The sequence below is a fragment of the Nicotiana tabacum genome, chromosome 20, assembly GCF_000715075.1.
Source record: "Nicotiana tabacum cultivar K326 chromosome 20, ASM71507v2, whole genome shotgun sequence".
Taxonomy (NCBI): Eukaryota; Viridiplantae; Streptophyta; class Magnoliopsida; order Solanales; family Solanaceae; genus Nicotiana; species Nicotiana tabacum.
This window is the reverse complement of record NC_134099.1, coordinates 50699800-50771888: the sequence shown is the minus strand read 5'-3', so window position 1 is coordinate 50771888 and position 72089 is coordinate 50699800. Positions and strand designations below refer to the sequence as shown.

Genomic DNA, 72089 nt, shown 5'->3' with positions numbered 1-72089 from the left:
CATTACTGATAATGGCTCTAACCTCAAAAACGACCTGATGAATGCTATGTGCGAAACTTTCAAGATCAAACACAAGAATTCCACAGCCTACAGGCCTCAGATGAATGGAGCTGTAGAAGCCGCCAACAAGAATATCAAGAAGATATTTAGGAAAATGATAAAGAATCACAGACAGTGGCACGAGAAGTTATCATTTGCCCTACTGGGGTATCGTACCACAGTCCGCACATCAACCAGGGCAACCCCCTATATTCTAGTTTACGGTACAGAGGCTGTCATTCCCGTTGAGGTAGAAATTCCTTCCCCAAGGATCATACAAGAAGCTGAGCTCGACGACGCATAGTAGGTAAAAGTCGTTATAAGCAACTAGCCCTTATAGACGAAAAGAGAATGAATGCAGTCTGTCATGGTCAACTCTATCAGAACAGAAAGTCCAGAGCCTTCAACAAAAGAGTCAAGCCAAGAGAGTTCGCACCGGTACAGCTAGTGTTAAAGAAAAATTTTCCACATCAAGATAAAGCAAAAGGGAAGTTCTCTCCCAACTAGCCGGGTCCCTACATGGTTCACCGGGTTTTGATAGGAGGAGCCCTCATACTTGCAGAAATGGACAGAGAATTCTGGCCAAAGCCGATCAATTCAGATGTAGTCAAGCGTTACTACGTGTAACCTTTATGCTTTCCTTATATGATGTAAATTGAACTACGCCTGACATGATTCCCATTTAAGAGGGGATACGTAAGCATCCCTATGGATTCGGTCATAATTCAATAAAAATTTCATTTCCCTCGCAATTGGAAACTAGGGTAAATTTTGAGGAGGACCCTCAAAATTCCGAAGTAATTCCAGCCGATCGACGCACGAGCAACAGTCAGAAATGTCAACCCGTCAAACTGGGGCAGAATTTTGAGGAGGACCCTCAAAATTCCGTTAGCAGGAGAGGTTGTAATGTCCTGACACAGTCGTCGGTTCATCTAAAAGTTATTTTTAATTTATGCAATACTTTTACAAAATCATGCATGATTATTATTGAAACTGCTTTGTTTAGCAACGCTACCCTAATGATACGGATGGTATCACCAGATCAAAGCCAAACAAGTCAAGCAAAGCCAATGGGGATACGAACTAACCTTCCCCTTACAAAACTCACAATTTTTCTTTTGATGCAGGCACTAGGATTAGACATACTGTACGCCCACGGGACAAACATTATTCAAAATACGATTCTCAGAACCGTTGCACTTACCAACATTTGCTATCAGTACACACCAATGATGTTCCATATGTCACAATGCTCCCAGTAATTACAATGTCGCAATCTGCTATCAGCTAAGAAAACTCTACTATCATTTGTTATTTTATTTCTTGCATAAGGCTACTATTCTTCCTTCTAATCTACATAAGGCTACTATTCTGCCTTCCAATCTGCATAAGTCTACCATTCTGTCTTCCGAGACTAAACGTTTTCTCCATCTGCATTTACATTGGATAAGGCTACCATTCTGCCTTTTGAGACTAAATGTTGTCTCCATCTGCATTTGCATTGCATAAGGCTACTATTCTGCCTTCCAATCTGCATAAGGCTACTATTCCGCCTTCCAATCTGCATAAGGCTATTATTCTGCCTTCTAATCTGCATAAGGCTACCATTCTGCCTTCCGAGGTAAAGCTCTACCTCCATCTGCATCTGCATTGCATAAGGCTACTATTCTGCCTTCCAATCTGCATAAGGCTACCATTCTGCCTTCCGAGGTAAAGCTCTACCTCCATCTACATCTGCATTGCATAAGGCTACTATTCTGCCTTCCAATCTGCATAAGGCTACTATTCTGCCTTCTAGTCTACATAAGGCTACCATTCTGCCTTTCGAGGCTAAGCTCTGCCTCTAATTTTCTTTGAAACTAAGCACTATCCCAAACACTATTTATCTCGCTTCTCTTACGAGTTAAGATCCACCCTTCAATTCGCAAGAATGGACTCTGTCTTGTCCGTATCATACTATTGCATCCTTCATGGTCTGAAATATCGCCAACTCATCCAAAAGCGTCATCGTTCGGAGGCACCATCTTCATAGTCCGAAAACACCATGTCATGGCCTGAGGATCTCTTTCAATCTTTTGCATATCATTATTCAAAGGCGTCATGGTTCGGAGGTACCATCCTCATAGCCCAAGAACATCATTTCATGGCCTGCAAATCCTGCATCAAACGACCTATGGCCCAGGACATCATGGTCTGAGGATGCCATTCCTAACCGTCCAAAGACAACATTCATGGTCCGGCGGGAATTTGCATCATGTTTAAATTTATGCACAGTATACGCTTGCGTTGCTTATATTTGCAGGTAAGACGAAGAGCAACGACTATCCCAGCAGGAGCGATCCCGCTCCAGTTCCCTCAAGCCATATCAAACCAAACCATTCTCGTAAACCGTTCACTCACCCAGCCCTAGATGTTGCGTCCGTTTTTGAAATGGCTTCATCGGTATACTCCGCCGATGGATCCTAAACTACATACGACCTGATTCCTATAAAACCAGGAATATGTAGGCAACTTAGAAACTAGGGTGCGGCCTAAACCTCTTCAAACAGTTTTGCTCAGTCAAAATTGGCCATCATATCTTTACCCGACAACTCTTTCATCCTTCCCGAGTAAAGAGGGGCAGTTGTTGATACCCAATTTTTCCTCAAACTGTTTTTAAATTTGCATATATACCTTCAAAATCACTTTTATAATAATTGGTATTTTTCCATAATTTTCCATATTAGTATCAATTTATTTTCTAATTTATTCAGTACTTTATATCCAATAATTAATCATAAATTACATTACAAGTAATTTCAAAGTATCTCTTAGCTCAATATATCATTTTTAATCCTTTTAGGATTTAATTATTTCACAAATTAGCTAATTTGGTATTGTTTGGCTATAATTACAACAATTTTGCAATTATAGCCAATTGTACACTTTATGCTATTTTAGTTCAATAATCGGTCCTTTTGTATTTTAAATATTAGTTAATTACCTTAATTTTACCTATTTAACTTTAATTTTATTTTATCTAATTCTTAGCTATTTTTATTAATTATTTATCTAATTTTAATTAGGTATTTAACAATTAGTCACTCCCTATTTAAATTCTAGCCTAAATCCAACCGGACCCCTAACCCAATTAAAAATACACCAGACCCAAGCCCAAACCCAAACCATACTCGACCCAATCCCTGGTCCAGTCTGGACCGTTGATCAAATCTAATCAATGGTCCAGATTCCCCCATACCATATTAAACCCTAATGACTACCCCCATCTCTCATTTCATTTCCCCCTCTCATTCTCTCTCAACCGATCTCTCTATCTCTGGTTCTCTCTAGAACCTTCTCATCTCCCCTCTTCTCCGATGGACCTTGTCCACCTTCTACAGCCACCTCCCTCGCTGGAAACCATGACCTCTCATCATCTCCTGACCCCTACTTCACCCCACAACGGTTTGACATTACCCTAAGATCCTCAGGTGAACTTGGAGCGATTCAACTCCTACCCATGGTCCTTCATTGTTACATCCCGTATTTTCGTATGTTAAAATTTCGTCGTAAGTTAATCGGCGTAAGTTCGGGGATGGGATTATTTTGAGATTTTAAGTATTATGCTATTTCAAACAAGTGATAAGTAAATTCGTGAAGGTGAGAGGGGAAGCAAGTCAAAGAAAATGAATTTTCGTCCAAGTTTGGCATGTTGGGATAAAATACGGCCCGTGCTAAAATACTTTGTATTTATGGACTAGTACCATACGAGGTACCACATGACCATGATAGTAAGGTGTATAATGTATGTGAAAAGTGAGTAGTATTTTAAGTAAGTGGGAATAATTCTCAATTATGCGGACAATAGAATAATTACCGGGTAACGAAATATTACCCGATTAACTAATAAGTGGATAAATTTAATCAATTATCCCAAAGAGTAACGTGGCAGCATATCACATATTAAAAGAATGACTCTTCAAGTCATTTCATTATGTGGCAAAGGTATACAATACTTGGCAAAGTTACACAAGAAGATGAAGTATTATGAATTCTTAATCAGTATCTACAAAAACGTGAAGTGATCTTGGTAATGCCAAAAAATTGAACGCATCAGTTCAAACAACACATTATTTGAATCAAATTGAAAGGAAAGCTTCAGTAGTTCTTCAGTTACCTAGTGTGACTCAATTTATCGATTTACGCTTGGGAGTCAAACATCTCAATTCTCCCCAATTGATCTAACACCTCTTGCCAATTAAGTTAACTAAGTTTAAATTGTTGTAATAATCTTGGCACAAGCGCATGTATTTTCTATAGTGCCAAACCATATGGAGCTAAGACTAAAGTAGTACAAAGATGATTGTCTGAATATGGGCCTGATCAAGGTCAAACTAGAGCGTTGTGCACAAAGCACTGGTGTAGTTCATTCAAAAAAACGTGATTTTGGCACAAAAAGAAATCGTACGAGGCTACGTAAATAGCAATGGGATTTTACGATTCTAAGGGACTACGGTGCAATCTTCTCCAAGAGTATTATACGGAGTATTCCCTACCCCCAAGAATGTTAAGGCTAAGCTCTTCTTTCATTTGGCATGATCTCGTCATTACATTCATATCCCGGAATTTACGTATATTTTGCTAGTCTCGCAAATTGCGTATATTTTTCTAGTGTTGTATGTTATAATATTCTCCTTATCAGGATTTCATATTCAGTTGAGCGCTTATGAGTCCAGTCAAGAGAGCAGGGAAGTTACATATATACAGTTTAAAAGTATTTTCATTACCATCGAGCTACAATCGATGTGCAGTCCCCTATTGGGCAACCTCTGATCAGATGGTAAGTTATATACCGAGCCTACTGTGGCTGAGCGCGTATGAGCGAGCCCAGTTGGTCGATATACAGAGCCTAGTATGGCCGAGCGCTTATGAGCGATCCTACTATGGCAGAGCAGTTATATATATTTATATATATATACCGAGCCTTATAGGGCCGGACAGCTATTTTACTTACTATATTGAGAGAATTGAGTTAGTATCAGCAGGTAAGCATATCTTCAGATTTTCTTTGACTTCCAGCTACTTGCATTTATTATATTATCAGATCAGTTTCAGCTTTCAGTATATTGCCTTACATACTCAATACATTATTTCGTACTAATGTCCCTTTTCTTGGGGTGCTGCATTTCATGCGTGCAGGTCAGACAGACAGACGAGTAGGCCTCTTCAATAAGTGTTGCCCGAGTTCAGCTTGATCGGTAAGATCCATGCCTTTTGGAGTTTCCGGGTCTAGAACCCTATGTATATCTTGTATATATATGTATATATATGTCATGAGTAGGTCGGAGAGCCGTTCCGATCACAGTATATCTATCAGTAGAGGCTTGTAGACATATCTTGTCAGTTAGTGCAGTATGTTGGGCTTTCACGCCTTGTATGTATATTTGGTTAGTTTGTCAGCTGTAATAGTTATGACGGCCTTGTCGGCCCAATTGTATATTGACATTTAGTCAGCACTCGCAATTATCCTGCAATGTGGCCCATAGCCAAAGTATGACATCATATGTTCAGAGTCCCTTAGTTTCAAGTTAGTACACAATGATAAGAAAGGCACTGGGTGCCAGTCGGGGCCCATCGGTTTGGGTCATGACAAAAGTGGTATCAGAGCAGTTCTGTCCTAGGGAGTCTACAAGCCGTGTCTAGTAGAGTCTTGTTTATGGGTGTGTTGTGCACCAGACTTATAAGAAGGAGGCTACAGGGCATTTAGGATTGTCACTCTTTCTTCCTACTCTAGATCGTGTGGTAGAGCTCAGTTGTAGGAACTCAATTTCCTAAACTCTATCTTACTTATAGCATGACGATACCTACATCCAAAAAGACGGTTGGTAAGAGAGATAGTTGTGGAAGAGCTGAGTTAGAGGAATTGGATTTTTGTAAGATGCCTATGACAAGTAAATATGAAGTCTTTAGCAGATCATGGGTGTACTGAAATGGGTAAGCTTCCTGATAAGAAGCCTTAAGGCAAGAATGCCTATCCATCTTTATGGTGAAGGACAATGAGAGATTAAGAAGATAAGTACAAGTTTCGGCAAGTAAAAGAAGCAAGGTGAAAAAGGGTACGAGGTACCTAGTTAATGAAGGTTAACAACCTTTATAATTGAGGCAAAGGAACATAAGCTTCTTGAGTTATATTTAATAGTAACAGAGGTATATACAATTGGTCACATCCTTTCCAAATATGTCCTATAGGGGTTAACAAAAGTAGTATAAGAAGAGATGATGGATGAATTGATTGCGTCAGTTGACATTTCCGTAGGATATTGCAAATGTTCTAATAGATCTCTTTATGAGACACCTAGATGGTGCACTCTAAAGTAGTGCAGCCAGATATGAGTACTACAAAGACTTGTACTATAAGCCTTGAAGGGATAAATATTACCTTAGTGTGGCTCGCGTCTCTAGTAAAGCAAAAACGTTAAGCAACTTGAAGAGCCACTGGATGGAGCAAAGGAAATCTAAAAGCGAAAGAATGTCATATTGAAGTTTTCACAAGAAAAGGGATATGAAGAAATATTAGCAGAATAATGAGAAGAGAGATAAGGAAGCATTATAAATAAGGTGTGATACATTGATGAAAACGGTAGAGTGTTACTATTGTCAAATGAAGGAAGAGACGAAAGGTGATGGGCCTTAAGATAATAAAAGAATATAGGCCATAAGGTCATATCCCCATTTTGAGAAATAAGTTTGAAAGTCTAACGCGATTACCAAGAGGAAAATGTAGACCCAGAGTAATAGAAATTAATATGGACTGGGGAACAAGATAAACTAAATATGAATTAGGAACTGAGTGATTTGATAATAGTCAGCATCGTGAGAATTTCAGATCATGTTCCGGCAATAATAGGACGGACCACAGAAGGAGATTCATGATGAATTCAGAGAATGGTCATTCAGGGAGACGCTTCCCTAGAGCAAGCAATGTGAGCAAAGTTAAGCTTAAGAGATTGTATGTTCTAGTTACGCTAAGTGTCACCCTCGCGAGTAAGGGAATGTGTCATCCTTGGTACAGGAGGATTGTCGCGAGGCGAGTAAGGATCATTGATGTTGAGAAACAACGCCAAAGATGAAGAGGTAAAACATCTATAGGTAGATCCTTGTGGCTTCAGCTTTTAGTACACCCCTAAAGGGGGGAATATGGAGTGATGTGACATTAAGTCAGAATTAAGTGGTTCTAGTGACTATGGAATGGTAAAGGAAGTAAAGGTTCCTGTCCGAGCTGTTATTAATAAATAAGGAGCCAGTGCGAGACGTAAGTTAATAAAAAGGAAATAACCCAAGAAAGATTACAAGGAATATTGATATGAGAATGGGCCAACGAATAGTTAGTAATTGGTCGGGAAGATCCCAGTTATGGCTAAACAGGAGGTTACAGACGAGTCATCAGATCATGTAAGATAAACATAGTATAACCCAACATGGAGAATTTAGCCTCGAAGAATATCATTATAATACTTAAATTATATTCAAACAAGCATCGGGGTAGTTAAAGGTACCGTATGAGTGTTATGGGGATAAAAGAAAGTGCCACTGGGAAGGCAGTTAAAATATCAGTTCAGAAGCAACCATACAAGCACAAGGGCATGGAAGTAAGCAACTACGGATGATTAGATGATAAGCAAATAAGGACATCAAAAAGGTCTGTAATAAGCTCACAACTTTATGAGAGCCAAGGGTTCTCCCTAAGTACTACAACAAAAGACTATCTGAGGAGATAAGAAAGAAGGCTTCAACCTAAGCACAACGACCTAAAGAGGAAATGGTCATGTAACAACAATCTCGCAATAACATTGTAAGCATCCCAAAGGAAAATGGCACCCACCGTGGCTAATGAACGGGAAGTAAGAATTAAAAGTAATATTCGAGATCATATGAGTTGTATGAAAACTATGGCAAGTTGCATATTTAAGAGAGCTGAGATGGAACGAAAGGAATTATTCGATCAATGGTCCAGAGTTAGTACGTTATGGACACACTCAAGATTTTGGAGCATTATATTTGTTGGCAATCATACAGCCATAGAAGACTCTGATATAAGTTAAAAAGAAGAATTGAGCCCAGGGCATAGACAAATGATTGAATTGTTAAAAGATTGTATCATGGATATTCCATAATGCCCATGAAAGGATAAGGTAATAACTGATACCATGAGCCACAAATCGGAAGGTAGAGTAAACCTATATAAAGGCTGATCGGAAGGAAGAGGAAGCTAAAGAATCACATCACCCAAGTAAATCAAGAGTCTGATTATTGGACCTAGAAAAAATTATAGATGTTGTGCTTGAGAACATGACAAAATCACTCTTAATATAAGATGTTCAAGAGGAATAATATAACAACCATAATCTATAATGACTCTACAAGAAATCCAGTTAGAAGAAGTACCAGCCTCATAAGAAGTCAGTACGAAGCTCACATCAGATAGTGTATGTAGCAGAGGTGCGAGTATTATAATAGAGATTCAAGTTATAGACATGAATTATACCTATGTGGAGGGAAGGTCATGAAAGAGATAGAAGATACGATGAAAAATTTTAAGGTAAGTAAGGTAAAGGTCAACAACGTACGAGATACTCAAAGGCAGAAGATCGTGACTAATCCATACTTCGGATAGAAGTCTATAAGCACGGGGATTAAATATCCAAGAATGATAGCAGTGGCGTCAGTAGCATATCTTCCAGCCTATGGTCTAGGTATCGAAAAGCCTGATTATGAGAGTAAAGGATAGTTAGAGACGATGTGATGTCTTGCTTGATGCTCCAAAACAACATAAGGAAATATATGTGCAAGCAAGTTGAAGGAAGGCCGCAGATAGAATAAATAGATATGTATAGGTCCCAAGCTAAAGTATAGTAGAGCGACAAAGTTTTAACGAAACATGAGTAAGGATGAGGAAAGGCAAGTGAAAGGGTGACGAGAACGGATAAGTCCTCGGGATTAAAACACATGAAAACAAGAAAGCTAATAGTTTCTCTAAGTTATAGAAAGTTCAGTATAGCCTGAATAAACTCAAAAGGAGTCTAAAACTAATAACATTCAGAAGAGATGGAATGCTGCCTTGTTAATAGAATGAGGGTGTAATTATTATAGAAAAAAAATGAATGACGTTTGGGCCTTCGATTGAGTAATGATCTGACGAATAAAAGAAAGGGATCTCATGAATTGGACAGGATTAAAATACCCACGCAAGGTAAATCACATTGGGATGCTGTGAGATACGATTATGAAAGCAGGGTATTGCCCCAGGTGGATCAATCTAATTATTTCAGATGTTCCCCAATAAAACGTGAATCCTAGAAGCAATATTACATAAGAGGTTAAGTTATCAGGGGTGGATTATGGATCAACATTGAGGTGAATCAACAATTGATGGATAAATGTTATAAAGTATGAGAAGAGATTAAGTCATCATTCTTAAGATGAACAGTAATGTGGAAGCAGTAGAGGACATAATTTATACGTATGGGATAAGAAATGAAAGTAACCTGGGATTTGGTAGCAGACCTCAGTAACGAGAAGTCGAGGTAAGAATTATTGTATAGTATGACCTATGTAGATGCAGTAAAGTCATACGAATGGATAACCACATCTATAGAATAAGATATAGCAATATTCGTAAGTTCGACAAAAAAAAAGGAACGAAGAACTTCATGATTGGCTAAAAACTGGAGGAAAATGGAGAGGAGAGTCGCATAAGCACACTTACAAGGTCAGTATCGTAGAAGCTGCATATGGGAGGTAGCAACAAGTATGAGATTGGAAGGAATTTGATCACAAGTCATGGCGTGGGAAAGGGGGATAAAAGGGGGAATACCCTAGACTTTGGACTTATTCACAGAACAGTTGCCTAGATGGCAAGAGGACTACTAAAGTATTCGGAAGACATAGGCTATGAAAATGATAAGATCACTAGTCAACATTCGAGGACGAATGTTCCAAAGGGGAGAATGATGTTACATCTCGCATTTTCGTATGTTAAAGTTTTGTCATAAGCTAATCGACGTAAGTTTGGGGATGGAATTATTTTGAGATTTTAAGTATTATGCTATTTCAAACAAGTGATAAGTAAATTCGTGAAGGTGAGAGGGGAAGTAAGTCAAAGAAAACGAATTTTTGTCCAAGTTTGGCATGTTGGGATAAAATATGGCCCGAGCTAAAATACTCAGTATTTATGGACTAGTGCCATACGAGGTACCACATGATCATGATAGTAAGGTGTATAATGTACATGAAAGTGAGTGGTATTTAAGCAAGTGAGAATAATTCTCAATTATGCGGATAATAGATTAATTACCGGGTAACGAAATATTACCCGGTTAACTAACAAGTGGATAAATTTAATCAATTATCCCAAAGAGTAACGTGGCAGCATGTCACATATTAAAAGAATGACTCTTCAAGTCATTTTATTATGTGGCAAAGGTATACAATACTTGGCAAAGTTACAAAAGAAGATGAAGTATTATGAATTCTTAATCAGTATCTACAAAAATGTGAAGTGATCTTGGTAATGCCAAAAAATTGAACGCATCAGTTCAAACAACACATTATTTGAATCAAATTGAAAAGAAAGCTTCAGTAGTTCTTCAGTTACCTAGTGTGACTCAATTTATCGATTTACGCTTGGGAGTCAAACATCTCAATTCTCCCCAATTGATCCAACACCTCTTGTCAATTAAGTTAACTAAGTTTAAATTGTTGTAATAATCTTGGCACAAGCGCATGTATTTTCTATAGTGCCAAACCATATGGAGCTAAGACTAAAGCAGTACAAAGATGATTGTCTGAATATGGGCCTGATCAAGGTCAAACTAGAGCATTGTTCACAAAGCACTGATGTAGTTCATTCAAAAAAACGTGATTTTGGCACAAAAAAAATCGTACGAGGCTACGTAAATAGCAATGGAATTTTACGATTCTAAGGGACTACGGTACAATCTTCTCCAAGAGTATTATACGGAGTATTCCCTACCCCCAAGAATGTTAAGGCTAAACTCTTCTTTCATTTGGCATGATCTCGTCATTACATTCATATCCCGGAATTTACATATATTTTGCTAGTCTCACAAATTGCGTATATTTTTCTAGTGTTGTAAGTTATAATATTCTCCTTATCGGAATTTCATATTCAGTTGAGTATTTTCTTCTTCCAGTCAAGAGAGCAGGGAAGTTACATATATACAGTATTAAAAGTATTTTCATTACCATCAAGCTATAATCGATGGGCAGGCCCCTATTGGGCAACCTCTGATCAGATGGTAAGTTATATACCGAGCCTACTGTGGCCGAGCGCATATGAGCGAGCCCAGTTGGTCGAGATACAGAGCCTAGTATGGCCGAGCGCTTATGAACGAGCCTACCACGGCAGAGCAGTTATATATATACTGAGCCTACTTTGGTCGAGCGCTTATGAGCAAACCCAGTTGGCCGAGATACAGAGCCTAGTATGGCCGAGCGCTTATGAGCGAGCCTACTATGGCAGAGCAGTTATATATATATATATATATATAAATACCGAGACTTATAGGGCCGGACAACTATTTTACTTACTATATTGAGATAATTGAGTCAGTATCAGCAGGTAAGCATATCTTCAGATTATCTTTGACTTCCAACTACTTGCAGTATTATATTATCAGTTCAGTTTTAGCTTTCAGCATATTGCCTTACATACTCAGTACATTATTTTGTACTGACGTCCCTTTTCTGGGGGCACTGCATTTCATGCGTGCAGGTCAGACAGACAGACGAGTAGGCCTCTTCAATAAGTGTTGCTCGAGTTCAGCTTGATCGGTAAGCTCCATGACTTTTGGAGTTTCCGGGTCTAGAGCCCTATGTATATCTTGTATATATACGTATATATATGTCACGAGTAGGTCGGAGAGCCGTTCCGATCACAGTATATCTATCAGTAGAGGCTTGTAGACATATCTTGTCAGTTAGTGCAGTATGTTGGGCTTTCACGCCTTGTATGTATATTTGGTTAGTTTGTCAGCTGTAATAGTTATGACGGCCTTGTCGGCCCAATTGTATATTGACATTTAGTCAGCACTCGCAATTATCCTGCAATGTGGCCCATAGCCAAAGTATGACATCATATGTTCAGAGTCCCTTAGTTTCAAGTTAGTACACAATGATAGAAGAGGCACTGGGTGCCAGTCGGAGCCCATCGGTTTGGGTCGTTGCATTCATGCCATTTTTTTGGCCACCTTAGGCCGTTCGAGTAAGATCTATGACTTTTTCGGTTAAAACCGATAACCCTTTAAGGTTTTCTCATTTCTCTGGGTTCTCTGAAACCCTAACTCTTAAGATTCTCTGATTTTATTTTAGATCTATCTTATATCTATGTATACTATGAGATTTTTTTATTTTCCTCAAAGGCTTTTTCCGATTTTTCTAAAGTAACTCTTTGTCTTCGAACTAGGGTTCCTAAAACACCTTTTCAAAATGCTTCTCTCTTCTGATTTTTGTATGTTTAAAATGTTTGTTTAAATTTTCTCCTCTATTCGAGTTCTTCTGTTGAAAACCCTAATTTCGTCTCTTAAACTTCTTAGATCTGTACAGATCTGAGAAGGATCAAACTTATTTTTACTTGTTTTTATGGAAAATATCTTGAATTTTGAATGGCTTGTCATCTTCCTAAACTAGGGTTTCTGAAAATATTTTTTCATCGAAATGCTTTCTGGTTTTAAGTGCTTAATTCCCTGCATCTATGTGCTTTGACTGATTTGGTTGAGTTCTTCCTTGACCCTAACTAGCCTATGTAAAAAAAACTTAATTTTTAGGGTTCTTCGTTTGTTTTCTGTGTACGACTTACTGATTCTCATGTTTCTTTTGAGTTCTTGTGATTTCTTGTGACTGTCTTGCTCTATTTATATGTTAAACATGATGACTCTTCAGCATGACTTTCTCGTTGATTGATTCTGAATTCCTTATTATTTGGTGGGATTTGAACATTTTCCTTTGTACCCCCCGACTACTACCTTTCCACTTAATTTGATTAGTTGTTTACCTTAATTAACTTTTCCTTACCTTGTTTGCATTGCTACTTGATTCTTACTGATTGTTTCCTTAGTGTGAAAACTCTCTGAACCTAGCCTTAATTACTTGTTCTATACTAGTATTATTTTAAAAAATTTCTTTATTTGTTATACTCTAGCCGTATGATTTCTTTCCTTACTTGTCACCTACACTTTACCATTTACACTGACTCCCTTAATCAAAGGGAGATTCGAACCAATTTTTTATACTGAGTTCAATAATTACTGAAGAATTGATTCTTGCCTATTTTAATAAGTTTTCAAACTACTATATAAATTACTCTCTTCTACAGTATAGTTGAGAATACACACACACATACACTCTGTTCTTTCTTTGCTACTTGTGCTAACTGCTTGTCTAGTCAGCTGAAAGCCAAGGATAGACTGTGGAACTCTACTTGCTTTACTTTCTGCACTTTACTTTCTTAACTGGTATGTTCCTAGTTCAATTCTGAAACTCAACTCTATGTGCTCCACGTCTGTTAATCCATGTCTCATTCAACACTAATTTAATGGCTTGTGTATTTAATTGCTCTTCTTGTTTACTACTTTATTCAGCATGCTTAAGTTTTGCCCTCTCTTGTTCAAGTGTGTAATCAGCATATCTACTTGAGTTCTTATCTATTTCCCTCAACTAGTATGCCATGTTAGTATCATAGACTCCTAATGTACTTGATTAACACTAAGTAGCATGACTAACTCTGTGTAATAGACCCCTTCCTTGTAATTCACCATGTCTACTGTTTTCTTACATTTTTGTACTACTATTCTGCCCTAATCCCCCACCCCCTAATCCCCAACACATTGTAAGCATGTGTTTGTGACACCCAATCACTATGTGATCCTGAACCTTTCCCCTACACATAATGAGTAACTCTGTTAAGCTCCTGGCCCTTCCACACTGCACTTACTCTGTCTTGGCTATGAAATCTGGGTGTGAGCACTGTCCAGGATCCCTTGAGGTCCTTAGGGAACTCTGACACACCCAGATATGAGAAGGCTATGGAACAATCTTGGCACTTGAGGTGATTTATTACATAACTCAGGGAGGAAGTCCTAATCAGGTGCTGAAAGTTTGGGCCTGCTTCAGGCTCTCTATAGTGTAATTTCTATTCATTTTAGTATTGGTCTGTAATTATTTGTAGACGACTCTGGGGTTGGATAGAGAAAAGGGATGGGGTAAATGTGCATGCTATAGTTGTTAAGGGTAGAAAACATGTTATTAGGTTTATATTCCTAATTGCGCAATAGAAACCATGCTTAGGATTCATTCATTAGACACCATGCTATTTAGGATTTATATGTATTGTTTCCAGCATCTCATCAACACTTAGAAATCCTGTCTATAGGGTAGATAATAACAATAAAATAAGCTGCTATTATGTGATTCTGCCCATGTAAACATGTTCTGAAATTTCATTTAGAAATCATGCTCTTAGGAAATTCTGCAATCATGTTGTGCATTTAGAAATCCTGCTTTAGGAATCCTGCATATAAATCATTAGATACCATGATTGGGTTCTCGTTCATACTCACTCAGCTATGCTTAGTTAAACTATTGATGCATGAAAAGGAGTATCAACAGTCTTATCCTGCTTTAAACAAACTGATAATAATCCCTGCATGTCTTTGCAATATTTAGAATAGCACGTTTTAGGTACAAACAATTTCCAAACTGTTTTTAATAATCCCGAATAGCTGCTACATGTTATTTTACGCCTAGGAAAGCCTTAGGTAATAACTTAAGTGAAAACCAGAACCATCTTTATTTAACTATCAGCATGTTTAAATCAGTAGGCAAGCCTGATTCGGACTTTTTTTCTGAGTCATGCAATAAATCTGATTCTGTTGTTTGTCACTTAGATACCTTGTTAGGATCTTAATTTAGACCTTAATTGTGTATGAGTCATGTTGTCCATGTGCATTACTTGTGGAGGTATATCTGAGCTTTCTATCTGTTTTCTATGCTTTCCCCCCTAAATGCAGTCCTATGTGTTCTTATTTGTTGCCTAGTATTTTGCCTTTAAACCTGAGGGTCTGCCTAGAACCTCCCTCATAGGATAGAAATCCTAAACTCCTTCAGGGTCATAGGAAGGGACGGGTAACAGCATGCAATAGGGGTCGAGACCAACCCTCGCTTTAATTACCTTCACGGGGCGGGAAAGGGTAGATATGGATATGATGACCGGTGCGTTAACACCACGTGTAGCCCCTCTTTGAGGAGTTTCATACCGGGTATTGCATTGATATGATCCATATTATAAACAAACCTAGGACACCCCCTTTTACATTTCCAAATATGCTTAGATTGTAACTCTTTTCAAAATTTCGCTTTTCATTGATTTTTTTTCAAACACTTTTTTATTTAAACTTAAATCCCCTACTATTTGAGTCATACTTGCTTATTTGCTAATTGTACAAATTCACAAAAACTGTTTGGCCGGGAACCACACTAGTAGATCCTGAGGGGTGCCTAACACATTCCCCTTAGGATAGTTTCAAGCCCTTACCATATCTCTGGTTACTAAACGTAGTTACGAATGAACCCTATAGGTTTCCTAACACACCTTAAATCATTAGGTGCGACTCTTCAAAATGCAAACCCCCGTTCCCAAAAGGAAAGAGTTGTCCCAACCAAAATGTCATAAACCCGATTCCGCGAAGGAAAAAGGGGGCGCGACAAAAGGTGACCAAAAATAGCAAAAAAAATTTCGAAAATTTTATGCTTCTTTTTTTAAAAAAAATGTGGGCTGAACCCGATGGAGGTTGCCTACGTATCTCACATCCGGTGAGAATCAAACTCGCGTAGTTTGGTGATAAAATTTCCAATAAAACTAACTATATTTTTTCTTTTTATGAAAAATTAATCATGGACACCACACGCCGTCCACTTATATATATATATATATATATATATATATATATATATATATATATATATATATATAATTTTATAAAGAACGGACATTTGTACAGAATCGAGAGCATTTTTTTCTCTGCTCATTCAACTAATCAACCCTAAATCCAGTCAACATGAAAGCCTCCCAAATAAAGTAACAGGTAGCACATAAGTGAACATGATTGTCTCAAAGAGGATACCTGTCTCTTACAGATCCGGCCCCTGTGCCGAGTTTCGCTAAGTCAAATTCACGTGATGCACATAAAGCGAACCTACTAGGGATATCTAGCATGAGGTTTGTTCTTCTAGGTTTAAATCCTGGTGGAGAAGGTATCTAGACTGGCTTACTCGAGCGGACAACTCGAGCCAAGGAGGGTCAGTGTACCGATAGCATTGCATTCTGGCTTAACTGGTGGTGCTTCCCGCCTAAAACATGTATGACTAAAATCCTTCACCGGGTGACAAGCACCTTGGCTATCTTAAAGAAAGGGGGCTATGTCAAGCAAACTCTTGATGAAGAGGTGATCAATACTTTATTTATCATGCTCCGAACAGCACAAGCATTTGCTTGCTAATATTATACCTTTCATCTGACTTTATTCCCTTAACTGATTGTGAAATTCCCTCATACAAAGTCAAATAATGTCCAATTTTTAATTTCAAGAAAACTCGGAGTGGTGCGTGAGAAGACAGTTTATATGTACAGTTCAACAATATCAAAATGGTAAAAAGCGAACAGGTTGCCAGAGCTGTCACACCCTTTTTCTACCCCAAAAAGATATGTGTATGGATTTGTGTGTTAAGGAGTTTTTCCAATTAAAGTGACAAACTTGAGTAGGGATTATTTTAATTGTTCACAGTCACCACTTGGAATTGATTTTTTTGGTGTTCCAAGTCACCTTTTATTTGAATTCCTAGTCAAAGGAATGTTTGACTTTATTGTTATTGGTATGCGAAAATAAAGTTCGGATAAGAAATTCTATTGACCGAGGAGAAGTTGTAAAGCATTCCCCGAGTCTCGTGGTTCTAGCACAGTCGCTTTTATTGACTAAAATTGGCTTGAATTAATTTTTGGATAAACTATGCTTTATTTGATTTTTCATGTTTGCCTATGTCCGCTTTTATTGTTGATTATTAGAATTATTAAAAAAATAATTTGGATAAATTATGTTGTCATAACCACGCTACGCAAGCGAATACGTGATCGAATAACAAAAATCGATTAACTATCATAATTGTGCCTCGCAAGCGAATCCGAAATTATGACAATCAATTATTTGTAGTACTTTTGAGAAGTTACTACATTTAAAAAAATTAATTTTTGAAAATTACTAGTCAACTATCGCGCTACACAAGCGAATTTGCGATTTCAGCAAAGGATTAAATAAATTAAAAATTAACTAAAACTAATGGGTATGGTATGAGATTATTGAATTAATTTATTGAATATTAAACATCATGCTACGCAAGCGATTCCGTGAGTTAAAGCGCGCCTACTAATTGCCTAGCGTTTAAACTAATTATTAAAGTGATTAAGTTGTCAAAATATTTTAATTACAAGGAAATAATATAAATTTGAGTTATTCGGCTACATTTATTTATTTAGCATCGGGCCAACAGGGATTTGCTATGGAAGAGGGGCCAATATTTCATGGCCCGAATGGTTATTAAAAGGGCCAGACCAACTAGCATGAATGCTTGGGCCTGGACTTAATTTATTAAGCCTAACTATTTTATTTCTTTCCATTAAGGGAAAGAATATACCCATAACTCTTCAACAAATATTTCCAGAAGACTTCTTCTAGTTTAACAACTTAATTCCATACTTCAAGATATGAAACTTCGTTAAAAGAAAGATATTAAACCACTGAAAACATTATATTAACACTTGAAGAGCTAAATGAACCAAACAGAGGAATAAACTATTGCATAAACTTCAACACAAATAACCTTTTTTCAATTACATGTCCAAAGTTCACTTATTTACTTGCAAATCACATTCAAAAGATAAGCTAAATGAACCACTGTGCAAACTGTGCAAAGTGAAGCTCCTTAATTTTTGATATAGATTTCCTATATTAACAAAAGCATGTATTAAAATATATAGCTATTAAAGAGCAAGAAAGCTGAAGCTCTTTTTAATTCCCATTTTTACTTGTTTACTAACACATTAATTATACATTAACAACTAAGGTACATAAAATAACTAAATACGAAAACAAACAGATCCAATCAGAGAATGCACAGTTGAACATTTTCTCATTTCTTATAATAATGTAAGGATCAAAACACATCTCAAAACAATATCTTCATTGTCTATTGTAAAGAAAATTACTCTAAAGGTTGAAAGAGTTACCTAATTGCAAAATTTTAGCAGCAAAAATGATCTTTGAAGATGTTGAACTAACAAGTAGAGCATACACTAGAACCCGGCAGCAGCAACAGTACCAAACGGATAGTAAAAATAGTAGTAACAGAACTCAAGAATACCCCCAAAAACCTAGCAAGAAAGCACTTGAACTAGCAACTACTAACCCCAGAAATTACTTAAGAGATCTTTCTGTCTTTCCAAAATTTTGCACACAAACAATACCCACAAAAGCTCTGAAATTTCAGCTTGCCATATGTGCACAACTACTGATTTTTTAAGATATGTGGTTTCTTTAGTGTAAAAGATGAGGACTAAGTGTGTTAGAGTGTATATGTAAAGTGAGAAAAGGGTCGCCCTTATGTAGGCAAAGAAAGGCACTTTTTGGGCAGATTTTGGCTCACCAAAAATCTGTCCAAAAAGGCACTGACTTTGTGTGCTAAACACTGTTCAAAGGTTGTCCAAAAGGTGAAAGGACAGCCTGAAAACCTGCTGTAACAGAAGCAAAGAGTCATTGCAGCCACCCTACTAGTAAAAAGTAAGCTATTAGTACTCTAACTCATGATTAAACCCATTTAATCTTCAGATTTTAACAACATCAATATCACCATATTGATTCAAACCAAACTAAGACAGAAAAACACATAACTAGACTTAGAAATATGAACTATAAATCAACTAAGGGACACTCATAATCTAATAATTAAAAATCAAACAAAATAAGTATATTATCCAGACTAACTAATTGAAACCATCAGCTTAACATATCATATACCAACTAATTATTTCATTAAAATAATTATGACTAAACAACATACTTGAATCAACAGAAACTCAACACATTAACTACTAAATAGCCCTAATAACCAAGAGACAAATAACTGTTAATCAAACTAATAAAAATAATTACACGAAATGACTACGAACATAGACGAAATAACAAATAATTTATACTATAATAAAAACTATAATCAAATAGTATGGAACAACAAGAACAACAAAAAAAATCAGAAACATGGGGAAAAGATTAGGGGTTTAGTTTACCTAATTCTATGGACATTCGAGGCTAAATCGAGTGACGAGATGATATCGGAACCTTCAAAGAGCGATTGTCCGACCCCGAAACACGCGTTTCTTTCGGGCAAACGCTAAAACAAATGAGTTTTGGCCTCTTGCGAAAAAGAAACGGTCGTCTTTGAGTCAAGAAGTGGACTGAAATAGAGACGCGGTGCTGGGTTCTATGGCAATGGCGGTTTTGGGTTGGAGATAAGAAAAAAAGAGAAAAAGAGGAGGAGGAAGGTATAAATTTTATAGGAGTTGGGGCCACCAACCGGCGGTGGAACGGCGGCGGTAGTGAAGCGGCGTGCGACGATGGACGGCGGCATTTATGGGTGAAATTAGGGGAGAAGTGTAGGTATCGTGGAGCTCTATACATTCATGTATTTGTTGTAGGGTGGTAGTGGCCAGAACTTCACGAATTTGAAAAAAAAACGGCAACTAGGGTTTCCTAGATCTAAAAATTATGAAATCTGAGCGGGTTTTTAGGGATTTGGAAAGAAGAGGTTGAGGTGATTGTATGGTGCGATTTTGGGGTGATTTGGATGACGACCGCCGCCAGTGGGCGATTTCTGGCGGCGGAGCTGGGAGGCGACGGGCGGAGCTGGGAGGCGACGGGCGGAGCTGGGAGGCGACGGGCGGAGCTGGCAGAGAGGAGAAAGAGAAAAGAGAAGAAGAAGAAGAAAAGGGGAGAGTAATAAGAGAAATGGGGCAAATATTTGGGGATTTTAGGCTTTATATACATTGGGTGGGAGATAGATAAGGGTCGTTGGATCAAATAAATATGGGTGCTGAGATGGAATCTTGGTTTCACTTAATAAAACGATGTAGTTTAATGATGGAACTATGCCGTTTTGGACCAGGTCTTGGCAGACTACTTGTTGGACTGGGTATGGCAGAAATGGGCTCAAGGCCAATGTAGCTCAATTTTAATTAACATACACTAGCTCAATCCCTTTTCCCTCTAATAAAATTATAGTCTTATTTAGTCCTAAAGAAAATGTGCAAGTAGAAAGAAAATCTTTTTGGTATATATAAATTAAAGATGCAGACTAATATATACATATTTTTGGTACTTCTTAATTAAGGAATTCACATATAAATGTACAAATAAATTCAAAGAAAATTAACAAAAACAGCTAAAACCATCCAAAAGTTAGTTTTTTGGTGGGAGAATTAAAAGCATGCAAAAATCAGGTATTCACATACTCTAGGGAAGAAGTTACAAATTCTAGCTTCTTCCAACAAGCAGAAGCAGAAAATTAATTTTTTCAAGACAAAAATATCCTTATCATAAATTTATATTTTCAAACTATCCCTCATTAATATACCCTTCCCATTTTCTTTTATTTATTTCTACTGCCCCTTTCTTTTATTTTTTATTTCCACTGTTATTTATTTTTCTTCTCCTATTCCTCTTTGAAATAGTCTCTACAACTGTGATAAATAGATCTCTTCTTTGATATAACTATATTTTATATTGATTAAAACCTTTAATATATATTTCTACTTCATGTTTTATATTTTATATTAAAAGAAAATTAAAAATTAATTAAATTCCTTTATAATAACTATTTAAATTTATTTCTTTCTTTAATAATACTAATCGTACCAGACCTTGTTATTGTTTATTTTCATAATTTGACACTCAAAAATACTTTTTGGAAGATTTACTAAACATAATTTGCTTATTAAATATTGCAAAAAGTGCTTATCGAATGAATTATCAAACACAAACTGCTACTCTCCAAAAGTACTTTTTAAAAAATACTTTTGAAAAAAAATATTTTTAAAATAAGTAATTTTTGATAGCTTGGCCAAATATGCTCTAAGTTTAATATCTTTTGCTCCTACGAGATAAAACTGCTACACCACTAACTTATTTTATAAATATTACTAGATCATATTAAATAAAACATAAATACTATTTATCAATCTACCAAATTCATAATTACCTCTAATGTTTGATTCCTTTCAATTACACCCAATTTTATGTTGATTAATTAATTACTTAATTAGACAAACATGTCAAACTCTATAGTTATACTCAATTACATTCAAATTCAATTACAATACGTGACTTTCCAAACGAGCCCTATGCGAAATGTTCAAATCGAAAATCTTCCCAAAAAGTCAGGGGGACCTGCCTTTACTTTATCGTAGCAAGAATCTGTGAAGTATCTCTATCTTCATAGACACGATCACACTACACCATCATCATCTTAATGAGTCTCTCCTCACTTTTTATGGACAAAATTAAAGAAGTAGGAGGAATACTCACATATGCCAATTGGACTAGTAATTACAACGAACATTTCTTGTACTAGTTTAATACTAACCTATCATATCAACTGGTATTATACTGTCTCTCCATCTACATTATCGATATGTGGGAAAGATACTTTACGTGTTTCTTTCTGGAGTAGAGGTAGGTTTATAATCAATTACCTATGCATAGTCTTGTTAATCATTACATTAAGAAAGTTTAAACATTCACTACAATTCATGATGACTGATATCATGTGATTCAATGATCAACAGAATATAGTAGTAAGCATGGCCCACTAACAAAAGCTGGCTTTTATAATACTATGTCTTAATTGTACATTTTATTTCCTCCACCAAGGTGATTGTTTGGAAATTTTTTTCACATTCGCTCTTTATTTTTTCTCTTTTGACAACTCTTTTGGCATTAATCACCATTCTTTTAATATAAGAATTAATCTTTATAGTCGTCCACTCAACCATTTAAACTAAAAATAATCGATGAATATATAATATATGTATAATCTATATATATCGACTAAGAAAGCAAATAGTAAATCTGGCCGATGATTTTTTTAATGATCCTTTAGTATAAACATTCAGGAAAGAGTTCTACTCTTTAATAATATCCAAGTTTCATTGCTGTAAAAAGGAAATACAATATAAAGTCTAACTATCACGAACTGGTAGTTAGAATATAATATGCTAAAAACTGATATATAAAAGCAGCTAAATTTTCATATATAGACATATATAGGAAGTCTTAATTTCCATTTGTAAGTCCTTGAATAGACATAAGCCTCTGCAAAAAAATGTTGAAGTCTTCATCCCTACTCAGCATACTTATCCTAACACATTTTGGATCACTCCCAAATTTTTTTCCACTCCTTGTTTGAATATTGTGTCCTTTAAGAATTTTCTCTAGGTCATCTTCACTTCCTTTGCACATTAGCCATGCAAAAGCTGTTTCAAAAAAAAGACAATAATCCAATATAAGTCTCAAATTGAAAATGGCCATTTTAATGCCTGCAATCCAAAATATTTTATATTTATTTTTTACATGAATTTATGTTATGTACAATAATCGTGATAATCTTTTATATTATAAGTTAAGTTGGCCAACAATAACATGTAACCTTCCAAATCAAGTATGATATGGTAATTTCGAAAATAGGGTAATAAACATGCTAAATTGATAAAATTACAGTAAAAGGGCAGCCTGGTTCACTAAGCTCCCGTTATACGCGGGATCCGGGGAAGAGCCGGACCACAAGGGTCTATCGTACGCAGCGTTACCCTGTATTTTTGCAAGAGATTGTTTCCACAACTCGAACCTGTGACCTCCTGGTCATACGACAACAATTTTACCAGCTACACCAAGGCTCCTCTCTTCAGATAATATTTTTTTTTTGGTGCTATTAATATATATAACTTAAATATTTTTGACATTACCAGGGTGTGATTCATAGAAGTCTCTTGTGAAGTGGCAATACTGAAGTGGATATTTCTGGAGAGTGAAAAGGTCACTGCCCTTAACAACTTCTCTTAATTTTTGCCATCTTTTGGTCATGTGAGATTGACTATATTCAAAGAAGTTTTCCAACGTGGAATCCAAACAGCTATCAGAAATCACTCCAAGAATCTTTGCAGCTCTCAATTGAGCTTCCTTTGATACCCCTATTGTGCTAATCTCCATGAACTTTGTCATCTTCCTTGCCACCTCTTTGTCCCTAACAAGAGCCCAACTGCAAATCAAATAAAATGAGAACATGTTAGTGATACATTGAAATTTGTAGAATTTAAAATTTTATATCCAACTCCGATCCAAGTGTTTTAGAGCCGGTGACTGATCCAAAGTAATCCCTTCATTCACTTTCACTTGGTACGTTTTGACTTTTCACGCCCCTTAAGAAATCATAAATAAAGTGCATAATTTACTATCATACCCATATTAATCACATACCCATATTAATTGATGTATAATTTTATTGGATTTGAGAAAATGATTCGAAATAAACAATAAATAATGTGGGTATATATAACAGGAAAAAAAAAATTGTCTTCTCTTAATATGCATAAAGTGACAAGTAAAAATGAAAATATATTTTTAGTATACATACCAAGTAAAAGTGAACGAAGGGAGTAGCTGATAAACATTGATAATTGTTGAAAAGCACTCTTCTATGCTTGAAAACTGATTATTACAATTAAGCAGTTGTGAGTTTGAAAAGGATCGGAAGTGCTGAAACTGATAGTAGTTGACGTGTTACCAAAAAATAGTTGATAAATACTTTTTCTTATTAAAAAATAACAAAAACATCCTTAAAGTTATTTACATCCGATATATAAATTAGAAATATCTTTATAAGAACACCGACTATTTCGAAAATTTTCATATGATATTAGGAATAAAATAGTAGTAATAAAAATTTTGCTCGAAGTAAAAGTACTTTAAATACTCATGGGTTTTTAGCTGATTTTGGCATATAAGCACTTTTAGTACTTTACCAAACGTGTATTGATTTTGTAGTTCTCTTTAATTTGGTTATCACCTCAATTGCAATTTTAAAAAACATACCCAATTCTGGATCCAGCATGGCCAGTGCATTTGGAAACTGTAAAGAGCATAACATCATATTTGGCAGGAGAGGTAATAGCAGTGTACTGTGGCCAGTAATAAGCTAAATCATGGATTAATATCCCTTGAGCTCCATTAACTACAGGCTCTCTAATAACCCCATCTGGGTTATTTGGAGATGTTATGAACTCAATATATGGTCCATCTTTCTCAAAATTTCTTGCATCTCCTGCCCATTTGTACAGCCCTGAACGCACAAAATCAGTCACTTCTGGATATGACTGCAAGCCAATACCAACAAGAAAATTATTAGTAATCAAGAAAACCTCACTTTTAAAAAGATTAATCACATGTGTTAAAGATTTATTATGATAACGAATGGAGTATGTATCATGTATCGACAAGAGGGGTTGCTCTGATGGTAAACAACCCCCACTCTCAACTAAGAGGTTGTGAGTTCGAGTCACCCCAAGAGCAAGGTGGGGAGTTCTTGGAGAGAAGGATGCCGAGGGTCTATTTGGAAACAGCCTCTCTACCCCAGGGTAGGAGTAAGGTCTGCGTACACACTACCCTCCCCAGACCCCACTAGTGGGATTATACTGGGTGGTTGTTGTTGTTATGTATCATGTTATAATCGATCTTACTTATACCTAAAACCATGTGATTAGTTATTAAAAAACAAGTACTAATATAGTAAACATGTTTGCAAATCTTTGCATGACCATGTTCCTATGTTGGTTAGAGCTACATTATAAGCAATCAACATGGTCTCAGCGACAGACATGGTTTGTTAGGGGTACATAAGTGAAGCATTATTATTAAATTTCTTGTTTCGTTGACTTTTAATTTGTTAATTAAAGATTCTACATTAGACATGTAAAAATAATATCCAAAGTCAAAATGGATCATTAGCCTTGATGAGAACCCAGATCAATATATGGCTGAAAATTTTGGGATATCAAGAGGCAAAACATTGATAAATAACCGTGGCGAAGCCAAGAATATCACTAAAGGATATTCAAGACTTAATATAAATATATAAAAGGTAATATATGTGATCTATATACACAGTATACTTTTTTATAAGTACACTGATGAAGGGTTCAACTGATCACTTTTCAGTATATGTGGCTACGCTACAGAATGATATAAGTAAACTACATGATGAAGATGATTGTCCAATTAGCTGAACAGAAGATTGACATGACAAACCGATGTTCTTGGTACGTAATCCCATTTATTTCTTTTTACGATAACATCCAGCCAATAATAAAAAGAGATATAAAAAATAGGGGTGTACATATGTCGGGTTGGTTCGGATTTTATAATTACCAAACGAAACCAATTGTGTCGGATTATTAAATCTAAAGACCAAACCAAATCAATAAAACTCGGGTTTTTTACTCTTGGTATTTCTCGGATTTTCTCGGGTTATTCGGATTTTTTTCAGGTAAAATCTTTGTAGAACAAAACATATAAATTATGCTCAAAATATTTCTTTAGTCCTAGTAAGATACAACTATATAAAGTATTTTCCAAGAAAATAATACAAAATATGAGATGTGTCATGGCATTATCCTAAAATATTCAACAATAAAAGACAATAAAATTATGTAATATAAATATTGCTAATTAAAAGCCATAATAAAAATAAACATAGTCTAAGAGTACTAAGTCATGCTAAAATAAGTAGACTAATAATTGAGTATTAAATACACGACTAAACGCTAAAGAAAAAATAAAAATAGGTTATGCATTTTTATCTAAATTATTGCAAAACAAAAAGTAGATATTCAATACATTTCCGTTCGTAGTATTGAATTAAATGTCTTTTGTTAGCATTAGTATTGATTAGATTTTGGTTTGGACTTTTGTTAGCACTATTTAATTTACTAATGTTAATGGCTATAAAGCTTATTGGAATATTCAAAAGTTCTAAGTCCAACCTTGAAATAATACCTCAAAAAATAAAATTATGAAATCTTTTAAGAAATATTTATAAATTACATCACAATAAGTATATTTATATACTAAATATATCCATATATATAATGTCAAATTGGTTTGGTTTCGGATTGACTTTCTTTAGTTTAAACCCAACCAAACCAATTATGGTCGGATTTTTTTTTCAACACCAAACCAAATCAAACCAACTCATAGTCGGATTTTTTTTCTCGGTTTGACTCGGATTATCGGGTTGGTGCGGTTTGTCGGTTTCCTTTGTACACCCCTAAGAAAAAGTGTGCAGTGAGGGTACTTGTAAATCACTAAATAGCCGTACCGAATAGAAAGGAGCAGCTGAAACAACACTGATTGGTTCAGGTTCATGTGTAGGAGAAAGAGCATAGAGTGCAGCCTGAATAAGCTGGCTTGATCCTGTCCCAACGATGATACAATGATCATCCACAACTGCATTTCCAACCACATTGTGCAGCCTCTTTATCTCTTCTTCTAGTTTTGGCTCAAGGAACCAACACAAGTTCTTGGCATTAGCAAAATAACTCAATGACTGGTAACCGCTGAATGTAATGTCACACCTGTTGCCCATCTTTCGCCAGTATGATTCATACATTACTGGATCACCACTATACACAAGAAATAAAATTCCAAATTAGTATTCCAACAAACAAGGTGAGAATTTGAGGATTTCAGTATTTCTGGATACACATCTGTAAAGAAAATGAAATTTGGGCACAACTCAATCCCAAAAGCTAGTTTATGAGGTGAGTATTATCACATGAGACGATATAAGGTAACAACGGTTCATTTCCTCTACTAGGATATTATTATAACGGATTACTTGCACCTCAAATTATGGTCTTTTCTGAGGCCACTCTTTAAATTCTTTTCCTCGTTAGTCCAGAGGGCTAAATTTCTCCTTAAGAAGTAGTTGGATATCTTTCTTTCTTTCTTTCTTTTTCAGACTAATTTAGCACACTCGGCTAACGGGAGACTAAATTTAAAAATAGCCTGAAACAAGGCCATTTGTGCAAATGCGTGACACCCCATATTTAAGCTGAATATTTGGAGCGTGAACAACATAAAATAAGGAGAATGGGGTGGGACATTCAAACAATAATGAATTGGGGAAAGAAGACTTACTGATCAAGATTGATAAGAGTATCCCAGTTGATGAGAGTGACATTTTCTCTTGTTTCAGGAATTGCACAAGGGACTGGAGAACTCTTTATAAGACAAGCCTCTGTGCCACACATCTTCTTTTCTTTTCTTTTTTCTAAAACCTTTGATCAATCAAAAAATAAGCTATTGGTATTTAGGATATGTTTATAATTGGAGAAGACAGATTTTTGTAGTACTCCATGTCTTGCATGCTGCACTATATATAGGAGAGGAGGCAAAGGCTAATGCAAAAAAGTCTCTTAATTAATAGATAGAATTTTAAATGGATTCTCTTAATAATTGCAGTTGTCTTTTCTAATCTCCACAAAAAGCCTTTTAATTAATAGGCAGAATCTTAAATGGATTCTTTTAATAAATGTAATTATGTCTTTTCTAATCTTGATTTTCCCATTTTAGCTGTTTCGGGAGAATACTTTGAATGGTAAAAAACAATTGAAAGCAGATAAGATAGAGTCTTGCAATTTTGTCCGTATAGTAAGGAGATTAAATCTCTTGATCTAAACAAAGGAAATTGTATTTTTGACACATATGGGAACTTTTTTGTGTTGATCCAGATTGATTTAAGGGAAATTTTTTGTGTTTATCCAGATTGATCAAAGATACTACTAAGTCAACAACTAACTTGTATTTTTTATAATAGAAGCAAAACATAAAGGGGAAAAAATTGAAGAGACAACGGTAAATTAGAAAAATGAAAAACAAAATAATATGGTCAGTTCTTTTTATTTTTTTTGTCTCTTAAAGTGTTTTCATTGAATTAGAAGAAGTGCATGTGATGTAAGTTTGACTGTTGGTATCAAAGAGAACCCAACTCTATAAAATATGATGAAACTTAAGTGAGTTCTCTCTTTAGGAATCTTTTTTGGTATCTGTTTGGATGTTGGGTCGTTATGTTGCTGCCTCTTGGTCGGCGCTTTAATTGTGTATGTTGGAAAACTCACTATAAATTTAGATCACAAAATGGTCCTCCATTTTTTTTTTTAATTAGCCTGGTGTTCGAGTAACTTACACGAACCTCAATTATTTTATCAGTTGTCTGCTACGTTCCAATTAATAGCACATACACTAAGTAACTTTGCTGACCATGCTTTAAGCAGATGGTAGGAAATGTTTTTTTGTCATTGCTAAAATTGTTATCCTATTTCCGATGTTTTTCATCAACTTTATTGACTGTTAGGCCATCATCATTTTCATCTTCAAAAAAAAAAAATTCATATACATCCCAAAAAAGGCCTACTCAGTGTACCAAGTTCTCTACAAATAGAGCAGTAAGAGGAGAGAACGATCGTTTATACTGTATGCAATGTTTCTCTTGCATTTATGCACATGAAGTTATTTCTACGTCTCAAGCGAGTGACCTACTAGTTACCAAGAAAGCAGCGCTACTGTTGTGCTAAGGCTCCCCTCAAATTCAATAACTGCAAAAAAGTATAAAATATTTGTATCAGACTTTCATAGTAAGTTGTGGTCGGATGGTTTGATTCTGCAAAAAAAAGAATAGCATGTGCAATTGAATGATGATACATGTGCTGCCCATGATAATGCATGTGTAAAGGCCAGGGCTAAAGCAATGCTCTGCCACAACTCTAGGCAAAACATAAGGTCTCCATCTGCACAAGTTTATGCAATTCTAAGCAAGAGAGCTAATATAGTTATTTTCTTTGGCAAGACTTACTAAACAACATCAAATACACAGATTGTCTCTCTGTTTCCTTTCAGTATTTCTTTCTTATCAAGTTTTCTGTACAAAGCCCGACTTTTATGCATCAGCATTGGAAGATTGGAAACAGGCAACTGGCTAACTTCACTTGCATTGCTCTAAAATAATCCAGGCTCCAATGACTCCTCTATTATATCCCCTCCCTCCCTCTTAGAATCAAAATAACCATGTCATTTGGAAGATAACAACGCAACCCGTGAATGACAGTAAATTAGACCACAAAAAAGAAATGTACCAAATTAAAGGAAGCACCAAAATTTAATGAGGTTTCATCAATTAACCTACATTATGGACGGAGATAAAAAAAAATTCCGCTATCCAAAAAAGAACATAGAGAGAGTACTCCCCACCAACCCCAAAAGATCTTTTTCTCCATCCCCTTCCTCTCTCTACAACCTGTGTTGCTTGTACAACAACAATAACAACGTCTTCACCCAAGTTGGAATCAACTATATGAATCCTCCGTGTCCATATTGCTCCATTCAACCCTTAATGCTTCTACTCAGGAAAAACAGAAGAAGATTGAAAGTCTTCAACTAATAACAAATACCAGTTCCACAGAGAGCTCGCTGTGTAGCGGCCAAATCTTGAGTTCAGCAAGCTTCAGAAGCAACACAATAACAACTTAAGTGCATAACAATCAGTTTTTACTAAAATTCCAAATCGTAATGCAGAAGTGGATTGCATCTGTCAAATATATGAAGGTTTGAGATATTGCAGATCATCAAATAGTTAAAGCAGAAACCTCTACTATATTCTATGAAAGTCTATCATGTTTTTGATATTACAAGGGACCAGTGTACCATGTCTCCTTAATTCACATTTTTCCTCTGAAAGCCTACACACTAGAGTGGTGGTAATCATTACATACAGTAGAAGAAGAATGGGATTCTGATCTATTCACATTTACATTTCAAGGGAAAAATAATTTTTTATCTGAAGAAAAAGAAAAGAAAAACAAGAAAGCAGAAGAGTAGGTGATGTCGTCGCAGTTTTCCTTCTCTTTAACCTCTATTCTCTTTATTGCTTGTAGCGCAACGGTGAGGGCAACATAATGTTAACTATGAAATTATATGGTCTGGCATCGTCGGATTTTTTCTGAAAACGTGCTTCCTGCAGCGCTCAAATATGCTGTCATAGATCAAATCAAATTGAACTCCAGCTCGTTCGCGATTCACAATGAAAAGAATGTGATCACCTTCAACAATCTTATAGTACCTGATGCCAGAAAAACAAAAAGAAATATCAATACTAAAGCAGCCCTGAAATACCGTTGTTTTATTCAAATAACAACTACACATAGAATTCCAATCTCACTCTATAGCAATCTCGAGTATCCGATATGTGTCAGACAAATATGCAGTATTTCCAATAGTTGCAAATTTTAAAAGTCAAACATTTTCCATATATCAAAGTGAATAGGCATAAATACTAAGAACATAGAAGCCATAATTTCCAATATATTATGTTTAAGGGAGTAAAATGGGAATCATAACAGAGAAATTGAGATAATAGAGCAACAAGAGGTGCAGAAGTCCAATTACAAGAAGCGAAAAGCAAATACAGAGGATTCATCTTTTTGGGAGATGAAAAAGAAGACCATCTGAGCAATTCTTTAATCGCACACCCCTGCTAGATTTTTTTTTAAAGTTCCTCTAACAAGAAAAGGCTTGATGTTGCAACTTCTAGCCACCTTGTCAACAATTTTTAACACATCCACTTCAACCGGACAAAGAGATATGGATGTCCAGTCAAATCTATCAATCAAAATAAGGGAATATAACAACCCCTTAAACAATGACATACGAAAATACTGGTTTGTAAATTGGACTTGCTTCAGAATGATCAAATTACTATCAAATCCTAATGATAACCAAAAAAAATAGAGAAGATGACACTCCTTTGGTTTAGAAACTTCTTAGTACTTACAACTAAGAAGCCATGACCAATAATAAGCGGTGGTTCTTTATGAGAAAAGAGTTCAATTCTATGAAAACCTCTAAACCAGACAGGAATGAGAAAATAAGTATAATGGAAGTGTTGGTAAAAACTGCTTTACTAATAATAGAAATTAAAGAAGTTAAATACCAGAATGGCAACTTGGCAAAAGAAATATAATAGCAGAAGCTTAAGACCGGTAGCCTACCAAATGCCAGGTCGCAAAGGCTGGCAATCAGAATCTTTAACAACCAGTTGACTTGGGTGCTCAACTGGGAAGCGAGGGTGTGTCATAGATATAGTGTTGAGTGCACCATCATTGCCCCACCAATCCTCATCCCTGCAAGAATTAGATGTACAGAAAGACGTAAGATGATGAAATTACGTATGGTTTGTATAAGAACTGTTATTTAGCAGTTCCACTCCGTTTGGATACATGATAATTGCTTTAAGAAGTAACTAGGAGGATAAAATCTATTGGTTTGGTGGTTTTGAATCTTTTTGAGATAAGAATTTGCAAGTCCAAACTCCTCATAAGATGATTGCTCTATGGAGTCAAATAGCTCAACTACGAAATTGCTATACAAAGCTAAAGCTGGGAGGATAAGAAACCCACTCAAAGTGGTTTTCTAAATACTTAATTTGAAACTGGCGTTAGTGCAATGCATATTACTCATGAATGTAAATCCAAGGAATTTTTGCATGCATCAATTTCATGGAGCCTATAGCCAAGTTTCATAGCCTAGTCCGGACAATACAAAACACTGTTGCACAAAGAGCAAAAACCTCAAAACAGAGAATAAGTGGCATAGCAACAACACTTATAGTTTGTTTGGCCAAGCTTCCGAAATCTGCTTATTTTGAGAAGTGTTCTTTTAATCAAAAGTACTTTTGAAAAATAGCAATTTGTGTTTGGCTAATCAATTTGATCAGAAATTTTGCCAATATTAGAGCAGCAATTTATGCTTGGCCAAGATTCCAAAAGTGCTTTTGGGGAAAAGCTACTATTTTCATCTACTGAAATTCAGCATCTGCTACTACTCAAAAGAGTTTATTTTTTCCTAGAAACTTGCCCTAACAGGCTATTACTTGCAGTAGATACCTTGCTGGAAATTTTTGCTACATTGTAACTGCCAATATATTTGAATCAATATCCAGGTAAATGGGAGATGGACTAATAAGGAGAAAACAAAAGACACACCTATATCCTTTATATGGGGGAGGGACATCTGGAGGATGCCGCCATAGGCTCATTTGCAGGACTCTGATGAACAGCAGAGGATGTATCCCAAGTATGCCAGAAGGGACTGTTAGACCCATGACTTTCGCGGTACGCTTGGTAGCATAGCTGAAGTAGTATGTATTAGGAAACGTATGCAAGTGGCTGTTCAACTTGATCGACCCCTGAAGGGTAAGATCAGGAAGTATCCAATCCCCTGAAGCAAATGGACCAGCATTTCCTAAAAGGCAATCAAGAAGACCCCATATTCCAATTTTTCTCCAGGATATGTTGAAGTGGTCAAACCCAAAGTTGTAATAGTTCTTTAGCCATGGAATGTCAATCCAATCGTAAATTAGTACTCCAATGCGGCAAAGTTGGAGCAAAGACACAGGCCTCAAGGACTTCCCATCTTCAGGTCTGTAAATGAAATCAGTTGATTCAGTACATAAAGATCACGAATTTAGCAAACCATAGGAAATCTTGGGTAAACATAAAACTTATAAGAAAAGGCTACAAACAGATAACAGCAATTCGAAAGCACAACAAAGTTAAAACCTTCATATGATCATTATTGAATACCAATATGATAATTAATGGTTGAATGAATTGAAGGCACCTAAAGTGGCATCTGAACATAGCATCTACTTAAAGCTCGATCATTAGTAAAAATTAAGACAATAGCACAATTGATATAATGAACAGCCATGATAGCACTTACTTAGTTGTTGATACGACAATAACAGATCAAATATAGTTGAACAACAGAAAATAAGATTTTCCTTTGGGATAAGTGAACTACAGATAATAAGATATCAGAAACCTACTGCATTCCATCAAAATAGGTTCTTGTTGTCCCGTTGAATGCTCCAGACAATGATGTGATGCTTAAGACCCAGTTCTCAGACGTGTTCTCATATCCCTTAAATGCCTACAATCACAATAAGCGTTGAATTAACAACAAACTTCTTTCAAATCTCGCATTCCATGAATTAATTATAACCAGACTCACCTTATCAGCCAGCATTTGTTGCAAAACTCGAACAACCTGTGCTCCAGCTGAATGCCCAACAAAATGAATAGGGTGATCTTCATCCCATTCTGGGTAATGCCCTGCTTACAAGAAAGTACGAAAGGCTAAATTAACCATTCATAACTTCACAAAAACATCAAAACGCAACGAAAATAAACAGAGGAGGCAAAAAAATTTCGAGCTTGTTCATTAGTACCATGAATTTACAAACATTGAAATTACAAAAAGCTAAACAATGAGGAAAAAAAGATTCTAACCTTGTTCATAAATTCGTCCGAATTGGGAATGTCCACAGGCCTTACTATGTTCTTCCCCATAATCAACCTGCCCTCCTTTCAAATAATAAAACAACTCACGAGCCCTGAAACCTAAAATCCATCAAATGTTGCCAAAAAAAAAAAACATGTACAACAGAACAAAACAACATTACAGCAACATGCAACAAAGAACATAAATAACAAGGATTTGAAGCAGTATCAACCCACCTGTCATATATGCTAGTTAGAGAGCCCAAATCAGGCACAAGAACCCTATCATCCTTCTTCTCTGCACCAGCAAAATATGAAAGCCCTCCTAATCTCTACACAAAACATCACAATTCCAATGCCATGTTATAATTATACCTCAAAAAATTCAATCTTTAACCCTAATATGAGCTAAAAAAACAAAGGCCATAATAGAAAAGAAAATAAAAATGACATACCCCTTTTCCAAAACCAAAGATTCCATGAACCAACACAATGGGAGGCAGATCTTCTGCACTTGTAGTAATCGCCTTTGAATCTTCTGTTTTTAAGTTAGGCTCCAAATTATTAGGCTTGTAAAAAGAATCAGTTAAAGCCTGGGAAAGATCACCAGCCACAGCTGTGCTAAATATGTAAAACCCATATGCCAAATGAACAAAAGAACTCACAAACAGCTCTGTCAATTGCAGTGCTGTTATCCACCACCTTACTATCATTTTCTTTTCTTCCTTTTAACACAAAAAATATAAAGAATTTTGTTTTAACACCTCCCTTCTTCAAGAAAACAAGAAAGCAGCAAGCTTTGATCAATCAACAACTATTCCGAAAGGTTCAATCTAGAAACAAGAATCTCATCAAATAATTAAACCCCCAAAAGGGTGTTTGTATATAAAAAAAAGAACAATTTTTTTTTCAATTTTCAAGGGTAGAAGAAGGGAGGCAAATCAAGCAATCCTTTTCAAAGAAGCCCCCAAAATGGTGGGGGGGGGGGGGTCCTTTTAGCTTTGAAGAGATGAAGAAGAAAATTCAAGACTTTGAAATATAATAGTTTCCCACAATTATCTCATTGCCCACCATAATCAACATAAAAGACCAATCATTTTTATTGCACCCCCATTTGAATTTTTGTGTACAAAGAAGGAGTGGGTATGGGAAATTGGGGCCCACCACACCTCAAAGACTGGTGGGGGTTGGTGCCAGTTGCCATTTAGGTTATAAACGGGTCCCACAAACTTTGACACATGGATAAAAATAGAGTCTTGGAAATTCAAAAGAATCTAAAAAGGGAAATTGGAGAGTGCCAATTCATCAGCATTAGTGATGGAGATTTGGTGAACAAAACAAGATTATGCCTAAATATTGGGGATAAAGATATAATTTAAGGGAATAAGTAAGGTGCATAATCCAAAATGGTCTTAAATATCGGGGTGGTTTGTTTGGTGTTAGGTGGAAGTTGATTCTGGCTAAGATTCTACGTAATAGTAAAATGTTCTAGGAGTTTCTCTTGCATAAAAAACACAAGAACAAGAACGAGGTATTGGTTGGAAAAGAGCTGGAAAGTTCTGTGTTTTGTGTATTTTTAACTATAAACCAACCAAATCCAGAATGGTCTAAATCCCTTATCCATATCAATTATCATTGGCATCCTTTCATTTGTTTTCGCTCTTCTCATCCACGCACTTTTCTCCAAAGGTGCACACCACATTTCCAACGTATAGCTCTTCTTTTTTCTTTTTCTTTTTAAAAAGGAAAAGCAGTTGATTTATTGCTACGGATTCGAAATTGAGCAATTTTATCTTTCGTTAGATTTCCGGTCTCGCTATTAGGAAATTTTTCATTTTTATTCTTGACACCTAATAAAGCACCAATCTGAAGATAATTTTAAATTGAAATCAAAAGTTAGACGGTAAATTTGTATATTAAAGGAGAAGAAGTATGATTTACAAACGAAACAGCTCTCTCAACCTAAATCAATTTATTCTAACAAATTGACTTTTACGGTAGAATAGTTACCTAGAATCAGATTTATTCTAACTATGGGATTGCAACTTGTTAAAAAAAAAAGGAGAAGAATAGCAGCTTGGTTTCGAAAGGGGTCGGGAAAAAGATGAAAGAATGGAGTTATGGAGAGGATTAGGCGAAATCTTTTAGTAGCGATATTTTAGGAATTATAAAAAGGTTATTGAGGATAAAATAGTAAAAATTTAATTTGGTCAAACCAAAAGTGCTTATAAGTTGAAAAGTTATGAGTTGAAGGTGAACATCTTATGATTTTTGGTTGATTTTGGCTTATCAAACGTATAGATAAGCTAAAAAGTATTTATAAGCTAATTTGACCAGTTTATAAACTTAGCCCAAACACCTCTAAGACCCTTTCAGCCAAATCAGAAGGAGAAGCAATCGGGTCTAGAGCAATAAAATATTTAAGAGATGATTGAAAAACTCATATCTAAGTTAAATAGTATATATTTATTTTCTAACAAATACTGAATAAATTTATATAAGTCGAATAGTTGTATCAGATAAAAAATGTCTTATACCTAAGGAGAAAAGGGGCGTAATATGCACTCTTACTAAAGCCGACGTGGGTGAAGAAGTTAGTTGACGAAAACCTTGGAAATGTGGCGCACATGCACTATGCCCATTCTAATATGCAAATGCTGGATTTATTAGGTCTGGAGAGGCTGGAGCACATGCCTTCTAACTCTTCTTGCCTCCATTTTTAATGTTGTTTAACAATCTAATAACTCTACTTGGCTTTAGCAACCTTAGTTGCAATTGTTAATTGGTGGCCCTTTATCAGGTGAAGTACACAAATAGCCTTCCAAGTAAATGATCTTGAATTTTTGTCCCGTTTTTCCAATGAACGGAACATCAAATTTAATAAGTGCTACCCTTTACTTGTTTTATAAGTATTATTTTTAACTTTTGATTTTGAAATTCTATGTATTGAGCAAGCAAAAGTCAAAAATTAAAGATCATACTAAAAAAATCATATTTCTCCAATTTTTTTGCTTTTGTCATTGTACCATTACAAATTTTAATTCTAATATATGGCATGATAACAAATAATTTTACACATAATTTGTTTATCCCATACCTTTCTTGAAATATGTGAAGAACTTTTAGTACTATTTATTTTATTTTTATTTTTATATAATATTATTTTAAGACGAGTTTAAATGAAAAATATGAATAAGAAGAAATTCATATAGTCGAATGATCACGCCCAACTATGTCTCCTAAGAGGTCTTGCGATCGTTACAAATATAATGTGGTTTACAAGTCCCGAGTCGAATACCACAGGGAATTAACTTACTAATCACAACTATTAGTTCTGTAAGAATTCAAATAATCAACCTTCATAAATATTAAATAATGGTTTGAGTATTTACTAACTAAGGACAAAGTAATTAAAATGTTATAATTTATAACTAGCAGAGAAAATGTTGTAGACAAGATTAGAAAAGTCTAAGGTTATAATTTTTCATATTGTCGGAATCCTCCCTACTATATTTCCTACAAATTCACTAAGTATTCTCTACCGATCATGAGTACTTTGGGTGTCGTAACTCTCTTCCGTGTAACTACTACAATTTACTAGATGTATTCTTCCGAACTACGCTAGCTGTCAATAGTTTACTGCTCACTATGATCGTACCAAGGTTCCGTTATTCCTAATCCCACCTATAAACCCTCTGTATTGATTCCTCATATGATGTTGTTCCACAACTACCTAAATGTGTACCATTTTCCAAGTAATACACTCTAAATAGGCACAGTCAATTGAGAGCTGTTCAATCAACATTAATGAAAAAGTAGTTGAACAAGTAGAGAAAAGTCAAAGGCAAATGTATATTAATTGCAATAGAAAATCATCCTCCAATAGGTTACATCAAACCCTAGATGAGAAAGTTTAGCCACTCATAATTTATAAACAATTATCATGATATTCAAAGACATTAAACTACAAAGTAAAGTAAAACGGATGGAAAACCTCGTTGATCCATTGCCCCACAGTACTTTGTAGCCTTTTTCTTCTCCAAAATAATGTCCAAACCTTTCTCAACTCGTTTAGGGAGTATTTATATGTTCGGGTCGAGGTCCTTGAGTTCAAATTCGGGTCGGAGTCTTTTAATTCGCGAACTTTTAACCACCGAGCTACGGAGATCGCGAGGCCAGGCTTATAGTGCGACCAACCTGGATACAGAGCTGGCTACACTTGGCATGTATCTTGGCTTGGGTACTGGCTCTTTTCTTGCATTTTCGTCCTCTTTTCGTGCAAGTTTCATTCGACTCTTGCTTCTGTGATGACCCGATAGGTCATCTAGGGTTTTAGAACCTAATTCTATATTTTGAAGCCTCAAATATCTTATTTTAATCTTCCTCGATTTGTTTGGGTAGTCCGAATATTTTTTCGGAAGGCTTATATGTTAAAAATTAATAAAATATAAAATTTTACCTTAAAAATCTATTTGAGTTAATTTCGGTCAATGTCCGAGAAAACGGACCCGGATCAGTATTTTGACGGTTTCGATGGGTCCGTATCGTTATTTGGGACTTGGACGTATGTCCGGAATTGAATTAAGAGGTCCCTAGCGCGAGTTATCGTATTTTGTTGAAAAATTGAGATTCAAATGCTTATGAATCTAAAAGTTTGACCAATGTTTGACTTTATTGATATCAGGTCTGTATTTTAGTTCCGAAATCCAGTATAGGTCCATTACTATATTTATGACTTGTCTATCAAATTTGGTAAGAAACGGAGTTGATTTGACGTGATTCGAACGTCCGAATGTTAAACTAGAAGTTCATGAATTTTCTTGAAAATTTTATTTGATTTGGTGTCCGATTCATAGTTATAAGTGTTATTTTGGCAATTTGATCACTCGAGTAAGTTCGTATGATATTTTTGGACTTGTGCGCATGTTTGATTTGGAGCCCCGAAAGCGCAGGAAAGTTTCGGGTAGGCTAGAGAGTGAGTTTTGGACTTAAGAAAGTGCTAGTGTGCTTCAGTTCTGGTGCAGACCTTAGACCTTGCAATTGTGAGGTCAGGCTTCTCATTTGCGATATCTATCAAGTTCACATTTGCGATCTACGCCATCGCATTTGCAAAGAGTAGCTGGGGCACCTCAGGTTCGCACTTGCGACCAATCCTTCGCAATTGCGAAGTGGGGTTGGGGGAACAGTGATCACATTTGTGATCAAATGGTCGTATTTGCGTAGTGGCCATCGCGAAATTATGTGCCCTCGCACAAGATCAAAAGAGTTAGTCAAATCCACACATTCGAATCAAATGCTCAAATATATTTTATGGGCTCATATATATCAAAGAAATTCCTCACTCTCACAAAGAAGTTACATGCATGTAGAAAAAACCATAGGCTTGCCCTTTATATAAATCTCCACTAATATAGGCTTGCTTGATCTAAAATCAATTAGGGCTTTTTCATGGTTGTAATGTGGGCTACGGGACGGGTAGAATATATTTTTGGAATAGTGACTAACTCTACTAAGCACTTTAGCACATCACATATTTCTTTAAGCGCAAATTCTTCAATCCCAACTTCGATTTCACAAATAATATCATCCCAAGAGCTTTCCTCTTCTTCTTTTTTTTCCTTTAAGCACTACTTAGTTTCATATCTACTAGCAAGGACAAGATATGCTTATTTTTCTTTTCTACATATTATTATTCTCTTTTTTTTCAACAATATCTTTTTTTTCTACCACTCCTTCTAGTGGCGTCTTCTTTACAATACAAGTACACTTTTCATTGGTTCCACTCAAAAGTCACCCAAGTTTCCTCCTTACTTCTTCTAGCGTTTATTTTATAATTAAAATATTTTAAGAGGTAAAATGATCAAAATAAAACAATGACAATTAATAATAAAGGGGTATAGGCTTGTAATGTGGTTGCCAAGTGAAAGTTTATAGGCTCAAAAGGGTTTACTAGTGATACGCTCAAATTGCACTTTAATTAAATAGTGTAAGGTGGCCGGTGTCAAATATTATAACCCAACAAGGTTGGGGTCGAATCCCACGGGGAATATGGTGTGAAAAGGTTACTTTAGTAGTGTGAAACTTGACTTAGGTCGTAATTCTATTCCGTTAACGTAACAAAAGAATGATATGATTGTGAATTAAAGAGGTAACTAATTTTGATATGAGAATGTAAATGATTTGATTAAGGAAACCAAGGTTGTATCCCCGTAAATGGAATGTAATGCTATCGGTGTTAATATGATATATTTCTAATGGAAGGTCCTTTGATATGCAAATGATTTCTAAATGACTACCCAACATTTTCCAATGTTGGGTAGTATTTTCTCTTTATGATTTTTCCAAATATAAAAGAGTTGCAATTTAAGAACAACCAATTTATGCCAAATAGAACCCACTTATTCCGAAGCGATTCTATTAAACAAGATTTAAAGTCTTGAGTTCTTCATATTCAATTCTACCAAATCCTAACTCACTTTTCCAAGTAAAGAAAGAGTAAAATGGAATAGATTAATGTTTGCAACCACCAACCATAAATAAAGAACAAGAATTGAATAAATATCAACCAACCATTATATATATATTCAATGTTAAACACCCATTAATATTACACCAATCTAGGGTCCACAATCTTAGTATTTAAAACTAGCTACTCATACTAAAATACAAGAATAAAGTATTTAATAAAGCTTACAAAAGTGCAAGATTCCTTCTTTACAACCTTCCAAATAAATGGAGTATTCAATGCTCTTTAAGTAGGACCTTGTGTCAGACTTGAATGACCCACAAAAACCCTAGTTATTCTCTTTATAGTGAAACAAAAGTCGTGGTCAAAATGGGACAAAAATACCCCTTCAGGTAGCTTATGTGATCGCATAATGGTCGCAGACCAGTTATGCGGTCCGCATATTCGTCATTCCATCGCATACTTGCTAAGCTCCTAGTTCTTGCTTCAGTCACATATCAGTTATGCAGTCCGCATGTGTGTTATGCGATTGCATATGCCATCGCATATCTTGGTGAGAACTTTCTTCTACTGGAGTTATGTGACCATTGTGCGGTTTGCATAAGTGTTATGCGACCGCATAATGTACCACATATTTTCTTCTTCATTTGGCCAAGAAATCTATCCCTGTTTGCGATCATCATGTGAATTATGCGGTCCGCATGTGAATTAGCGACTGCATACTTGTAGCATATCCATTCTTTTGCATCCTTTTAACTTCTTTTCCATGTTTTCGGGTCTTCAAGCTCATGCACTACAAAACAACCAGACTTGATCAGAACTAACTAAAAAATTCATTAAAAGACGAGTTAAAATCTAAGCAATTGGTATAAATTATGCCAAAATTCTACAGCACATCAACACTCCCAACTTAAACTCTTACTTGTCCTCAAGCAACTAAAACAAAGTTCCTATTTTATACTACTTTTGTTTTCGACATTCCACAAAACAATAATGATTATAGATGGTTTTGACTGACAGCTAACAAGTATGTTACCCTATTTATTTACCTTTCCTGGAAGACAATTTATCATTCATCCATTCGACTAATCAATTTGTGATATTTGAGTGTAACAGCCTGATCGGTCATTTTGAGCTTTTGCACTTCGCTCGCCAGTTCTCGGGCATGAATTGCCCCGTGTGGTGTATTATGACTTATGTAAATCGTTGGTATTGGGTTTCAGGTTAATCAGAATGAATTTGGAAGAACAGTCTCAGTTGAAAGCTTAAAATTTGAAAGGTTTGACCAAGATTTGACTTATGTGTATTTGATCTCAGATTGGAATTTTTATGGTTTGGTTAGCTCCGTTAGGTGATTTGGGACTTAGGAGCGTGATCGGAATGTATTTTGGAAGTCCGTGGAAGGTTTAGGCTTGAATTGGCGAAATTGAGATTTCAGCATTTTCCGGTTGATAGGCGAGATTTTGATATAGGGGTCGGAATGGAATTCTGAGAGTTGCAGTAGCTTCGTTGTGTCATTTGGGATGTGTGTGCAAAATTTCAGGTCATTCGCACGAGATTTGATAGGTTTTTTGATCTAAAGCGTAAATTAAGAGTTCTTGGAGTTTTTAGGCTTGAATCCTATGGTAAATTGGTAATTGATGTTGTTGTGAGCGTTCCGAAGTTTTGAACAAGTTTGGACGATGTCATGGAATGTGTTGGTAAAATTGGTTTGAAGTTCCGGGAGTTCCGGGTAGGTTCCAGGATGTTTTAGGCAGAAAATCATAGCTGTAGCAGGTCCAGAAGAGTTGCAGGCCTCGGAACCCACCCGCGCGGTCCACACAAAAAGAAGTGCGGCCACGGTATGTTCTGTGCAGACCGCACAAAATGCAATGCAGTCGCGGTGGGGGATATTTCACTGGTCCTAATTCGGAAGCCCATATTTTTTAATCTACAAGGAATTTTGATATGATTCAAAAACGAAGTTGCAGCCCTTCGTGTCTAGTTTCCAAAAAGGTACAGATATCACACTTTGGACATCTGCAGCAAAAGTTATGGCCAAAATACTAAAGTTTGTCACTGCAGAGGAAAGCTTGTGCGTCCGCGGTCATTTTTGTGCGGACCGCACTAGTTTTGTGCGAACCGCGGTCGATTTTGTGAGGTCCGTGGAGGTGGAAATCCGTGGAATAGTCTATAAATACGAGGTTTTGAGTTTTATTTAATATTTTGACCTAGAGAGCTCGGATATTGGCGATGTTTCGAAGATTTTTCAAGAAATTCATCGGGGTAAGTGATTCTAACTCAGATTTGGCTAGAGTACATGAATCTATCATTAAATTCGTGATTGGGGATGGAATTTGGGAAGAAATTGTAAAATCTTTCAAAAATGTAAAATGATGATTTGATGAACCAAATGGTATCGGAATTGGATAATTTTTATATGGTTAGACTCGTGAGAGTATAAGGATTTTAGTCTTGTGAATTTTGTCAAATTCCAAGATGTGGGCTCGGGGGTCGGGTTTGACCAAATTTTGGGAATTTTGTGGTAATTTTTATTATTTTCGAGTGGGCTTTGTTCCCTTAGCACATTTTGATGATTTTGTACTGATTTCGGCTAGATTTGGAGCATCCGAAGGCCGATTCGAGAGGCAAAGGTATTGCGACCTAGAGTTCGGACCGGATAAATATGAGTAATGATTGTAAATGATGTTCTGATGGTTTGAAACCCTGGATTGCACATCGTAGTGCTATATTGAGGTGAGGCACACGCTTGATGACGTGCACTATTGGGGATTGTGACTTGGTCCGTCCCGATTGATGATTTTACCGCGTATTTGACTGAAACTTGTTTGCTTTCATCATGCTTTGGGTTGATTGCCATATTTGGGCTTCGTGCCAACTATTTGAACCCTTCGGGGATTTTTGTTTATATTTCCTCACTGTTTTGACTTTATACTTGAACTCAGTCATGTTATTTTCCACTATTTTACTACTCAGCCATTTTACTCAGTTTTAAGACTTAAATGATAACTTTAAATGATGATTTGGGCTGAGAAATATTGTTTTACTATTGCCCGAGAGACTTGTGAGTATTTTTGATTGAGTAAGGCCGAGATCCTAGTTGTGAGGAAACACTGATACTGATTGAGGACGAGGGCCTGAGATATGTACGCCACGCGGTGGCTTGTTGATATTGTTTATGAGGCCGAGGGCGTGAGATATATACGCTGCGAGGTGGCTTGACTGATATGAGGCCGAGGGACTAGATTTGATGCCTTAAGATGGCTTGATATTGCGCTTGGGCCGTAAGCGGCCGCTCCCGGAGTCTGCACACCCCCAATAAGCGCGGGCACCCATTGTGATGTGAGATATAGCCTGAGGGGCTGGTACTGTTCTGAGATTGTGCCTGAGGGGCGAACCTTTATGTGTTTATCTTATTAATTGCCTGTCATTACCTGTTGATTGTGTATTTGTGCCCGAGGGGCGGATTTTTGTGCTTATCTGTACTAATTGTTTGCATTCGTTTGCGTAACTACTGAAAAAGTCATTTCTAAAGAAGTCTAAACTGAGCTAAGATATTTTAGGAAATTTTTACAGCTTCACTACTTTCTTACTAGTTTTGGACTACTTCAATACAACATCTTGATATGTTTTACGTGATATCTTGTTTTCAATCTTTATTTATTATTATTACTCACTGAGTCGGAGTACTCACATTACTCCTTGCACCTTGTGTGCAGATTCGGGTATATTTTGGCTGATCAGAGGCAGAGTCAACAGAGTTTAACAAGGTAGCTACCGGCATTCGCAACATTGCTTTTCTCTCTCTTCTTTTCATTAGACTCTATTTTGTACACTCCATGCTTTTTGTTGTATTTATACCCTAGTAGATGCTCGTGACTTGTGACACCCCGGTTAGGGTTATGTTGGGTTGTACTTCCGCACCTTATTGACATTATTCGCTACTTAGTATTGCTATATCATGTTTTAGACTGCTTTTATAATATTTAACTATTTAAAAAGTGAATTGGGTATAATTGGCTGGCCTTGTCTTCATGAGAGGTGCCATCACGACCGGGTTCGGGTTTAGGATCGTGACAAGTTGGTATCAGAGCCTAGGTTACATAGGTCTCATGAGTCATGAGCAGGTTTAGTAGAGCCTCGCGGATCGGTACGGAGACGTCTATATTTATCCTCGAGAGGCTGCAGAACCTTTAGGTAAACTTCACATCTGAATTCTTATCGTGCGTCCTTTGATTCAGCTTGAAATGTAACTCTTTGAATTCCTTCCACGTGTTCGTGTGCGCGCATGAGCACTCAGTATCAGATGTGCATCGATGGCTTGTGATTCCCTGATCGAGGGGCGAGATACGATCTCTATGTGTTGATGTTGGGCCAGTCGGAGGACTTGAGGCTGGATTTTTGCCTATAGCTTGAGCACCGAGGTGCTGATTGTGTGAGTAGGTGATTTTGAATTTATATGTTCGGTATTTTTCCCTATTAGTAGAAGTGACGGCTGGATGGCTATGTAATGAGAATGTTAGTGTTGCGAGATATATTCGTATGATTTGGAAGTGACGAGAAAGGTATGCTGGAGGATAGAAGAACTATTAGGTGCTTGATTTCCGTCTTGATTCGAGTTATATCCCGAGTTATGGGCGTGTGAAGAATCTTTTCATGTCTCTCAGTTGGGAGTGGAGTAGATTTCATGTTGCGGTATGAGTTCAGACTCAGGAAAACTAAGTGACTGCATAATGGTTATGACGGTAGATGGTATACATAAATGTTAGTTTAAGGCGAATCAGGTGTGTTATCTCCTGCGAAGTGTTCTGGAGTTGTGTGATCTTTATGTTGTCTGTTAGAAGATCCCATTTACAAGAGAGATATATGTGTGAATTCAATTTGGGTCGCTTAAGAGAGTGGGTTTAATTGTTACGAGAGTAAATGCAAGATTTGTAGAAGATATGAAGTACCAGATGGTCTGTGTTCCACGAGCTTATGAAGGATTGAGTTAGTCTCACTATGGTGTTATGGCAGCAATAAAGTGTATGCGTTATGAGTTATGGTGTGTGTTTTGATCTATGGCTTCGAGCCAAGTGGGGGAGTCCGCTATTGAATAGTTGATTGCACGGTTATGTGCTCTAATGATTCCATCTCGACGCGTATTTGTGAATCAGTTTTGGCTCGAGTAAAGGAAATTTCAATAAAGGCTATGTTATGCTTTATGGGTGTACGATAATCGGGGAATGATTTAAGTTGTGGTTGGTAAGGAATGCTCGGTGTATAGGGCAGAAAGTTGCTTGGTTATATTGGAATGAGGTCATATACTGCAGTGTCGGAGTGCTAGTGAAGCACAGGTTGTTCGGTTCGTTTAATCAATCTAACTGTGGGTTGAGTAGAGTGGATGGATCTAGAGAATGGTCCTATTGTGTTCAAAACTCTACATGCAATAATTGGAGGCTTTCGAGTTGTACTTATGGCTAGAAACTGAGTTTTCAGTGGAAGATGACAAGACTTGTGGTATTTTCTATATTAATTATGGGATGATATATATCAGTATCGGGAAGGTGAAGGTAATGGCTTTGGGGAACACTTAAAAGAGTATTCAGCGGTTTATGAGCCTTAGACGGTGTGGCTTTATGCTTGGGTTCCGTGTGGTAAGTTTGGGTTGAGGAATTGTGGTGATATAGCAAGGAGGGATATCAAGCTGAAGGTAAATCAGAAGGGAACTCGGATAGATAGGGTATCTTGGTAGTAGGACGGATCGATATGGTAAGGATATGATTAGTTCCTTGGGTGTGTACGGGGTAATGAGTTCCTACAGGTATTTCGCGACAATGCTCTTAGGTTTTGATGGCTTGCATAGCTTGGTCGAGTTAGAAGGATTCAGTCCTGGCAGGTCTGGCTTGTGCAAGGGGAACTCGGAGAGTTCTTGATGGTTTCTACTTCAATTGGAGATGTATATTTTCTATGGGCATGAGGAGCAGGGGTTGTATAGTGATTTTCTTCCAGGTTGGGCTCAATGGAAAGTTCTTGGTTGGTTGAGTACATAGTTGCTTGTGGTTCGGAAGGGATATGAAGTTCTCACGGTTACCTTGGGATGGTATGGTATATGCGGTATGTGTGGAGGATCGAGATTTGTGTGTGTAAGGTTACGATTCAGTTTTGAAGGGAAAATCATAAAATTCTTAGGCAGCAAGGGCAGTTTCAGATGATTAGGGAAATGAGCTTCAAATGATTTGGGGATGATCTTCAGATGATTAAGGAAATGGTATTGCTAGTTTGAGTGACTTGACGAGGGTATATGTTTAGGAAAGGCAATGTGATTAAGTTGATGGTACTTCGGTAGTATTGCGACACCTTCTTGTTAGATCGACGGCTGGTGTTCGAGTTTGCTTGCACCGAGAATTTTAGAGTATCTTTCGTGGAATGATTGGGTATTTGAGGTGCGATATGCATTCGAACGACAAAATTGGGATCAGGTATGTTGATTCATGTGCCATATGGATTTGGAGACAGGGAAGATTTCACATTCAGGCTATGTTGCGGTTGTGAGTCGCGTGTATCGACACTGTTTAGTGACTATCACGGTTTGGAGACCCGAGCAGATCTTTTGTGCTTGGCATGTTAGATTTTGGATGGGATATTGGGTTCAGACTGGTTGTCTCCGTGTTGTTTCATTCTGTGCTATTACGCTAAGGCGGCACTGTTGGCTATGCCGGAAATGCCACGGATTGAGTGGCGAGGTCCGTAGGATTATGCCCTAGTGGAGTGGTTTTATATTTCGAAGACCCAGCGGATGGCTGGGAAGAATTGTTTTTCTTATGTGGGATTTCGTGATAAATGTCAGTGCAGAGGCTCCTACCATTGATTCGGTTCCGGTGGTGATGGACTTTTCGGATGTGTTTCTTGTGGCCGGGCATGTCGCCGGGCAGGGTGGTTGATTTCGGTATTAATTTGATGTTGGGCACCGTATCGTATGGCACCGACAGAGTTAGAGGGGTTGAAGGAACAACCTCAGGATTTCCTTGATGAGGAGTTCATTGGTAGGCCAATGTGGATGCCTGTTCTAACTTGAGTCGGCTTGGGTGGCTCCGAATTGTATTGCTGAGAGAGGTGTTGTGATTTTTTGGTTATAGGCACCTAGGGTGTGGTTCTATTGGGGTTTCATAGTGGAAGTCGACCGGGAAGAGAAATTGGGTGTTACTCGGTAAATAGTGTACGGGTTATGTCCTTTCGAGTTTGTGTGGTGTAGGTTATTTGCTCTACCGGGGGTATGATGAATTGCTTTGATTCCAAACATCAAATTGTGCGTGGTTTTCGATTTCGAGCATAGTGACTTGAGGTGGTTCATGTGGAGCAGTGTTGGATAGGATCGCGCATTGCAGCGAAGTTATGTGGAGGTATGACCTGGCGGGTTAGATTCGTGTGTTCTGTTCCCATGATGCCAGACGGGTTCTCAGCCTTGTGTTGTGATGGTACTGGTGAGCTTGAGGTACAACTCTTTCATTTGGGTCATTTTCATGATTTGAGTACGTTCAGACTGTTGCTTATTGGTGCACGTATTGTGCAACTTGTGGCTTAGGCCTGCATTGATGTGTCATATCACCAGAGTAGAGTGTTGGATTATAGGAGACCGTTGGGATCATTAATGAATACGAACGGGTTCGATTTCAGCATATTAGAGGGATAATATCGAGCTTCGGCTCAGAAATTTGCTGCGGTATTTGCCAAAGGAGAAGTGGCTTCTTGAATGGTTGATCTAGAAAATGGTTATGGCTTATCGCGTGTTTTAGTGATCATTGGCAGTATATGAAAGTGTTGGGTTGAGACTTTAGTTGATAAGAGTTATTCTATCGGTATTCGGGTGTTGTGTGCAGTTGCTGTAATTAGAACTTATCATTATGAGTGTTTGAGTTATGTGTGTCACACCTCCTTTTTACCTACCCCCGAGAAGGGAGTATAAGGGAGTTTTTTCCAACTTAAAGTGACAATCGAAACGGGGTTATTTTTTAAGTTCAGAGTCGCCACTTGGGATAATTTTATGGTGTCCCAAGTCACGGGTTCAAATCCCGAATCGAGGAAAAGATTGACTCTGTATTACAGTCCGCGAACAAGAAATCCGGGTAGAAATTCTGTTAACCTGGGAGAAGGTGTTAGGCATTCTCGTGTTCCGTGGTTCTAGCACGGTCGCTCAACTGTTATTATTGGCCTATTTATCTGATTTTAGAACACTTTCAAATCTATGTGTATTTTTAACTTTTAAACCGCTTTTATTTAATTAAGGAAAATTCAAGGTTACTTAAAACACATCGCAAGCCACGCTACATGAAATGCACCCGTGAGTCACGACACATTCTATTTAACCTTGTTGGAAATTAGAAACGGGTCACATGAAATGCACACCCAGACTTTAGTAATAGTCGTATTATTTAAATAATTAACGCGCCTAAAGAAAACTACGAAATTCATTTTTAATGTCTAAGTTATAAAAGTAACACGAGGGCCATAGGGATTCAATTATGGATGGGACACCTCGGCCTAAAGAACTACGGTGTTCATGATTAAGCCTACACTACTTTGAGGTTCACTGCGAAGGTCTTTGTGGAAAGACATATTATTTATGTGACTTATTCGAATGAGATCGATAAAGTCGGGCCATGGCTACCTTAACTCAACCCTAACGTATAAATTGCTCAAAACAATACCAATCAAACTTTAGATCCATACTGAATGTCGACAATATTAAAATATGCTTCAATATTACAAAATAATAGCCATAACAAGAAAGCAAATCAAGTAAACGAAAGCAACGATTATATGTTTTAATCTTTTTCCAACAAATGAGTGAATAGCAATCACATGTTATCAGGCACACAATTAGCTGTACTCAACTTTGCATATAATTTAACAAGGATCAACATGAACTCAAAGTTTGACTTCAATTACAGTACCTTAACAGTGAGAAATCAACAAGAATTAAGCTTCAAAACACCACATATTATGCAAAAATCAAACTCAAAGAATCCATGTTGATTGAATTTCATCTCAATTTCATCAAAAATCTACTATAAATAGCGTCTCAATAACAACAAAACCAGCAAAAATCGAGTCAAAATCAGAACAGAAGCAGTTCGTAGAAAACGAACAACAACAGTAAACTCCATAGTTAAGGAAAACCACGTTCACATATGGCTGAACATGAAGCAGCTCACTTTAACAAAACAGAGGCAGTAAACAATTAGCACAAATTGAAGTAATCAATGAGCAAATAATGAACGTATGTTTCAACAATCCAAAGGAAGCGTCGGAGCATCAGAAAATAGTGGCAACATTATTACGACACCGAGGAACGGATCAACGATTTCAGAATTTCGAATCGAGATTCATATCTGATACGCAACTAAAAATCGAAAAGAAAAACTAGAGCAAAGGCCAAACCACCATCGGATCTCAAACGGAAACCTCAACGAGACTTGACACAACCTCAGATCGGGGACTATTGATGAAACCTCGAATCAGTACCAGAACTTTCAAACCATACACGAGCTTAAATGACCTCCTCTTTGGAACGAAAATCAAAGAACGACGCCTCTGATTTTGACACGAAAGTCACAAAAATGCAAGAAGAAAACAGAGTCTTTCTTTCGCTTTTGTATGAGGGATGGTGTCGCGGCTGTGGTTTGAGATTTCAGGCCAGATCCGTCGCATGGTGTTGTGTGCGTCGAGGGTGTTCAGAAAGAAGCCATCGAAGGCCGCTTCGTTTTCTTCTGAAGAAGAAGGTCGACAGGGGTGGATCAAGGCTGGTTTGGTTTCTGTCTTCTGAAGAAGACGATGAGACAGGTGAGCTTTGGTGAATTCCGGCGCTGATTGATTTGTCCCTAGGTTTTAGACGTTATTCCTCTATCCCCTTATATATTGTTAGCTTCTAGGTCCTTAGGCTGATTTAGGCATTAGGTCTAGCTTCCTTTTATAGGTTTAGGATTTTAGGGTTATATTTAAGTTAAGGGGTATGGACCTAGGAATTATGGGGCTAGGTCCAAAAACTAGGCCTAAAAATGGGTCGCTTGAGCCCAAATTTTATTCTTTCCCCGCGAACGAGACTAAAATACGATCTTATTTATTAATTAATCCTACTTAAGTAAAATAACCATTAAAATAAGACTAGCCTTTAAAACAAAATTATTTTTGGTATTTTTCAAGATTTAAAATGACTACAAAACATTAATGAACCTATGTTTTTTGTAATTTTCGTTTTCTTGTAATAAAATAAAGTAAAAGAATAAAAATGAGTTGAAATAGCTGTATTAGGCCTGAATTAAATATTTACGTGCTAAAATATGAAAAATCTTGGGGAGGGTCAAAAATCACATGTCTATAGCTGCCCCTCTTTGACTGGAAACACGAAGTATTTTCAGACAAAGAATGACTAGACAGGTTTTTTGACCCGACCCTTATTTGGAGAGACTAAAACTACGAGAAAGGGGAATGTGACCGAGCCCTGGTATCTGAGCTGCCTACATATCCTTAGCTATAAAGGAATCAGGTCACATGTAGTTCAGAGGTGAGTAAGATGATGGAGTATACCAAGATGGAGAGCCAGTCGAGGTGCCTTTCCGCCGAGGTTCCGGTCCGCAGTCCTGTTATTACATCAATATCACCATAAGAAAAACTAACTAAGCCTGTCAACTACAGGTTACTAGATTCCTATCTATATCTTCAAGCTTGATCTTGTGATTCCTGTTGCCTTGTTGCCTTGTATTCTCCAGGTGACATCCCTTTGTTGCTGACTTGAATTGTAATCTGAGATGCTTTCCCTTTTCTTCAAGTGGGCGCCTGATTGCTGAACTCGACCGTCTTCCTTCGAACATTGCTACTTTCCCTTCGTTCTTCAAGTGGGCTCCTGATTACCAACACTTGAATTGCTGCTTTGTTCTCCAGGTGGGCTCCTGATTACCGACACTTGAACTGCTTTGTTCTCCAGGTAGGCTCCTGATTACCGATGCTTGAATTGCTTTGTTCTCCAGGTGGGCTCCTGATTGCTGAACTTGAAATCTATTCCCGTGCTCTCTAGGTGGGCTCCTAATTGCTGAACTTGAACTGTATTCCCGTGCTCTCCAGGTGGGTGCCTGATTGTTGAACTTGAACTGTATTCTCATGCTCTCCAGGTGAGCGCCAGATTGCTGAACTTGAACTGTATTCCCATGTTCTCCAGGTGGGAGCCTGACTGCTGAACTTGAACTGTATTCCCGTGCTCTCCAGGTGGGCACCTGATTTCTGAACTTGAACTATATTCCCGTGCTCTCCAGGTGGGCGCCTAATTGCCAAAACTTGAACTATATTCCCGTGCTCTCTAGGTGGGCGCCTAATTGCCAAAACTTGAACTGTATTCTCGTGCTCTCTAAGTAGGTGCCTCATTGCCAAAACTTTAACTGTATTCCCATGCTCTCCAGGTGGGCGCCTGATTGCTGAACTTGAACTGTATTCCCGTGCTCTCCAGGTGGGCGCCTGACTGCTGAACTTGAATTGTATTCCCATGCTCTCCAGGTGGGCGCCTGACTGCTGAACTTGAACTGTATTCCCGTGCTCTCCAGTTGGGCGCCTGACTGCTGAACTTGAATTGTATTCCCGTGCTCTCCAGGTGGACGTCTGACTGCTGAACTTGAATTGTATTCCCGTGGTCTCCAGGTGGGCGCCTAATTGCTGAACTTGAATTGTATTCCCGTGCTCTCCAGGTGGGCGCCTGACTGCTGAACTTGAATTGTATTCCCGTGCTCTCCAGGTGGGCGTCTGATTGCTGAACTCGAACTGCTTCTCCCTGTTCGCCAAGTGGGTGCCTGATTTCAACAAAATAGACAAAACAAAGAAAATTTTGCTGCCCCATTTTGGTAGCTGGGCACATCAGTGAGTGTTAAATTGAATCATGTTACCAAACATTATCAAGAATTTGAAAGCTAGATCCCGTTATCCAGGAGGGTCCTGACAGCTCCTATTTAAATGACAATTTTAAAGCTAAATTATGTCTTCTGAAGGTATGTCTTATGCTAAGTCTTGTTATCCAAGCAAGTTTTAAAATTACATCCCATTATCCAGGAGGGTCCTGGAAACTCCTAATTGAATCATATCTTAAACATGCAAACTTTGAAGCCAACTTATATTCTTTTGGGGTACATTTATGCTAGATTATGCTACTCATGATTGTTTTGAATTTTAAACTAGGTCCCATTTTCCAGGAGGGTCCTGAAAATTTACGGTCAAACCTGTCTGGTGCTTGCTTTTCCTTACGGAGGGTTTCTTCGAAACAAACGAAATTTTCTGCCCCTGTTTCAATCAAAGAAAAATTCTTGTCAGTTTAAAATGCGATGGTTGGTTTGTGGCCTTGACTTTGAGGGCGATTGCTCCTCCACTTCCCATGATAACTTTGACTTCCACTCGAATACCTTGCTAACCACTTTCTCCGTCATCCTTATCACATAAAATACCTCTTCTCCGTTCAGACCCAATACTCTTTATCTGTTGCATTGCTCATGAACTGACATTTACCAAACCTTTGTATCTCACATGAATCACAAAGCACGTCAATTGCCACCCACTTAGTGCGTATGCTGTTCTTTCTTGACTTAAACCACTGGCCTGGGCCTTGAGGTCTATTGCTCCTTCACTTGCCATGTTAACTTTGATTTCTACTTGGAAGACCTTGCTTGTCATTGGTTAGCCACTTTCTTTGTCAATCTTATCACAGAAAATACCTTTGATCCGTTCACCCTACACCTTTCATCTGTTGCATTATTCATGAATTGATATATACCAAACCTTTGTATTTCACATGAATCCCAAAGCATGTTGATTGTTACCAACTCAGTGCGCATGTTGTTCTTTCCTAACTTATGCCACTTTGATGTGCTGACCAGATCCCGTTTTGTGCAATTGGAAAGCTGGTGGCAAATTTTAAAGTCATTTCTCACTTATTTTGACCAAACAGACTCAGGAAGAGGAAGTAAACAAGACAAAAGGAACAAGGTAAAGGACAAAGGAAAGAGATGATTCCTAACAAGAAAACTACAAAGTAGAAACCTATCAGATGTGGATACCAACTCTAATTACCATGACATGCACCTGTGGCCTATTTTGTTGAGCAAGTCTGATGTTCAACTCCTGTTATACCCCTAAACTGTGAAACTGGGCTTCAATGCTCCGATTATCCAATATGATTCACAATCCTTATTCGACTTGTAGTGCCCGAAGGGTTTTCACCATCAAGCCTCTCTCATTTTGTTCTTTCTCTTAACTTACCGCCGCCTAAAGGTGCCCGCGAGGGTTTTCACCAATAAGACTCTCTCATTTTTTATTTCTCTCAGCTCCCGTCGCCTTACGGTGCTCGTGAGGGTTTTCACCAATAAGACTCTCTCATTTTCATTATTTTTCTGCTTGGACCAGAGTGTTGCCCCTGATATGAATTACCTCTCCTTGCTTGACTTGGCATCTCTCAAAGACTGATCGGAAGATCTTTCTTTGGACCGTAACGTGGGCTTTTGGATAGGGTTGAAAAGAAAGGATATCAAAGGCTCAAAACAATTCACATGGGTTCAAAATTACAACTTTCAGAATCAGATTTCTTACAAGAACCACAACTTCTGCCCCAGTTTCTTACTTGGGGACTTTTTGATTTTTATTTTGATGGGACCGAACCGTGAGGCTTCCTACGTATCCTTTAAAGGAATCAGGTCGAACGTTATTGTTGTGATTTTCTATTTTCTCTTTCTTTTCTTTCTCTTTTTGTTTTCTTTTTCTTTTTTTGTTGTTTTTCTTTTTTTTCTCTTTTCATTCTTTTCTTTCTCTTTTTCTCTTTTCTTTCTCTTTTTTCTCTTCTTCCTTTACTTATCTTTTACGCTTGCATTTATGAACTTTGCTACTGATTCCAAAAGAGGGGTATGAAAGAAAATAAATAAGGCTCAAAGGGGTAACGAAGGATAAAGTGTTTAGAAAGCAGAACAAAATGCCTTCCTCATTCCAATTTTCAAAACATACCAAGTATAAACCACAATTAAACAAACCAAGGAAAACATTCGCAACATCTTTTGATTGTACCAGACTTGATAACCATATCCACACATTCGCCTTCTACATTTGTTAAATACAAAGCACCATTTGACAACACTCTCACTCTCATTACCACGAACGGCCATTGTCAATTTGGGCAAACTTGCCTTTAGCTTCAAACCGATGCGGCTATCTGCCCCAGTTTCACACAATTCGGGCTTGAAGTGATCTCAAAATGCCTTTACTTATTTCTCTCAAATGTCCCTATCATCTTCAAAATTGTCTCATTGCTTCATAACTAAACTGACTTTTTAATACCAGGCTGAGAATTACGCGTGCATGTCATGTCACTAGGGTCAACAGGAAAAGAACTATAAAAGAAAAGAGAACTAAACAAAATGACTAAAAATAACAGAAAATAGAAAGTTGCATTAGTTATACGGTGAAAGGGTTTGAATGACAAAACAAGCAAACTAAATTGGGGTTACAAACCTGGAACAAACTTAGACAACACTAAACGAGCTACTACGACTGAACAAACTAGGTAAAATAAAAGGATAGAAGGGTTCGAACCGCAAGACAATATCCGGATTACAACCCTGAAAATAACCCAGACAATAGAAATGACAACAAAATAAACCACCAAAACTCCTCTCCGGCTAACCAAGAAATGGAGCATCTTCCCAATTACCAAGCTCAAAATCTTATCCACTGGATTCTGCATCAACAATATTAGGACCTTCACAAGTCTTCATCACATTGTTCTTAACAAATTGCTTTTGAGTTCCTTTTGCCGGCTCGTTCTTAAGATCAAACTCTGATAGCGCTGAAAGCTTCACAGCACGTGGACCTCCGAGGATCTCAGAAGAATTCTCATATTCTCTTTCAGAACAAATCATACCCACCATATGCGTCTCACTACGGACAGGCGATAAACTTTGGCTAGTGTCTGTTGTATCTGGATTTTGCACGACAATGTCACCTGCATCAATATGCTTCTGAATTGCTTTTTTCAAGTGCCAACACTTTTATGTACTGTGACCCGGGGCATCGGAGCAATATGCGCACCTTTGACAAAAATCAAACTTCTTTGGCAAAGGGTTTGACATTTTTATCTGAATCGGCTTCTACATGTCCAATTGCCTCAACCTTTGGAACAAACTGGCATATGACTCTCCCAATGGAGTGAAGGTTTTCTTCTTCTGCAACCTCTCATTCTTAAATGCTTGATTGGGCCGGAAACCTGATCTAGGGGGGTTTCGGTGGGCTCGTGGGGGTGGATAGGCATTTTGTGGAGTTGGGTACTGGGAAAATGATGTATGACTTTGGGGGTTCTGTGGAGAGAAGTAGCATTGGGAAGGGTCATTTGGTGCACAAGGATATCTATGGGGCCGATATCGAGGCTGAAAGTGTTGAGCAAGACTGCCCATCGGATCATCTTTTCTATTTCTATTTCTTCCACCCCAACTTACTGGGATGTTCCGAATGTCTTTCGTAGTATCTTTCAATGCCGAACAACTCATGATTTTGCCTGACTTGATTACCTCTTCTACCATTTACCCTATTTTAACACATCATTGAAAGGCTTACCCAAGGCCAGGATCAAATGACTGAAGTAGTTGGGCCCTTGGGCTTGTAGGAAAAGGTCAATCATTTCTTTTTCACCAATCGGGGTACTGACTTGAGTAGCTTGCTCCCTCTATCTGAGCCCAAACTCCCTAAAGCTTTCCTTCGGCTTCTTTTCCATTCTAGATAGAGAAGAGCGGTCTGAGGTAACGCCTGATTTGTATTGAAAGTATCAAACAAAGTCTTGATCCATGTCACCCAGTGTAGGCCATTTACCGACATCTTGACGATTATGCCATTCCAAAGCTGCCCCAGTCAAGCTCTCACTGAAATACGCCATCAACAAATCATCTTTCTCGCCAACACTTCTCATTTCACTACAATAATCCCTCAAATGGGCTACCAGATCTCCACACCCATAATACAAGTTAAATTGTGGCACTTTAAATCCCGCGGGCAGGCGAACGTCAGGGGACACAAACAACACTTTGCAAGCCATGCTACCCTGGTCTCCCATTCCTTGCTTGTTCCTTATGGACTGTTCTATGCCTTTCATCCTCTTGGGTATCCCATCTCGCCTTTCTCTTACTGTGACTTTCTCATGTTCAACATGAAGCTCATCCCGAGAGCTCTTCTTGTATGAGTCAGGAACCTTGCGGGCAACCTCTACGGGGTAGTATTGGTCATCATGAGCTTTGAGTGAATATTCATTGTTGGTAATAGTAGATATGACAGGAGGGAAATTTTGAAGAGAGGTAATTGGAGGAAGAGTGATGGAGCTACTAGGGTAGTTGGGAAAGCTGTGATAAACGGGTGGGTCTGGAGAGTATGGGGAATCATCCGGCACTACGACCGGAGTTTGGGTAAAGGTAGCATCTAAGAAGTTAGGTAGTGGCGGGGGTGGTGCCTTCCCAGTCATCCAGGCCTGATACATGTCTGTCATGTGTTGTCTCAATATCCTTACCTCATCAGCCAAACCAGTGTCCTGTTCAACCAACTTCTTTCGGGAACCGGTATCAACCAACCCAGTTCTGTTGTTGTCCTCCATTGCCTTTTATGTTGTGAAGAGGAGTTACTACTTCGAGAACCACAAACCAATCACCTTTCTGCTATGAAGATATCAAAAGGAACAAAATGGGGTCATCCCGTTAGCGTTAGGGCATTAACAGCTAAAATATCACATTGTGTGCAATGCACCTAGTCATAGTTATCAGTTCTAGAATGACTTCGAGGGTCATAAGGTCACTTGACATCATCCCAATTTGTCCATTTGAATCTTCTCTTTTCTTTTGTTGTCTCGCACTTCTTAGCTCGCTCATTTTCTTTCCCCTTTTTCTTTCTGATTATTGCTCTTTTCTTTCCTCTCATTTCTCACATCCCATGATTTCACCTCTTTTTTTCCCTTTTTTCTCTCTCTTTTTTTTTTCTTTTTTTTTTCTTTTCTTTTTTCTTTTAATAAATAAAAAATGATTCGATCGAAACTTATGTAGGTTGCCTACGTATCATGACGCCGCATGAATCAGATCTTTGCGTAGTTCTGGAAGATCGAGAGTAAAGCACATAAACTAACGTTTCCTTTTTCATTTTCTTCTTTTTTTTCCTTTTTACCTTAGTGACTACTCTGATGAGAAAAGAGAAATAAAAGAAGCAATTTTTTTTTGAATTTCCTTGACTGAATGCTCTATAACCTATTCTAAACTCAAGCTTAATGAGCATGTTTTTTTTTCTTTTTGAAACAAATACTCTATTAAGGAAAATCCTAGAAGAGAAAAACCCTTTTTTAATTCATTTTTTAGGAAGAAAATCTAAAGAATAAACCACAACAAAGTATTTGAATTTTTATCTGATATCTTGACGCAAGATTTCGAAACAAGCAATAAACAAAATAAAACCAAATGTTTTTTATGTCAATTTTGATTGCCTAAAGGAAAATTCTAATGATAAACAAAAGACAAAGTATGTTTTCTTTTATATATAATATCCTAAACACAATGTGGGGACGCAAACACAATGTGGTCGACGATAGCGGACTGTATAAGAAAGGCGGAGAGAGAGGTGTTAGGGATATTTACGGGCCACAATGGTGGCCACAAAGGAGATTGGTGGTAGAATGCAGTTGTCCAAGGTAATGTGGAAGCAAAGAAGGCGACTTACCTGCAGTTAGTAGGGAGCACTGACGAGGAGGAGAAGAGAGAGAACAGTCAAAGGTATAAGGTAGCTAGGAAGGAGGCGAAGATGGCAGTGACGGAGGCTAAGACGACAGCTTTTGCTCGTCTGTATGAGGAACTAAGGAACAAAGGTGGGGAGAAGAAGTTATTCCGACTCGCTAAGGCGAGAGAGAGGACAACTCGGGATCTGGACCAAGTGAGGTGCATAAAAGATGACGACGGCAAAGTTTTGATGGGAGATGACCAGATAAAGAGGAGGTGGCAGACCTACTTTCATAAATTTCTAAGTGAAGAAGGGGATCAGGATATTATACTTGGGGAATTGAGGAATACCGATAGTCACCATGAATTAAGTAATTGTAGGGACATTGAGATCGATGAAGTCATAGAGGCAATGCGTAAGATGAGAAAGGGCAGAACTACCGGGCCATACGAAATTCCGGTTGAACTGTGGAGGTGTGTGGGTAGAGCAGGCTTGGAATGACTTACTGCATTGTTTAATATTATATTCAAGACTAATAGGATGCCTGAAGAGTGGAGGTGGAGTACAATGGTCCCGTTGTATAAGAATAAAGGTGATGTCCAGAGCTGTAACAACTATAGGGGTATCAAATTACTAAGTCATACCATGAAAGTTTGGGAGAGAGTGGTAGAAATGAGAGTGCGAAGGACGGTGTCTATTTCAGACAACTAGTTCGGGTTCATGCCGGGTCGATCTACCACAGAAGCTATCCACCTTATTAGGAGGATGGTGGAACAGTACAGGGATAGGAAGAAGGATCTCCACATGGTGTTTATTGATCTGGAGAAAGCATACGATAGGGTTCCTAGGGAGGTCTTATGGAGCTGCTTAGAGGATAAAGGGGTCCCGGTTGATTATATTAGGGTGATTAAAGACATGTATGCTGGAGCTAAGACTCGGGTTAGGACAGTAGGAGGCGACTCTGAACACTTTCCAGTTGTTACGGGGTTGCACCAAGGGTCTGCGCTCAGCCCATTCCTATTTGCCCTGGTGATGGATGCACTAACTCATCATATTCAAGGGGAGGTGCCATGGTGCATGCTATTTGCTAATGACATTATTCTAATTGACGAGACACGAGGCGGCGTCAACGAGAGGCTAGAGATTTGGAGACATGCTCTTGAGTCTAAAGGTTTCAAGTTGAGCAGGACGAAGACGGAATACCTCGAGTGCAAATTTGGAGTTGAGCCAACGGAAGCGGGAGTTGAAGTGAGGCTTGACTCTCAAGTCATTCCCAAGAGGGGTAGTTTCAAGTACCTTGGATCAGTTATTCAGGGCATCGGGGAGATTGACGAGGATGTCACACACTGTATAGGGGTGGGGTGGATGAAGTGGAGGTTAGAATCGGGAGTCTTGTGTGACAAGAAAGTGCCACCGTTACTAAAAGGTAAGTTTTATAGAGCAGTGGTTCGGCCTGCCATGTTATATGGAACTGAATGTTGGCCGGTAAAGAACTGACACATCCAGAAGATGAAAGTAGCAGAGATGAGGATGTTGAGGTGGATGTGCGGGCATACAAGGATGGATAAGATTAGGAATGAAGATATTCGAGAGAAGGTGGGCGTGGCCCCCATGGAGGACAAGATGCGGGAAGTAAGACTCAGATGGTTCGGGCACATTCAGAGGAGGAGCACTGATGCACTGGTGAGGAGGTGTGAGCGACTGGCTGTAGTGGGCACGCGGAGAGGTAGAGGGCGACCTAAGAAGTATTGGGGAGAGATGATCAGACAGGACATGGCGCGACTTAGGATTACTGAGGACATGGCCCTTGACAGGGAATTATGGAGGTCGAGCATTAAGGTTGTAGGTTAGGGGAAACTTGTGAATATTTCTACAGCACAATAGAGTGAGACTAGCCAGTTAGGAGTTAGACTAAGAATGCCATTGGTCGTCTATTGATGCAGGGCTTTACCTGCTAGTTGTACTATACCAACCATCTATTTCGTATTTCGTATTCTGTATTTCATATCTCTTATATTGCTGGTATTTTATTATGCATTTTTATGGTACTAATATATCGGCTCCTGTTGTTTTTTTGAGCCGAGGGTCTCCTGGAAACAGCTTCTCTACCCTTCGGGGTAGGGGTAAGGTCTGCGTACATATTACCCTCCCCAGACCCCACTTGTGGGATTATACTGGGTCGTTGTTGTTGTTGTTGTTGTTGTTGATATAATATCCTAAAGTTCTAATGAAAATAAAAAAAATTGTTTTCCCCATTTTTCACTAATTTCCCAAAGAAACGCCTCAAAAGAAAATCTTTTTGGATTTTAGAATTAATACCTTAAAGAAAACTTTTAAAGAGGTACTAAAAGAAAATTCTTTTTTTTCTTTTCAATTTTGGTCCCAATATAGTAAAGGAAATATAAAAACAATTTTTATTTTGATATTAATTGCCTAAAGGAAAAACAATCTCAAAGGATTTTTTTTTCATTTCTAGAATTAGTATTCTAAAGAAAACTTATAACGAAAATATAAAGACGCAAAATTTCTTTCTTTTTTTTGGATTTTTGACTTGTAACACATTTCCAAATGCAAAAACAAAAAACTAGGCCAACTTAACTAGACAATACAAACTCTAATATCACCTAAAAGACTGAATACTGCTATACAGGACTAGAAAATAAAACAAAAACAATTAACTCAAAAACATAAAATGGCTCCTCGAGCAGCTCCTGAATGCAGTGATCCTGGGGTATCTGTCATGCTCAAACTCTGGTAAGTAGACCCACACCTGTATGAGAAAACTTAAACCAACACTATGTGAGATAATAACATTCCCTAAGACACATGCAAGACATGATTGAGGCTATTTTTGCAAAATGACTTATTTGGCCAAGAAGTGGCTAAAAGTGCAAAATTTGGCTAAGACGACAAATTGGATACAGGCAAGAATTAAAAAACAACTAATTTTAGAGAAATATTTTTTTTGTCTTTTTTTTTGAAAAATGGTGAAACATGCAAAATCTTTTTGGATTTTCTTTTTCTTTTTTTTGATTTTTGATTTTTCAGAAAATGATGAAAAACTGCAAAATCTTTTTTTTTTGAATTTTCAAGTTTTTTTTTTCCTTAACAAAAATGTGACAGAAAACATAATTAGGCCCTACTCGCTTTATCTTCACCCTCTTTTTTTTTTTTTCATTTTTCCTTTTGCCCTCAACTATCATTGGTCCGCCAAATGACCCTTTTACCCTTAAATAAATGCAACATGTAGCACATAGTATGCATCAAGATGGTCTGTTATTTTGGGTATACCTGTCCTAGAAGGACCCAACCCCTGTGTTGAGTCCCCTAAGTCAAGTGCACATGATGCAAACAAACGTTCCTACTAGGGATCTGGTATGAGGCTGAGTTATTCTAGGTTTAAAAACCTGGGTTTATTTGTTCTAGACCTGGCTTACACGAGCGGACAGCTCGAGCCGGGGGCTAGGGGGGCAGCGTACCGGGAATACAGAAGCTTCACCGGCTTTGCAACTTGTCTGAACCTCGTTCTAAAATTTGGGATATGACTCTAATAGAAGAGAAGTCACATGAAGTGCACACTTCTCCATGATTTAGAAGACTCAGAGAGAGGAAGGGTTTCATAGCAGTTTATATAGAGTTCACATAATATCAAAGCCGTAAAACAACATTTAGCATATTAGGCCCAAACATGTAACAAAATCAGATAATAAATGAAGCCAACTATAATAATTCATCTACGCTCGAATTCTGAACCCTGAAGTAGAGATTCTGGGTTTTGTTCCCCAGCAAAGTCACCAGAGCTGTCACACCTCCTTTTTACCTACCCCCCGAGAAGGGAGTATAAGGGAGTTTTTTCCAACTAAAAGTGACAATTGAAACGGAGTTATTTTTTAAGTTCAGAGTTGCCACTTGGGATAATTTTATAGTGTCCCAAGTCACGGGTTCAAATCCCGAATCGAGGAAAAGATTGACTCTGTATTACAGTCCGCGAACCAAAAATTTGGGTAAGGAATTCTGTTAACCCGGGAGAAGGTGTTAGGCATTCCCGAGTTCCGTGGTTCTAGCACGGTCGCTCAACTATTATTATTGGCCTATTTATCTGATTTTAGAACACTTTCAAACCTATGTGTATTTTTAACTTTTAAACCGCTTTTATTTAATTAAGGAAAATTCAAGGTTATTTAAAACACATCGCAAGCCACGCTACATGAAATGCAGCCGTGAGTCACGACACATTCTATTTAACCTTGTTGGAAATTAGAATCGGGTTACATGAAATACACACCCGGACTTTAGTAATAGTCATGATAATTATATAATTAACGCGCCTAAGTTATAAAATTAACACGAAGGCCATAGGGATTCAATTATGGATGGAACACCTCGGCCTAAAGAACTACGGTGTTCATGATTAAGCCTACACTACTTTGAGGTTCACTACGAAGGTCTTTGTGGAAAACAATGTGGAAAGACATATGATTTATGTGACTTATTCGAATGAGATCGATAAAGTTGGGCCATGACTACCTTAACTCAACCCCAATGAATCAATTGCTCAAAACAATACCAATCAAACTTCAGATCCACATTGAATGTCGACAACATTAAAATATGCCTCAATATTACAAAATAATAGCCACAACATGAAAGCAAATCAAGTAAACGAAAGCAACGATTATAGGTTTTAATCTGTTTCCGACAAATGAGTGAATAGCAATCACATGTTATCAGGCACACAATTAGCTCATTCAATCTGACTCAAGTACTCAACTTTGCATACAATTTAACAAGGATCAACATGAACTCAAAGTTTGACTTCAATTACAGTACTTTAACAGTGAGAAATCAACAAGAATTAAGCTTCAAAACACCACATATTACGCAAAAATCAAACTCAAAAAATTCATGTTGATTGAATTTCATCTCAATTTCATCAAAAATCTACTATAAACAGCGTCTCAATAACAACAAAACCAGCAAAAATCGAGTCAAAATCGGAATAGAAGCAGTTCGTAGAAAACGAACAACAATATTAAACTCCATAGTTAAGGAAAACCACGTTCACATATGGCTGAACATGAAGCAGCTCACTTTAACAAAACAGAGGCAGTAAACAATTAGCACAAATTGAAGTCATCAATGAGCAAATCATGAACATATGTTTCAACAATCCAAAAGAAGCGTCGGAGCATAAGAAAATAGTGGCAACATCATTACGACACCGAGAAACGGATCAACGATTTCAGCATTTCGAATCAAGATTCATACCTGATACGCAACTAAAAATCGAAAAGAAAAACTAGAGCAAAGGCCAAACCGCCACCGGATCTCGAACGGAAACCTCAACGAGACTTGACACAACCTCAGATCGGGGACTATTGATGAAACCTCGAATCAGTACAAGAACTTTCAAACCATACACGAGCTTAAATGACCTCCTCTTTAGAATGAAAATCAAAGAATGACGCCTCTAATTTTGAGACGAAAGTCACAAAAATGCAAGAAGAAAACAGAGTATTTCTTTGGCTTTTGTATGAGGGATGGTGTTGCGGCTGTGGTTTGAGATTTCGGGCCAGATCTGTCGCATGGTGTTGTGTGCGTCGTTGGCGGTGGGAGATGTTATTTGGAGCTGGATCAGTGGTGTTTGAAGGCTGGTTGATGAGGTGGATCAAGGCTGGTTTGGTTTTTGTCTTCTGAAGAAGACGATGACAGGGGGTGGGGTTTGATGAATTCCGACGCTAATTGAATTGTCCCTAGGTCTAGGGATCAGATTTTCGTATTGTTTTTGTTTTTTAGCTCCTAGGTCCTTAGGCTGATTTAGGAATTAGGTCTAGCTTCCTTTTATAGGTTTAGGATTTTAGGGTTATATTTAGGTTAAAGGGAATGGGCCTAGGAATTATGGGCTTGGGAATTATGGGGCTAGGTCCAATAATCAAAATGAATTTGGAAGAACAGTCTCAGTTGAAAACTTAAAATTTGAAAGGTTTGACCAAGATTTGACTTGTGTGTATTTGATCTCAGATTGGAATTTTTATGGTTTGGTTAGCTCCGTTAGGTGATTTGGGATTTAGGAGTGTGATCGTAATGCATTTTGGAAGTTCGTGGAAAGTTTAGGCTTGAATTGGCGAAATTGAGATTTTGGCGTTTTCCGGTTGATAGGCGAGATTTTGATATAGGGGTCGGAATGGAATTCTGATAGTTGCAGTAGCTTCATTGTGTCATTTGGGATGTGTGTGAAAAATTTCAGATCATTCGCACGAGAAGTGAGGCCGCAGTATGTACTGTGCGGACCGCACAAAATGAAGTGCGGTTGTGGTAGGTGCTGTGCGGAGCGCACAAAATGCAGTGCGGCCGCGGTGGAGGATATTTCGCTGGTCCTACTTCAGAAGCTCATATCTTTTGATATACAAGGAATTTCGAGATGATTTAAAAACGAAAGTTGTAGCCCTTCGTGTCTAGTTTTCAAATAATTAAAGATGTAGCAATTTAGACATCTATAAAGAAATTATGGCCAAAATACTAAAGCCTGCTACTGCAGAGGAAAGCCTGTGCGACTGCAGTCATTTTTGTGCGGACCGCACTGGTTTTGTGCGGACTGCACTCGATTTTGTGCGGTTCGTGGAGGTGGAAATCTATGGGGTACTCTTTAAATACGAGGTTTTGGGTTTTATTTGATATTTTGACCTAGAGATCTCGGATTTTGGCGATTTTTCGAAGGTTTTTAAAGAAATTCATCGGGGTAAGTGATTCTAACTCAGATTTGGCTAGAGTACATGAATCTATCATTGAATTCATCATATAATTCGTGATTTGGGATGGAATTTGGGAAGAAATTGTAAAATCTTTCAAAAATGTAAAATGATGATTTGAAGGACCAAATGGTATCGGAATTGGATAATTTTTGTATGGTTAGACTCGTGAGAGTATAAGGATTTTAGTTTTGTGAATTTTGTAAAATTCCGAGATGTGGACCTGAGGGTCGGGTTTGACCAAATTTTCGAGAATTTTGTGGTAATTTGATAATTTTCGAGTGGGCTTTGTTCACTTAGCACATTTTGAGAGTTTTGTACTGATTTCGGCTAGATTTGGAGCACCCGGAGGCCGATTCGAGAGGCAAAGGCATCGCGGGCTAGAGTTCGGACCGGATAGAGGTGAGTAATGATTGTAAATGATGTTTTGAGGGTTTGAAACCCCGGATTGCACATCGTAGTGCTATATTGAGGTGAGGCACACGCTTGATGACGTGCACTATTGGGGATTGTGACTTGGTCCGTCCCGATTGATGATTTTACCGCATATTTGACTGAAACTTGTTTGCTTTCATCATGCTTTGAGCTGATTGCCATATTTGGGCTTCGTGCCAACTATTTGAACCTTTCAGGGATTTTTGTTGATATTTCCTCACAGTTTTGACTTTATTCTTGAACTCAGTCACGTTATTTTCCACTGTTCTACTACTCAGCCATTTTACTCAGTTTTAAGACTTAAATGATAATTTTAAATGATGTTATGGGCTGAGAAATACTATTTTACTATTGCCCGAGGGGCTTGTGAGTATTTTTGATTTTGTAAGGCCGAGGGCCTAGTTGTGAGGAAACACTGATACTGATTGAGGTCGAGAGCCTGAGATATGTACGCCACGAGGTGGCTTGTTGATATTGTTTATGAGGCCGAGGACGTGAGATATATACGCCACAAGGTGGCTTGACTAATATGAGGACGAGGGCCTAGATTTGATGCCACGAGATGGCTTGATATTGCGCTTGGGACGTAAGGGGACCCTCTCGGAGTCTGCACACCCCCAATGGGAGCAGGCACCCATTGTCATGTGAGATATAGCTCGAGGGCCTGGCACTATTCTGAGTTTGTGCCCGAGGGGCGAACCTTTATGTGTTTATCTTCTTAATTGTCTGTCATTACTTGTTGATTGTGTATTTGTTACCGAGGGGCGGATTTCTTGGCTTATCTGTACTAATTGTTTGCATTCGTTTGCGTAACTGCTGAAAAAATCATTTGTAAAGAAGTTTAAACTGAGCTAAGATATTTTAGGAGATTTTTACAGTTTCACTACTTTCTTACTGGTTTTGGACTACTTCTATACAACATATTGATATGTTTTACGTGATTTCTTACCTTTAGTCTTTATTTATTATTATTACTCACTGAGTCGGAGTACTCACATTACTCCCTGTACCTTGTGTGCAGATTCAGGTATGTTTTGGCTGATCGGAGGCAGAGTCATCAGAGTTTAGCAAGGTAGCTGCCGGCGTTTGCAACACTACTTTTCTCTCTCTTCTTTTCTTTAGACTGTATTTGTACACTCCAGGCTTTCAGTTGTATTTATACTCTAGTAGATGCTCGTGACTTGTGACACCCCGGTTAGGGCTATGTTGGGTTGTACTTCCACACTTTATTGACATTATCCGCTACTTAGTATTGCTATATCATGTTTAGACCTCTTTTATGATATTTAACTATTTAAAAAGTGAATTGGGTATAATTGGCTGGCCTTGTCTTCAAGAGAGGCGCCATCACGATCGGATTTGGGTTTACGGTCGTGACAAGTTGGTATCAGAGCCTAGGTTACATAGGTCTCATGAGTCATGAACAGGTTTAGTAGATTCTCGCGGATCGGTACAGAGATGTCTGTATTTATCCTCGAGAGGCTGCAGAACCTTTAGGAAAACTTCACATTCTTGAATTCTTATCGTGTGTCCTTTGATTCAGCTTGAAATGTAACTCTTTGAATTCCTTCCACGTGTTCATGTGCACGCGTGAGCGCTCAGTATCATATGTGCATTGATGGCTTGTGATTCCTTGATCGAGGGGCGAGATATGATCTCTATGTGTTGATGTTGGGCCAGTTTGGAGGACTTGAGGCCGAATTTTTGCCTATAGCTTAAGCACTAAGGTGCTAATTATGTGAGCAAGTGCTTTTGAATTTATATGTTCAGTATTTTTCCCTATTAGTGGAAATGACGGCTGGATGGCTATGTAATGAGAATGTTAGTGCTGCGAGATGTATTCGTATGATTTAGAAGTGACGAGAAAGGTATGCTGGAGGATAGAAAAACTATTAGGTGCTTGATTTCCGTCTTGATTCGAGTTATAGCCCGAGTTATGGGCATGGGAAGAATCTTTTCATGTCACCTAGTTGGGAGTGGAGCAGATTTCATGTTGCGGTGTGAGTTCAGACTTAGGAAGACTAAGTGACTGCATAATGGTTATGACGGTGGAAGGTATACATAAATGTTAGTTTAAGGCGAAACAGGTGGGTTATCTCCTGCGAAGTGTTCTGGAGTTGTGTGATCTTTATGTTGTCTGTTAGAAGATCCCATTTACAAGTGAAATATATGTGTGAATTCAATTTGGGTCGCTTAAGAGAGTGGGTTTAATTGTTATGAGAGTAATTGCGAGATTTGTAGAAGATATGAAGCACCAGATGGTCTGTGTTCCACGAGCTTATGAAGGATTGAGTTAGTCTCACTATGGTGTTATGGAAGCAATAAAGTGAATGCGTTATGAGTTATGGTGCGTGTTTTGATCTATGGCTTCGAGCCAAGTGGGGGAGTCCGCTATTGAATAGTTGATTGCACGGTTATGTGCTCTAATGGTTCCAGCTCGACGCGTATTTGTGAATCAGTTTTGGCTCGAGTAAAGGAAATTTCAATAAAGGCTATGTTATGCTTTATGGGTGTACGATAATCGGGGAATGATTTGAGTTGTGGTTGGTAAGGAATGCTCGGTGCATAGGGCAGGAAGTTGCTTGGTTATATTGGAATGAGGTCACATTCTGTAGTGTCGGAGTACTAGTGAAGCACAGGTTGTTCGGTTCGTTTAATCAATCTAACTGCGGGTTGAGTAGAGTGGATGGCCCTAGAGAATGGTCCTATTGTGTTCAAAACTCTACATGCAATAATTGGAGGCTTTCAAGTTGTACTTATGGCTAGAAACTGAGTTTTCAATGGAAGATGGCAAGACTTGTGATATTTTCCATGTTAATTATGAGATTCTATATATCAGTATCGGGAAGGTGAAGGTAATGGCTTTGGGGAACACTTAAAAGAGTATTCAGCGGCTTATGAGCCTTAGACAGTGTGGCTTTATGCTTGGGTTCCATGTGGTAAGTATGGGTTGAGGAATTGTGGTTATATAGCAAGGAGGGATATCAAGCTGAAGGTAAATCAGAAGGGAACTCGGATAGATGAGGTAGCTTGGTAGTAGGCCAGACCGGTATGGTAAGGATATGATTCGTTCCTTGGGTGTGTACGGGGTAATGAGTTCCTACAGGTATTTCGCGGCAATGCTCTTAGGTTTTGATGGCTTGCGTAGCTTGGTCGAGTTAGAAGGATTCAGTCTTGGAAGGTCTAGCTTGTGCAAGGGGAACTCAGAGAGTTCTTGATGGTTTCTACTTCAATTGGAGATGTATATTTTCTATGGGCGTGAGGAGAAGGGGATGTATAGTTATTTTCTTCCAGGTTGGGCTCGACGGAAAGTTCTTGGTTGGTTGAGTGCAAGTTGCTTGTGGTTCGGAAGGGATATGAAGTTCTCATGGTTACCTTGAGATGGTATGGTATATGCGGTATGTGTGGAGGATCGAGATTTGCATGTGTAAAGTTACGGTTCAGTTTTGAAGGGAAAATCATAAAATTCTTGGGCAGCACGGGCAGTTTTAGATGATTAGAGAAATGATCTTCAGATGATTAGGGGGATGATCTTCAAATGATTAAGGAAATGGTATTTCTAGTTGGAGTGACTTGACGAGGGTATATGTTTAGGAAAGGCAATGTGATTAAGTTGATGGTACTTTGGTACTATTACGACACCTTCTTGTTAGATCGACGACTGATGTTCGAGTTTGCTTTGTGGCACCGAGGAATTTTAGAGTATCTTTCGTAGCGTAATTGGGTATTTAAGATGCGGTATGAATTCGAACGGCGGAATTGGGATCAGGTATGTTGATTCATGTGCCATATGGATTTGGAGACAGGGAAGTTTTCACATTCAGGCTATGTTGTGGTTGTGAGTCTTATGTATCAGCACTGTTTAGTGACTATCACGGTTTGGAGACTCGAGCGGATCTTTTGTGCTTGGCATGTTAGATTTTGGATGGGATATTAGGTTTAGACTGGTTGTCTCTGTGTTGTGTCATTCTGTGCTATTGCGTTAAGGTGGCACTGTTGGCTATGCCGGAAATGCCACGGATTGAGTGGCGAGGTTCGTAGGATTATGCCCTAGTGGAGTGGTTTTATATTTCGAAGACCCAACGGACTGCTGGGAAGAATTGTTTTTCTTATGTGGGATTTCGTGATAAATGTCAGTGCAGAGGCTCCTACCATTGATTTGGTTTCGGTGGTGATGAACTTTTTAGATGTGTTTCTTGTGGTCGGGCATGTCGCCGGGCAGGGTGGTTGATTTCAGTATTGATTTGATGTCGGGCACCGTATCGTATGGCACCGACAGAGTTAGAGGGGTTGAAGGAACAACCTCAGGATTTCCTTGATGAGGAGTTCATTGGCAAGCCAATGTGGATGTGTGTTCTAACTAGAGTCGGCTTGGGTGGCTCCGAATTGTATTGCTGAGAGAGGTGTTGTGATTTGTCGGTTATAAGCACCTAGGGTCCGGTTCTATTGGGGTTTCATAGTGGAAGTCGAGCGGGAAGAGAAATTGGGTGTTACTCGGTAAATGGTGTATGGGTTATGTCCTTTTGGGTTTGTGTGGTGTAGGTTATTTGCTCTACTGTGGGTATGATGAATTGCTTTGATTCTAGACAACAAATTGTGCGTGGTTGTCGATTTCGAGCATAGTGACTTGAGGTGGTTCATGTGGAGCAGCGTTGGATAGGATCGCGCATTGCAGCGAAGTTATGTGGAGGTATGACCTAGCGGGTTCGATTCGTGTGTTCTATTCCCATGATGCGAGACGGGTTATTAGCCCTGTGTTGTGGTGGTACTGGTGAGCTTAGGTAAAACTCTTTCATTTGGGTCATTTTCATGATTTGAGTATGTTCAGACTGTTGCTTATTGGTGCACGTATTGTGCAAGTTGTGGCTTAGGCCTGCATTGATGTATCATGTCACCAGAGTATTGGATTAGAGGAGACCATTGGGGCCATTAATGAATACGAACGGGTTCGATTTCAGCATATCGGAGGGATAATATCGAGCTTCGGCTCAGAAATTTATTGTGGTATTTGCCAAAGGAGAAGTGGCTACTTGAATGGTTGATCTGAGAAATGGTTATGGCTTACCACGTGTTTTAGTGATTATTGGCTGTATATGAAAATGTTGGGGTGAGACTTTAGTTGATAAGAGTTTTTCTATCTGTATTCGGGTGTTGTGTGCAGCTAGTGTAATTAGAAATTATCACTACGAGTGTTTGAGTTATGTGGTATATCAGGTGATTGTACCTGAGATTGCAAGTATGGGTGATTATAACTTGTTTGGGCTTATTCAGAAAATAGATATGAGATTCTGATCTTGTGAATGATTTCAGAAGAGGAAATGTGTCTAAGGCTTATGGGCTAGGTTGGAATGTGGAAATACAGTTTCATTGTGTTATCGGACATATATGAGAGAGGGTGACATGGGATCACCCCCGGGTATATGCATGGTAAGGTTATTCAAGCGATTGGTTGGCTTTTGGAACAACTCTAAGCACGTTCAAGGACGAACGTATGTTTAAGTGGGGGAGGATATAACGGCCCGACCGGTCATTTTGAGCTTTTGCACTTCACTCGCCAGTTCTTGGGCATGACTTGCCCCGTGTGGTGTATTATGACTTATATAAATCGTTGGTGTTGGGTTTCAGGAAAATCAGAATGAATTTGGAAGAACAGTCTCTATTGAAAGCTTAAAATTTGAAAGGTTTGACCAAGATTTGACTTGTGTGTATTTGATCTCAGATTGGAATTTTTATGGTTTGGTTAGCTCCATTAGGTGATTTGGGATTTAGGAGCGTGATCGGAATGCATTTTGGAAGTTCGTGGAAGGTTTAGGCTTGAATTGGCGAAATTGAGATTTCGACGTTTTCCAGTTGATAGGCGAGATTTTGATATAGGGGTTGAAATGGAATTCCGAGAGTTGCAGTAGCTTCGTTGTGTCGTTTGGGATGTGTGTGAAAAATTTCAGGTCATTCGCACGAGATTTGACAGGCTTTTTGATCGAAAGCATAAATTAAGAGTTCTTGGGGTTCTTAGGCTTGAATCCTATGTTAAATTGGTGATTGATGTTTTTGTGAGCGTTCCGAAGTTTTAAACAAGTTTGGACGATGTCATGGGATGTGTTGGTACAATTGGTTTGAAGTTTCGGGAGTTCCGGGTAGATTCCGGGATGTTTTAGGCCGAAAATCATAGTTGTAGCAGGTCCAGAAGGGTTGCACGCATCGGAACCCACCTGCGCGGTCCGCACAAAAAGAAGTGCGGCCACAAATATGCTGTGCGGACAGCACAAAATGAAGTGCGGCCGCGGTAGGTGCTGTGCGGACCGCACAAAATGCTGTGCGGCCGCGGTGGAGGATATTTCACTGGTCCTACTTTGGAAGCTCATATCTTTTGATCTACAAGGAATTGTGAGATGATTAAAAAACAAAAGTTGTAGTCCTTCATGTCTAGTTTCCAAAAAGGTATAGTTATTGCAATTTGGACATATGTAGCGAAATGTATGTCCAAAATACTAAAGCCTATCACTGTAGAGAAAAGCTTGTGCGGCCGCGGTCGTTTTTGTGCGGACCGCATTGGTTTTGTGCGGACCGTGGTCAATTTTTTGCGGTCCGCGGAGGTGGAAATCTGTGGGGTACTCTATAAATATGAGGTTTTGGGTTTTATTTGATATTTTGACCTTGAGAGCTCGGATTTTGGCGATTTTTCGAAGGTTTTTTAAGAAATTCATCGGGGTAAGTGATTCTAACTCAGATTTGGCTAGAGTACATGAATCTATCATTGAATTCATCATTTAATTCGTGATTTGGGATGGAATTTGGGAAGAAATTGTAAAATCTTTCAAAAATGTAAAATAATGATTTGAAGGATCAAATGGTATCGGAATTGGATAATTTTCGTATGGTTAGACTCGTGAGAGTATAAGGATTTTAGTTTTGTGAATTTTGTAAAATTCCGAGATGTGGACCCGAGGGTCGGGTTTGACCAATTTTCCGGAATTTTGTGGTAATTTGATTATTTTCGAGTGGGCTTTGTTCACTTAGCACATTTTGATAGTTTTGTACTGATTTCGGCTAGATTTGGAGCACCCGGAGGCCGATTCGAGAGGCAAAGACATCGCGGGCTAGAGTTCGGACCGGATAGAGG

General features: G+C 38.0%; 2 protein-coding genes across 2 annotated transcripts; both read right to left on the bottom strand.

Annotated features, from left to right (window-relative positions):
- Nucleotides 1–22322: 22322 nt before the first annotated feature.
- Nucleotides 22323–27677, bottom strand: LOC107829568 (L-tryptophan--pyruvate aminotransferase 1-like). Its single transcript, XM_016657015.2, has 5 exons — nucleotides 27387–27677; nucleotides 26566–26869; nucleotides 24285–24565; nucleotides 23159–23451; nucleotides 22323–22669 (listed from the first exon to the last, which is right to left on the bottom strand). Exons 1-5 carry the CDS (start codon nucleotides 27497–27499, stop codon nucleotides 22470–22472), a joined length of 1191 nt encoding a protein of 396 aa, XP_016512501.1. The 5' UTR covers nucleotides 27500–27677; the 3' UTR covers nucleotides 22323–22469.
- Nucleotides 27678–29874: 2197 nt separating this feature from the next.
- LOC107829567 (uncharacterized) lies at nucleotides 29875–35097 on the bottom strand. Its single transcript, XM_016657014.2, has 8 exons — nucleotides 34039–35097; nucleotides 33821–33915; nucleotides 33593–33696; nucleotides 33315–33415; nucleotides 33130–33233; nucleotides 32285–32722; nucleotides 31292–31423; nucleotides 29875–30363 (listed from the first exon to the last, which is right to left on the bottom strand). Exons 1-8 carry the CDS (start codon nucleotides 34294–34296, stop codon nucleotides 30207–30209), a joined length of 1389 nt encoding a protein of 462 aa, XP_016512500.1. The 5' UTR covers nucleotides 34297–35097; the 3' UTR covers nucleotides 29875–30206.
- Nucleotides 35098–72089: the final 36992 nt, after the last annotated feature.

Excerpts from the sequence above, each read along its gene's own strand:
- LOC107829568 (XM_016657015.2), bottom strand. The coding sequence starts at position 27,499 with ATGTGTGGCACAGAGGCTTGTCTTATAAAGAGTTCTCCAGTCCCTTGT. Across the intron at positions 26,870-27,386 it reads ACTCTTATCAATCTTGATCA|TGGTGATCCAGTAATGTATG; the intron begins GTAAGTCTTCTT and ends TCTTGTGTATAG. Across the intron at positions 24,566-26,565 it reads CAGCTGCTCCTTTCTATTCG|TCATATCCAGAAGTGACTGA; the intron begins GTACGGCTATTT and ends ATTGGCTTGCAG.
- LOC107829567 (XM_016657014.2), bottom strand. The coding sequence starts at position 34,296 with ATGATAGTAAGGTGGTGGATAACAGCACTGCAATTGACAGAGCTGTTT. Across the intron at positions 33,697-33,820 it reads CTAACTAGCATATATGACAG|GGCTCGTGAGTTGTTTTATT; the intron begins GTGGGTTGATAC and ends TTTAGGTTTCAG. Across the intron at positions 31,424-32,284 it reads CCCCCATATAAAGGATATAG|GGATGAGGATTGGTGGGGCA; the intron begins GTGTGTCTTTTG and ends TAATTCTTGCAG.